This window comes from Lactuca saligna, chromosome 8, assembly GCF_052625555.1.
Source record: "Lactuca saligna cultivar CGN05327 chromosome 8, ASM5262555v1, whole genome shotgun sequence".
NCBI lineage: Eukaryota > Viridiplantae > Streptophyta > Magnoliopsida > Asterales > Asteraceae > Lactuca > Lactuca saligna.
This window is the reverse complement of record NC_136424.1, coordinates 281,526,337-281,598,425: the sequence shown is the minus strand read 5'-3', so window position 1 is coordinate 281,598,425 and position 72,089 is coordinate 281,526,337. Positions and strand designations below refer to the sequence as shown.

General features: G+C 38.5%; 1 protein-coding gene and 1 pseudogene across 1 annotated transcript; one reads left to right on the top strand and one right to left on the bottom strand.

Moving 5' to 3' along the window:
- The first annotated feature begins 42,935 nt into the window (after positions 1-42,935).
- Positions 42,936-45,023, top strand: LOC145010696 (COBRA-like protein 7 pseudogene; annotated as a pseudogene).
- Positions 45,024-45,254: 231 nt separating this feature from the next.
- On the bottom strand, positions 45,255-46,562 carry LOC145010695 (two-component response regulator ARR2-like). The gene is made up of 5 exons (XM_078969204.1): positions 46,442-46,562; positions 46,189-46,344; positions 45,735-46,109; positions 45,566-45,642; positions 45,255-45,482 (listed from the first exon to the last, which is right to left on the bottom strand). Exons 1-5 carry the CDS (start codon positions 46,560-46,562, stop codon positions 45,255-45,257), a joined length of 957 nt encoding a protein of 318 aa, XP_078825330.1.
- Between the last annotated feature and the right edge of the window lie 25,527 nt (positions 46,563-72,089).

Here is a 72,089-nt window from a genome sequence, read left to right as displayed (position 1 = left end):
ATTTTGAGAAGTGTGTGTTCTCTCATAAGTTCTTCCAAGAGCATTTGGTGTTGTGTGAAGCATTTGAGGCATCACACTTGGGGTGCTAGGCTCACAAGGTTTCAAGGAACACAAACAACAACAAGGTAAGTTATTCTATCTATACTTTATGTTAAAATTGTTCCCCATGTATGCTAGATAGGAATATAACCTTGGAATTCAACTTTGCATGATAATTAGACAAACATAGATCCAAGGTTATTAGGGTTGCATGTACACTTAGGAAGTGTTAGAATGCTCAAAACCCATCATAAACAAGGGTTCACCTTTTATTTTGATAATAAAAGTGGTGGTATTGATGCTTTCTATAATAGTATTCTTTATTTTAAAGCATTACCTTGTGATGGTGTGTATGAGACTGTATCTATTGTAGATAACTTAGGAAATAGTTTATTATGTATCGATTCTTCCACTAGCTTAGATAAAACATCTTTATGGCATTGTCATCTTGGACATGTGTCACACCCCCAAACCAGAATGGCGGAAACATTCGGGGGTGGATGACTTCACGTAGTACCATAACAATTGAATATCGTAAAGAAAGTACACAACCATCATATATATAATAAAAACCTATATTTTTGCGTTATACATATTCCCAAAATAATATTACAATATGATGATGTAAATGTTTAATAATAAATGTCCTCAGCGTTCATTCTTCAAAAGTTGGTGGTTACCTGTATTACTGATTCCCTGAGAAGTACAAGTGGTTTCGAAAAAGTGTCAACAATTAAGTTGGTGAGTTCATGAGTGTTTTGTATGGAAAAAGTATGTCCTTTTGGTAGCGAATAAATGAACGAAGTTTTCAGAAAATCCAATATTTTCTATAAATAGTTTGATAAGTTCTCAAAGTTGGAGTGCGTTAGTATTTTTTGTTCTTGAATGATAAAGGTAATCTTTGTGCTCAAAATAATGTAGAAAACTGAATGCATATATGAATCTCGTAAATCAAGCTTGTTTTTATACTTTCATGTGAGTTTTATAACCATGCTATTGACACTGACTGCCTGTAACAACATTCTTCAGGTGTTGTAGTGTTATGACATTTGTCACCCCAAACCTGCCGGTCTAACTGTAGCTAACAGTTTAGGTGCGGGGTTGTCAATCCCGTATAGATCTATACACAAGTATCACGCTCTCCCTCCAAGAGATTATAGTATATAATACAGGGCTTGAAATGCATACATAAGAGTACGTTGAAGTTTGAATATCTCACATTACTTAGTATAAATAGATTTACAACAAGACTGACTTTACTTCTTTTAAAAGTATTTCGTTTATCAAGATGTATATGTAAAATGTAAGATTAACCTACTAACTATACCCATTATAGTTTTTCAGAAAGTATGTTCTATCTGGTGAAAATAATTTGGTGATGTACTAGCCCTTTATACATAAAGATGTTTGTATCGATATTCTATAAGATAGATATTACATTTATGTTTATAAAATGATACTTTGACTTGTAATGTACTTGTATTTCCCCCGTAAAACATGAAAACAATTGAAAGATAGAGGTATCAACTTACTCGTTTGGTTTAAAGAGAGAGAGGCTAGAGTTGAGTAGAACTTCGACCGCGGAAAGCTGCGCATTCGGGCTCTTCGGGATCTCGGTAGCGTAGATCTTTCGCCGGGGGCTCACGTATGGAAACCAAGGGCGTCGGGATGGTCTCTGGAGCCTGAAAGTATGAGAGGGTGATTGGGAATTTGAGAAATTGTGCAAAAACCCATAGCTCAAACCCTCTATTTATAGTGTTGGAGGCTCGCATACGCGGGGCGTACCACCAGAGTACGCTGGGGGTACGCGTTACGCGGGGCGTACTTCGGTTACGTGGGGCGTAAAAATGCGTCACGGATTATGACTCCGGTCTAGCTAGCGTAGAGCACTCGAGCCGATGGTACTTGACACTGGGTCTAGTACGTTGGGCGTAATCCAGTCTCCCACCTTCTAAATTCCGTAACTTTCGCGTACAGGATCCGTTTTTCGCGTTTTTTATATCCATGCGTAGGTGAGATTATGCTCTACAACTTTCATTTAGACTCTGTCGGCTAGTTTTGACTTTATTTTTAATGATATATTTTTAATAGGCCGGGACTGCTAAAGTCCGTTAAAAATTTATAGTTTCTTTATTCAACGTCAGTTTTCGTTTGTCTTTTTATCATTTTACTCCTATTGTGGAGGCCTTCAACTTTCGTTTAGGTGGCGATAGCTAAATAACACTCGATCTTCAATTCGAGTTTTTAGCCCTCTACTACTGTTACGAAACTTATGAAATTCGTAACTTCTTCATACGAGGTCCAATTTGGGCGGTCTTTTTATGTATGTTTACAGTCTAACGAACTCTACATCTTTTGTTTAGATACTTAAGGCTAAAATGCATTTTATTGAAATTTCACTTTTTACGTTAAATAGCGTTTTAACGGTGAGTAGTAAATATACGAGTGGTTATAATTTCTTCAATATAACCCGGTTTTGAACGCTCTTTATGTTTTTGGAAACCTTGGCACGATATCTAACATTTGATGTATCCCAACTTAGATATTTAAACACTTTATTTTTTAGGTTAATTTCGTTATTTCTAAATAGTTTTCATTGTATTTTTGTTTTGAGTGTTACACTGCTTTTGGAAAATATATGGTTGTCACAATGTGTAAGCAAGAAACGCATAGGCCAACTCCAAAAGCATGGAGTCTTGGAATCATTTGACCTAAAGTCGGATGATAGTTGTGAATCTTGTCTACTTGGAAAAATGACCAAGTCACCTTTGACTGGCACTTGTGCTAGGGGTGAAGGTTTGGTGGATCTCTTACACATAGATGTGTGTGGACCCTTCAGAACTGCCACTAGAGATGCTAATCGCTTTTATGTGACTTTTATTGATGATTATAGTAGATATGGATATGTCTACTTAATCAAACATAAGTCTGAAACCTTTGATAAATTCAAAGAGTTTAAAAAAGAAGCGGAGAATCAGTTGGGCAGGAACATTAAGATGCTTCGATCCGATCAAGGTGGTGAGTATCTTAGTACAGAGTTCCTTGACTATCTTAAGGAATGTGGGATAGTCTCACAATTGACACATCCCAGAACACCATAGTTGAATGGTCTAGCTGAGAGACGCAATGGAACCATGTTGGACATGGTTCGTTCCAGGATGAGTTGAGTTTCACTACCAATTTCATTTTGGGGGTATGCCTTAGAGACTGTCACCCATATCCTTAACCTAGTCCCTACAAAGAAGGTTGCCAAAACACCTCACGAGATGTGGGCTGGAAAAGTTCCAAATCGAGACCACATCAAGGTTTTGGGTTGTGAGGCTTTCGTGAGATGCGAGACTCACGACAAGATCGAACCTCGAAGTGAGAGGTGTATTTTCATCTGCTACCTACATAAAATCTTTTTCTTATATCTTCTACAAACCCAGTGACAATGTGCTCTTTGTAGCAAGAAGAGGAGTCTTTCGAGAGAGAACTCATAAGCCAAGGAGACAGTGGGAGCCAAGTTGACCTTGAAGAAATTCAAGAGTTAAGCGTTGAAGGAACCTCAAATCCTAGCCCTCAAATTGAGGTGGAAACTCTTGTTCAGCCGACTGAAGAGTCCGTACCTCTGAGGCATTCCACCAGAGTCAGGAATGCACCTGAGCATTATTATGGTTTCCATATTACTGTAGAAGGTGATACCCTTATTAGTTATAATACACTGATAAATCTGGAAGAGCCCAATAGCTACACGGAAGCCATAGTAGGCCCTAAGTCTTCTAAATGGAAAGAGGCTATGGATAGCGAGATACAATCCATGTATGACAATCAAGTTTGGAACTTGGTTGACAATGTACTAGGTTGTAAGACAGTAGGGTATAAATAAATCTTCAAGAAGAAGGCCGACATGGATGGTAATGTACACACTTATAAGGAACTACTCGTTGCAAAGGGTTATTCTCAAACTCCAGGAGTTGATTATGATGAGACCTTTGCACCAGTGACCAAGATTAAGTCTATTAGGGTTCGGTTATCCATTGTTGCATTTCATGACTATGAAATATGGCAAATGGATATCAAAACCGCTTTCCTTAATGGAAATTTGGCTAAGGATATTTACATGGTTCAGCTAGAGGGTTTTATAAGTACACAATACCCTAATAGGATGTGTAATCTTGAAAAAATCATATATGGATTGAAACAAGCACCTCTTAGATGGAATCTTTGCTTGGATGAGAAAGTGAAAGAGTTTGGCTTTTCGAGATGTGAAGATGAAGCTTGTATATATGTCAAGGCTAGTGAGAGTATAGTTAGATTTTTGGTACTGTATGTGGATGACATACTGCTCATAGGAAGTGACATCCCAACCTTGCAGGAATTCAAATCTTGGCTTGGGAAGTGTTTCGCTATGAAAGACCTAGGAGAAGTTGCCTATATTCTTGGGATAAAATTTTTGAGAACAGGAGTAAAAGACTAATTGGAATTAGTCAGAGTATCTACTTGGACAAAGTGCTGAAGAGGTTCGGTGTGGAAAATTCCAAGAAAGGAGATTTACCTATTCAGCGTAATGCCAAACTGAGTAAAACTCAGAGCCCAAGTACAGATAAAGAGATAGCTGAGATGAGTCGAGTCCCATATGCTTCCGCTGTAGGCTCGATCATATATGCTATGACTTGTACTCGTTCCGATGTTGCTTTTGCTATAAGCATGGTTAGCAGATATCAGAGTAATCCTGGAAAGGCTCACTAGACTGCAATAAAGAATATTACCAAGTACCTGCGAAGGACTAAGGACTGAGTCCTTACTGTAACGCCCGCATATCCGGGCTAGTCGATTTAGAGATAATAAGGGTCGAAAACGAAATTTTGACAAAATATTATTTAGAATAAATAATCTTAACCAATATTTATAATATGTCTCAAAGGTTCCGTACATATAAAGAACGCCGAAATCCGAGTTATAACGAAGAAGTTATGGCCCTTCGAAATTTTACGACAAAATCGGCACGGCACTGGGAAACGTAAATAGTGAATTTTTGATAAATTACTTTTTAGCCTTATCGATCGAAATAAAAGTTGTAGTATATATTAAACCGAGAACATACAAAAAAAGAACGCCCAAATCTAACTTCGTATGAGGAAGTTATGAATTTTATAAAATTTGGCATAACAGTGCACGACCCGAAACTCGAATTTTAGTTCGAGTGGTTTTTGGCCTACGCGAACTAAATGAGAATTGAATATATCATTAATAGGAACTCAACAGTGAAAATACAGACGAAAACAAAGTCCGTATGTAGAAGTTATGAATTTTACGCTGACATTTAACAGTATAATCTCCTCAAACTGTTAAATTTAATATCGGTTGAGAATTAGCTGACGGAGTCAAAATGAAAGGTTTAGATCTTATTTTTACCTACGCGTGGATATAAAGAACGTCAAAAACAGAGGTCGTATGTGAAAGTTAAGGATTTTAGAAGTCAGAAGTGTGTTGTGCGAAAATGGGTGATGTGGCACAATCTTGGCCATTGCTTTCTCCCAAAGTCTTGCCACTAGATGGTGACATGTGGCACCAAGTTCAGCCATTTTCACCCTATAAATAGAACCGCTCCCACCTTCATTTTCTTCACACCTTTCCCATTCTTTCTTCTTTTTACTCTCTCTTTAGAACCTGTCTCTAGCCCCGAACCTCCCCTCCCCCCCCCCCCCCCCCCCGGAAAAGGCTAGGGAACCTCCTTAGCACGAGGCGGAAGCCCCGGAGTGCTCAACGACTCCGAGAAGAAGAGCTTTTTCGCTCAGGAACGCTGCTCCAAGCAAATCCCGGTTTTCTATAAAACCCATTGTAAGTGAGCTACGCCTACACTATTTTTAATATAGTTTTTATTTAATTAAAGTAACGTTATTAGGAACTTATAATAAGTACTTGGGCTATTATTATGGATTATATAAGTATTGTTTAACTCTTATATAATAGTAATAAAAGCTAGACTATTAATTAGTCTCGACAAATAATAGACTAAACTCTAGTGGTAATAATATTAGGTTTCGTTGAAGGAAATTATTTTTAAGAAGCGAAGCGCTGTCTGAGTTCGGAATCACCACCTTTTCAAGTCAGTGCATAGTCCCTTTCATGAGCATGATTTTAATACAAGTATTAGTTATAGTATTAAATATTTGTTAAAGAGTTAAATATTTTTTAAAGAGTTTATGTGTAAGTGCATAATCCCTTTCATGAACATGATTTAAATACAAGTATCGACTAAAGTATTAAATATATGTTTATGTGCGAATTATTTGATGTTTCCTGAGATACTTATTAAAGAGCATACATGATTATATATGCTTATTTATGATTAAGAGTAAACCTAAATTAATTATGAGGAATATTGGGTAGTGTTTTCTTACGAGAACGAGTGAATTATACTCAGAGAATAAATCCTTAGTATATGTCATTGATCCGGGAGCATGGATTAGACATAGTCATTGTCCCAAGTCCGAGAGTATGGATTAGGCATAATCATTCATCATTAATCTGAGAGTATGGATTAGTCATTCGTCCCTAGTCCGAGAGTATGGATTAGTTAAAGTCTTTTATTTCTGATCCGGAAGTATGGATTAGGTAAAACGGCTAATCTTAGGTCCGAGAGTATGGATAGTCTCGTTGTGAGGATCGATGGGGTGGGATAAGAGTTGTTTATATATATGGTGAAATTGTATATTTTGTGAGTTTTAAACTATATATATATATATATATATATATATATATATATATATATATATATATATATATATATATATGGTTTAACATTGTGGGTTTGAAATCCTTATGTACTCACCAGGTTTCCCAACCTGACTCACTCAGTTTATTTATATCATAGGTGTTGATATGAAGTGACAATACACTGAGAGATTAAGGAGATATAAATCACTAGTGATAATGAATGTCAGTTATGTTTATGCTTATGTTTCTGTATTGACGATGACATCCCAAATGTTTTTAAATGAATAAAAATACTTTTCTTCGGAAGTGCTTCGGTAACGTATTTATCATGTTTTTCCTGTGAACAAATTATGCAACATTTTTATAAAAAGGGTACTTTGAGTTTTATAAAGCATAAACATAATCGGTCTTTTCTGGCCATGAAAATAGTGATGTCACATTTGGTATCAGAGCATTAGTTTAAGCAAACTAGTAATATGGATTTATTTCTAGACTTAAACTTAGAATGATAAGCAATGATTGTGAGGAGTGTGTCTAATAGATTTAGGTAATACACCGGAATAGACACAAGCACTAGCTTATTTTAGGAATGATTCCTAAATTTCTTTTACGTGCTAAATGATTTTATATGATTTATGCTATTGTTTGATCGGATCATGGTATGTTGCCGACCAGATCTGGAAACTTTATGTGTTTAGGATTTTAAGCGTTTAACTACGATATTAGAACTAGCATATAAACGTTTCGGAGTGATAAGGATGATTTAAATGTCCATCCTAAATAAAGATCTAGATTCACCTTATTATGTGTATAGATCAAGATGGAAAGGACCCGTAGCGGAAACGTGAAGGAAAATTGGAACCGAAACCAACCCCAGTGATTGAGCAAATACCAGTTGTGGTAGCCGCTGCTGAACCAATAACAATGGCTAGAGTGCAAGCGATGATCCATGCGATGTTGGATCATCAAATGGAGGAAACAAGACGTTTGCTCCAGCAAAATCAAGAGGAAGCGACCATACATATCGAAAAGCCCGAGTTGAACGAAGGGCAGACTGAGGAGGGAAACTACAGTGGGGCTGTTGGTCAAGCCAACCCACCGATAGTTAGGCAAAACCACCAGGATGGAGGAAATGACGGACGTGGATGCAAATACAAGGATTTCATGGCGTCCAACCGAGTCTATCTGGAAGCCCGACGCCAGTGGAAGTCATGAACTGGATCTCTGAGATGGAGACGATGTTTAAGAGTTGCGAGTGTAGCAACAGGCAGAAGACCGCCCTTGTGGTTCCTCTATTGAAATATGGAGTACTAAGCTGGTGGAAGCTACTGGTTGATTCAATGCCCAAAGGTGAAGTAAGCAAGATAACGTGGGAGGATTTTTTGGTGCAGTTGAAGATGAAATACTGCTCTGAGCAGGATCTTCTGGAGATCAAAAACGAATTCTATAACCTTAAGAAGGGAAGAATGAGCGTTACTGAATACGCTGCAAGCTTTACTGAGAAAATGAAGCTTGTTCCTCACCTCGTCCCAAATGAACTCTCCAAGGTTAACAAGTTTGTCCTCGGATTACTAGCGGAATTTGGTCCAATGGTCAAGCAAAATACCACTCTGAAAGTTGCCATCTGGGCTGCTAAAAATCTAGAGACCCAGATACGAGAGAAGGGTCTGGAGAGAGAGTAGGTGGGAGAGAAAAGGAAATTTGAAGGATCTTCAAGGTCCGACGAGAAAAGAAAATTCTCGAATTCTTGTTCAAAGAAGGAACGCAATGGTGTGACAACTGTAGAAGGAAGCACATCGGGAAATTCTCTAAAGAGATGACCTGCTTTAAATGCGGGAAGACTGGTCATTACGCCAGCGAATGCACAACCAAGAGACAGGTCTACTTTAAGTGTGGTGAAGAGGGACACTTCAAGCTAGATTACCCAAAGAGAGAAGGGTCTACAAAGCTAAATGTGCCGCCAAAGCCAAAGGCAAGAGCATTTCAGATGATCCTTGATGAAGCAGATGACAATGCGAGGATTCATGAGTGAAGGCTTGACATCCAAAGATCGAGTTATGAAGTAGTCGTGTAGATAAGTACCTCGTAATGTAGCCTGTTACAGGCATAGTCTAGGGTGAACTTGAACACCTATGTAACAATTTCAAGGAATAATATAAAACATTCGTTTTGATATTTGATGTGTTAAGTTGTTATGTGATTTTCTTCTATGATGACTTGGGAAACGGCGGGACAATACCTGGGATGAGTATGAGTAGGTGTGAAAGGTAGTAGAGGCCTATACTATCGGAAGCACAAGACTCACACTTGGATCAGGGAAAGTCACAAGGTTACCAAGAAGCTAGTAATTGATACCGATTTATTCAAATACGTTGTTACTATCATTTTGGTAATGACTAAGAGGATGATTTTTATTCCGACCCTAATGGTCATATCAAATTGAGTCTGATTACGATAAGTATGTTACGTGGTTCAGAGCACCAAGTTTGATGTAGCATCTAACTTAAGCCGGAAGATTGAAATCAAAGATAATTAAAGCGATCAGTAGAGGTATCGCGATAGTTGCTTGTAGCTAGAAATGCTACCTTTTAAGATGTGATTAGAACATGAAGAAATGTATAGTCTGTTCCGGAAGACTCTAAGAGAACTGAGACTAAGTGTGGGAACATACGATGATAATTCATTAGAATATGACACATCGGTCCATGTTAGTAATAGAATAACTTATCTTAAGTCTGTTAAGAAGAAGAAGTAGTCTCCGGTAAGGATCGAGATTGTTACTTGAAGGTCATAATTTGGAGTCTAACGTGAGATAGGGAGCAAGTGCAAGATCGAGCACCGCCTGCCATTAGGAAGTCTTAGAGTTAAATATTCGTTCGAAGAAACATCAACGTTACGGTTATTACTTAGGATGAAGAGATAACGTATGGAGTCATCATGTGAGCCTATTTCATTGATGATTCCGGGACGTAATCATCCTAAGGGGGAGATAATTGTAACGCCAGTAGATCCGGGCTAGTTAATTTAGAGATAATAAGGGTCGAAAACAACTTTTTGACAAAACATTATTTAGAATAAATAATCTTAACCAATCTTTATATGATGTCTCAAGTATTTCGTACATATAATGAACGCCGAAATCCGAGTTAAAACGAAGACGTTATTGTCCGTCGAAGTTTTATGACAAAACCGGCACGACACCGGCAGACGTAAATAGTGAATTTTATAAAGGACTTTTTAGCCTTATCGATCCAAATAAAAGTTGTAGTATATGTTAAACCAAGAACATACAAAAAAAAAGAACGCCCAAATCTGACTTCGTATGAGAAAGTTATGAATTTTATAAGATTTGGCATAGCAATGCACGACCCGAAACTCGAATTTTAGTCGAGCGGTTTTTGGCCTACGCGACCTAAATGAGAATTGAAGATCTCATTAATAGGAACTCAACGGTAAAAAGACAAACGAAAAAAGATTCCGTATGTAGAAGTTATGAATTTTACGCTGACATTTAACAGTATAATATCCTCGTACTGTTAAATTTAAGATCGGTGGAGAATTAGCCGACGGAGTCAAAATTAAAGTTGTAGATATTATTTTTACCTACGTGTGGATATAAAGAATGTCAAAAACGAAAGTCATATGTGAAAGTTACGGATTTTAGAAGTTGGAAGTGTGTTGTGCGAAAATGGGTGATGTGGCACAATCTTAGTCATTGCTTTCTCCCCAAGTCTTGTCACTAGATGGTGACATGTGGCACCAAGTTCAGCCATTTTCACCCTATAAATATAATCTCTCCTACCTTCATTTTCTTCATAGCTTTCCCATTCTTTCATCTTTTTACTCTTTCTCTCTCTTTCTCAATCTCTCTAGAACCTCTCTCTAGCCTCGAAACCCCCCGAAAATGCTAGGGAACCTCCCTAACACGAGGCCGAAGCCCCGGAGTGCTCGACGGCTCCGATAAGAAGAGATTTTCGGCACGGGAACACTGCTCCAAGCAAAGCCCGGTTTTCTATAAAACTCGTTGTAAGTGAGCTACGCTTACACTATTTTTAATGTAGTTTTTATTTAATTATAGTAACGTTATTAGAAACTTATAATAAGTACTTGGAGTATTATTATGGGTTATATAAGTATTTTTTAACGCTTATATGATAGTAATAATAGCCAGACTATTAATTAGTCTCGACAAATAATAGACTAAACTCTAGTGGTAATAATACTAGGTTTCGTTGAAGGAAATTATTTTTAAGAAGCGAAGCGTTGTCTGAGTTCGGAATCACCACCTTTTCAAGTGAGTGCATAGTCCCTTTCATGAACATAATTTTAATACAAGTATTAATTATAGTATTAAATATCTATTAAAGAGTTAAATATTTGTTAAAGAGTTTATGTGTGAGTGCATAGTGCCTTTCATGAACATGATTTTAATACAAGTATCGATTGAAGTATTAAATATATGTTTATGTGCAAATTATTTAATGTTGCCTGAGATATTTGTTAAAGAGCATACCTAATTATATATGCTGATTTAGGATAAAGAGTTACCCTAAATTAATTATGAGGAATACTGGGTAGTGTTTTCTTATGAGAACAAGTGAATTATACTCAGAGAATAAAACCTTAGTATATGTCATTGATCCAGGAGCATGGATTAGACATAGTCATTGTCCCAAGTCCGAGAGTATGGATTAGGCAGAATCATTCATCATTAATCCGAGAGTATGGGTTAGTCATTCATCCGTAGTCTGAGAGTATGGAGTAGGTAAAGTCGTTCATTTTTTATCTGGGAGTACGGATTAGGTAAAACGGCTAATCTTAGGTCGGAGAGTATGGATAGTCTCGTTGTGAGGATCGACGGGGTGGGATAAGAGTTGTTTCCCAACCTGACCCACTCAGTTTATTTATATCACAAGTGTTGATATGAAGTCACATTACACTGAGAGATTACAGAGATATAAATCACTAGCGATAATGAATGTAAGTTCTATTTATGCTTATGTTTCTGTATTGACGATGACATCCAAAAATGTTTTAAAATGAATAAAAATACTTTTCTTCAGAAGTTTTTTGATAACGTATTTATCATGTTTTTCCTGGGAACAAATTCCGCAATATTTTTATAAAAAGGGTACTCTGATTTTTATAAAGCATAAACATAATCGGTCTTTTATGGCCGTGAAAATGGGGATGTCACACTTACCCTTGGTGGGAGTGATGACTTGAAAGTAGCAGGGTATAGTGATGCTAGCTTTCAGACTGATAGGCATAATTTCCGCTCGCAGTCGGGCCGGGTCTTTACCGTAAATGGAGGGGCAATTACTTGGAAAAGTTCCAAGCAAGATACAGTGGTTGATTCCACTTGTGAATCAAAGTATATAGCAGCAAGTGAAGCAGCAAAGGAGGCTATATGGCTAAGGAACATCATCGGAGACCTTCGAGTTGTACCAGCAAAGGAATCAAGGGATCACGGGAGATCTAAGCACATCGACATAAAATATCATTTCATGAGACATCAAATAGAAGAAGGAATTCTCGTGGAAAAGAGGGTATCATCAGATGAGAACCCGACAGATTCCCTTACGAATGGACTGAGTAGGGTTAAGCATCTTCAGCATGCTAGGAGCATAGGGCTAAGAGATGATATTAGTTTTTAGAAGTTAGATAATTTTGAAATATGAAAAATGTAATTGACAATTGATGATAAATAAAAGTTGTTATTTATGAGTAAAGTGTTGCTATCTCTTGTCAATCATTTACTAGTATTTCTTTTTTGCATGTTTTGACTTCCATAATAATTATGTTATGGTATATATCATATTATTCAAATTCTCCACATTCAATCATATGTTGGAAGTACATATGAATCAAGACTATCATGGGTTGGTTTGCAGAGGTCCAAGATGTTGGACAAAGGGGGCTACAACACTCATGAGTGCTCATAAGTTTTGAGTATTGGATTCAACCCACACTCACTGGTATCACTTCATTGAATTTATCTCGAGTGATCATGAGATGGTAATATCATATAAGTCTTCAAACTTAGACATATGATTTGTTACCTAGGAGTTGGTTATGCATTGATTGTACGAAAACTCATTGGTAACTTGATATTATAAAACGTACCTTTATGCGTAATTCAACAAGTAGTAGAGCAAACATATGAGTCGAATTTTATATGTTCCTTGGATTAGAAGCGATATCTGGGCCCCTTGATGATTTTGATTTGACCCATGTACCGGGCCTAGTCAGAACTAAATTGATGTGTTCAATTATGTTCTATGTCAAACAAATCGGAAATCAGGAAACAACTGCTAGACAATAGAAAGACATTGTTCCATGTGTTTATCCGGCTGATATCAAGAACAGAGGATTATATGATCACTTATCTAAAATGGCACACCATCATCTTCTGAGTTTCGAGAGACCTTGAAAGAGCTACGATTGGTGATCGGTTCCTGAAGTCATACTTGCAACTATAGTTATTAGACTTATCCAATTAGGAGAGTGTTGGATATAGTGTCTAAGTCCATAACTATATTTGGTATGTACTTGACCCAACCCGGCATGGTCCATTTGGGTTGCATGGCATCATGCACTTGGATACACTAAATGAGAGAAATAAGACACTTATGGTTTATTAATATATTATAAGTTCTAATATATTAATAATAAGAATAATAATATTTAATTAGTATTGATCAATAATTAATTTAGAATTAATTATGTGCTCAAAAGAAGACTAATTAAATATATGGGTTGATTGTCTCAATCATCCATAACTTATATAGTGGGCCAAGGCTCCATGGATTATCAAGTTGGGTTAAACCCATAAGATGCTCCATGGATGCTCGATGAGGGTTACATAACCCATGGGTCATGGAAATGAAAGGTCATGACAATTAGGGTTTACATGGTTTAACCCTAATTGTAACATACTATATAAAGAAGCTATTCTTCACCATTTTTTGCCACTAGAGTGAATAAAAGAGGGCTAGCCGAAATACTAAGTGTTCTTATTCTCTTAAGATTTTATTCCAAGTGTACTTGGTGTTGTGTGAAGCAAGTAACTATTAGAATAGTATCACAACAATCGTATCATAGCAATCAAAGTAAACACAACCATTACATTACAATATGAATATATAAATTTGTTGAAAACATAGTTTGTACATATCATTATATAGAAAAAGATAAAGACGAGACACCAAAAATGCTCTGTCTTCTCCGAAAGCTGGCTAGGTACCTGTCTATTGTTGCCCGAAGAATACAAGCGGTTTTGAAAATGTATCAACATAAAGATGGTGAGTTCATAAGCATGTTTTTTATTGAAAACTAGTCACTGAGTTTGTATAAATAGTTTCTTTTCATTATAAGTATATATCGTTAGTATCGAAAATCGTTGTTACCGTGTTCTGAAATATGTACGCATGTTTACCAAGAAAATCCAATATTTTCTAACATGTTTCTTGATTTTTGAATAAAGGGTACGTTCTGTCTGAAAACCCTGGCTACCACCAGTATGTAATGTATGATCGTTTGGAAAACCCTGGTTACTACCATTATGTATAGTAGTTTTATTACTTAAAATAAAACTATAGATTTTGTCCGTGGAATACCCTCCAGAAAGTAGATAAGTAGTTTTATTAGTTAAAATAAAACTATGGAAGAAAGAAATTCCGTAAACAATGATTAGTTTATACTTATTGTGAGTCGTATAACCATACTAATTTCACCTGTGATCTCCTTGACGTTCTTCAGGTGTCGTACAATTACAAAATTTGTCACCCCATGCGTGCCCACCTAACTGTAGCTAACAGTTCAGGTGTGGGATTGTTAGTCCCGAATAGATCTATTCAAAAATTTCATGCTCTCCCTCCAGGAGACTCTACTTATACTACCGGTGAGGATTTATTGGTACCCCAAGGGGCAAAATGAAGACAGTCTCACAATCCTGTATTAACTAGTTTATGTTTTTGTTCGATTGTTTTCGAGTTCGAAATCGTTTGTAACGGTATAGAGTATAAATATTATACATAAAATAATTATTTAGCATGATACTCTATTTTTGTATTTGTAGCAAGGGATAAACTAAATCTGACATAGTTTATATGTTTGACTTTGCATGAAGTTTGAACCTGTATGACTGGCAATGAAATCCCAAACTATACGTATTATAGTTTGAATGGTTGTTACGTTCTGGTATGGTTTTGAAAACTATGCAATGATGAATTGAAAACATTCCTTATGCTCCGCATAATACAAGAGGGATAATTGTATGTAAACGTTTGATAGAAAACCATTGTAATTGCATCAGTTTTTAAGTTACGAAAACCTTTATGTTTAGCTTGTATCCCCCACCCCACCCCTGAAAACATGAAAAAATCGGAAAAGTGTAGGGGTATGAACTCATATTTTAACGTAGGATTCGATTGTACGACCGATATGAGTGTCGAGTGTCAACGGATGTTCTGAACGCAAGTGGACCTTATTAATCATAGGGTAACACATATATGTATTAGATTAGGTTATTTCATGACTAATCATGATGGGAAATCATCGCAAGGTATTGGAAATGTTTGAACAAAGTGTTCTAATTTTCACACATAGTGATCCTTGCAAGTTTAAGCCCAAATATGAACGTTAGAGTGGGTGTATGGCCATTAAAGTGAGTGTGCGTCCAGGGAGTGTGGTCAGACTTGTGTGTGCGGCTGCACACAAGAATGTTCGGCCGTATAGAGAGAGTGTGCGGCCGTACACTCCTTGTTTGATCCCGAAACATCGATTTTGGAGGGTATTTGAGGTGTGTGCGGCCACCTTATGAAGGTGTGCGGCCGCACTCCTTCAAAGGATGAAGAACATGAACAAAATTATGAGTTTTAGGCTTAGATTCAAGTGTCTTACCACTATAACAAGCTGGAAGATGAAGTAGTTCACGTTTTTGAGTCATTAATGATGTTCTTAGATGAAGTTTTTAGAGAGAGAAATTAGTATGCAGCCAAAAGAGGGAAAGAGTCAATGAAGGGGGGTATCCTCCAATTTATTGATGGGTTTTAGCCATAAGAACATCCTATGTGCTCATGCAAACCCTAATGCTTGGATCTAGGTTTCTCTATTGTACATGCAATTCATCCAAGACTTTAACCCTAGTTCTAGCATACAATTAATCATATTAACATGTGAAAGGGTTTTTAGATCTTACCTTGATTGTTATGTAGTAATAACAATCTCAAATTCTCCTTGTAATGACTTTAGAAAGCTTAGAGTCACAAATGTCACTCCTCTAATGGTTCACAAACACCAAGAGCAAGAGGGTGAAGAATAAGGAGAGGGAAGGTTGCCCAAAATGTGTGGAAACCCTAAGGAATAAGTTAACCACGTTTTTTAGTCTTAAGGGTCCTTTAAATAGTGAGGCTATTAGGGTTATCTAACAAGGAAACCCTAATTTGGATGCTTAGGCCCTAAGCAACCCATGGAGTCCCTCCTTAGAGGCCTAGGACAATTTCTAATGGGTTTCCCCATAGAATTCATCCATCCCTCTAATATGGAATCCATTAGCCCAATATTCAACTGTCACACAATTGACAGTTCTAGTTCCTTAAGTTTAATTAATATCTTTTAGCCACAAACTTAATTCTTATTAATTCTTGACTAATATTAATTAAACAATATGATTTCTGCTTTAATATATTATTCTCATAATATATTAATAAATCATAATTAATCCTTTCTCTCCATAATTCATCCTATCAAGTTGCTTTGGGTGAAGGCAACCCAAAAGGACCATGCACCATCAGGTCAAGTACATACCAAAATAGTTATGGACTTAGATGCTAATCCAACAGTCTCACACTTGGATAAGTCTAATAACTATTTTGTGTATAACTTCAGATCCTGATTTGCAATCGTAGCTTTCCAAAGCCGCTGTCAACTCTGATCTTATCAGATACGCATGTCCTTTAGATAAGGGATCATATATTCCTCCATTCTAGATATCGTATAGATATAAGACATGAATTCTAATCATTCTCTGTATACTATTTCCCGACTTCCGATTTACGAAGACTGACAACAGACTAAAATTGGTCACATCAAATTAGTCCCGGCTGGGTCAAGCGCTTAGGTGCCATCACTAAATCATTGAGGGGCCCAAAGATATCGCTTTTATCCTACTTTGGATAAAAGGAATGGATAAACTTTGACTTAATGCTCACTTGCACTCACTTACCGAATTACACACAACAATATGTTTTATAACACCAAGTTACTGGTGCATTTACATATTATCAATGTGCAACCGACTCGCAAGATACAACTCACACATCTCGTTTCAAGAATATAAGATGTTATCGTATCACCAATCACTCATGATACATTTCTTGAAGTGATTCAAGTGAGCGTGGGTTTAATCCAATGCTCAAATCATATTCATAAGCACTCATGAACGTTGCAGCAAACAATTACTTATGTCTAATACACTTTAGATAATCCTCACACCAATTCACAACAGTCTTCATTCATACCTACTTCCAACATATGAACGATTGTGGTCCGTTCGAATAATTTGATTGTTCTTAACCAATTTAATTATTCAGGAAGTCAAAACATGCAAAGTGAAACACAAGAATAATACTAATCCCATATGGCCCCAAACTCTGGGTATAAGTAAACCATTTTATTTAATCACCATATTGATTACTCATTATTTGTTGTTTCGGGTAATCAACTTCTTACTTGAATTATAAAAACAATTGTCCCATGCTCTTAGCATGCACACAATGTTTATCTACGGTCCTTACTTTATGAAATAGATCAAATGAACACATTTCTAACCATACTCATTTCACAACTCCCAATCTTTATCATAAGTATAAGAATATCAAATTCTTATTACTTATGCTAGATTCTAACATTTTTATGCAATGATTCTTTCGTAAAGTTATAGCTCAAAATCATCAAGACTTGGCTAATCTCTATCAGAAACAATTCTATAGATATGATGTCTCTCACTCAAAGTACATTCCTTTCAACATCCTTCTTGCATAATAGTTTCTAATATAGACATAGACTCCCTATATCCAACTCCTAATATGGAACCATTTCCATATTTTCCATATGACAACTCATTCTTAATAGAATCATATCTATTCATAATAATGTCGATATGGTCCATCCAAAACTATACTTCCAACTACTCACAAGTGACCAATCCTCAGCGAACTTTGGATCGTCCTTTGATAGTTGTTTAATTATCTTAGTCAAAACCGATTCTTGTCCTTTTTCCCTCAAAATATGCTAGACATTTGGAAAATTTTAGAATGGTCAAATATTATAGCACTTGCAAATGATCCTTTACATAAAGTCTTACATAAAGATTTGATACTTTATCAATCTTTTGCCATAATATTTTATGTGTCACATTCTCACAATTCGAACTATGAAGAGGGATGCCACAATCATAATCGAAATTTTGAGAACGCACTATGTACTCTTGACTAAATTTATTAACATACCACAACCTAAGCCTTTAGATTTGAAATGAAGCATAATATTCTCTCCCTTAAATATAGCAAAACAACTATTTAACCCTTACGACTTTGCAAAGTATAAATCTTGTTTTCTATAATTAATATTTCTAACTTGCAATACTTGCCTTAATAATCATACAAGCACAACATTTATGCTCCCACTATCATGATGATTATTATCAAATAAGCATAACACTTATGCTCCCACTAGCTTTGACATGATAATCCTTTATCTAAGCTTCTTAAACTTAAGCACCTTTGCCTTAGATAGCTCATATGTGTGTCTAAACAATTCAGACTAATTGCCAAATCTCACAATTCGAATTATGGAAAGGGATACCATAACCATAATAGAATTCGAGAATACAAGTTGCTATGTGTTAGATATATGTATTTGTGCATGATTATGTGTGTTTTCTAAGTTGTATGTTGTGATTTTGTGAAGAACTTCATAGATCTAGAAATTTTTTAGAAACTACAACACTTTATACTACTTACTATAAGGATAAATGTGTTAAACATGTGAAAGTTCATAAGAAACTAAACAAAATCTTGAAAAGGGCCACTTTTGACAAATAAACAAAAAGATGGGATTTTTATGACACTTTCGGTTTTACAAGGACTAAAAGAGTCACTTTTATACACAAATGAGTTTTTATGATATTTTTGCGAGAAAAAGGGCCAAAATTGCATATTTTTAAATATTGGGCAATAAAAATGGGCTTTTTGGTTTTATTGGGCCTACAATGTAAAAATCTCGATTTTTATTGAGTAAATCGTCATTTAAATCAAGTTTAAGTCCAAAAATGTAAACCTACAGTTTCATGGGTTACAAATGAAGTCTTTCGAAAACTTGGGCCAAAAACGTAATTTCTATGAAAAGTGAGATAAAAATGTAAATTTTTATAATCATGGGCCAAAAATGTCACTTTTATAAAACTTGAGTAGAAAAGTGTCATCTTATTTAAAAATGGGCTGAAAATGTAAGTCATTACAACAATTAGCCGAAAATAATATTTTATATATATTTGGGCCATAATTGGAAATTTCGTGATATTGGGCCTAATATATCGGTAACATGTCCATTTGGGCCTTAGTGGCCCATTTATATGTTTGTTGGGCCTAATGTGTTTATTTCATGTTAATTTGGGTCTTTGTGACCCATTAACATGCTTATTGGGCCCAATCCATACATCACATGATTAGTGTGCCATAGCTGCTCTGGTACATATATGTTGGGCCTTATATGTTCACTTACATATTCTTTCTGGGCTTTGCAAATCTTAACTATATATATGTCACACCCCAAAACCAAGAACGGAGGAAACGTTCGGGGTGGAGGACGTCATGTACGGTATCACAACAATGCAAAGTAGTAAACAAGCCACAACATCATCCATTTCATTAAAAGTAAATATTTAATACATCTGTGTTCTTTAAAAGTAATAAGACACCAAAATATGAAATCAAAATAAAAGAAGAGTCTTGTTTGTGCTCTGTCTTCTCAAAACCTGGCCATCGTACCTGTCTACTTGTGACATGAGAATACAAGTTATTTTGAAAGTGAGTATCAGCATAAAGCGGGTGAATTCATAAGTATTTAAGTATCATTGCCTTGTTTTGGAAAACTTTTATGAATGATATGCAAATCTTTGAATGAAACATTTGATATAAGTATGAAACCCTAGAAAATCCCATATTTCCTATTAGTATAGGAGTAGTCTTCTACCAAGACCCGAATGTTTTGACATTAGTCTTCTACCAAGATCTGTATGTTTTGAAAGTAGTCTTCTACCAAGACCTGTATGTTTTGCTGTAACAAAGATGGTTTTCCCCCTTTATGACTACTATTAACAATATATAGTCTACCTCCTCGTTTATGTGAATGAAACAAAAAAATAAAAGTAATAGGGAAAATATAACCATAATAGTATTATCCTTTTGCATTAGGATAAACACGACATCGCGACTGCCGAAATGTATAACCTTGAACATCTGTAGATTGTTCATTTTCCTTTGTAGTTGACAGTAGGTTTAAGGAATGGTTAGTCCCGTAAATGTACGCCTAATATAAGTATTAACCGTAGGCATCCGTAGATGTTCATTACCTCTGTTGCTAACAGGTGGGTTCCGGAATGGTTAGTCACGTCTAGTTATCCTTTTGTACCAGGATAGGCAGAACAATTAACAAATAATGTACTAGTAACTCATCATAGTGAATCTAGGTACAAGTATCCATGTAAGTGTATACAAATAAATGTATATATGTAAATGTATTCATGTAAGCGTATCGATGTAGACATATTCATGTAATATGTAATGTATAGTATAGACTCATGAATGAACTGGCTCTGGTGTAATTCCTTGTAATAGGAATAATGTTTTGTATCTCCTAACTATCCCTATAATAGTTAACTGGAAGGTAATTGATTGTCCTAGCAGGTTTATACACCCTTGCTACACAAGAGTGTGGAAAGCTGAATGAAGGATGAAAGCTATCATATCAATACATATATAAGAACATAAGTGTATAGATATAGTTTTGTTCAAGAAGATAAAAATGGTTTTGTAAGACATTTAAGAGTTTTGAACAATAATTAACAATGACTTGATGTCATTTTAATAAACATTTGAAAAGTAATACATTTGATAACAAAGTATTTTTAAGATAGAAAACCATTTCATACATCACATTTTGAAGCATGTGAATCAGTTGTATGAAAACACAGTTATAAATCACATGTGATTGATTTTATAGCATGTTGTTTTCTACTGTAATCCCCCCCCCCCCCCAATTAAAGCATTTAAAATCATTTAAAACATTGATTAAGGGGTATGAACTCACCTGTAGATGGTGGTTTGGATGAACTGAATGATGTAGGCTAGCTAGGTGACAAGTGAAGATTTGTTCACACCAAATGATCCTAGTTAACATATAATCACACATATATGTATCCAATTTGACTTTAAGCCACTAATTGACAAAGTTAAGACATCCTAAGGCATGTAAAACACCTTATCTAAGTGCTAAAAGTCATAAGGATTGGACCTAAGTGCTAAAGGACCTTGCTATTGTGTTTGGGGTTCAAGGGTAAACTCCTTTGGAGTTTACGGTTTTCTACTTGATGGTTAGACCTTTGGAAGAGATTAGGGCAACATGATACTCCTTTGAGGAGTTTACGGCCCCAAGGCCATCTCCTTTTGGATTTACTACCTTAAACCCATATGGAAAGTGGTATTTTCATGTTTTCAAGTCCTTAGCTCAACATGGAATGGAACTATGTTAGTTACTAAGGCATAGGAATGAAATAAGGGCCACTTATTCTCACTTTGGGGTATTTACGGTTTTGGGATCTTCCCAAACCGTAAACACATATGAATGAGGGATTCATGTGCTTTTCATATGCGAAACACCTCAAGGAAGGATCTAGACAAGTCCTTAAGGCATTGTGAAGGATTAAGGCACCATAAGGCACCTTACTTGGTGTTTACGGTTTTAGGAGCCTCCCAAAACCGTGAACACCTTTTTCTTGGTGTTCTTGGGTCATTTACTTGATGTAAAGATGTATAACAAGTTTATTAAGACTCTATGATAGAGGTACTTACTATATAGAAGCTTGAAATGAGCTAAAAGTCCAAGAACACTAGTGTGTGTTCTTGGTGTTCTCGGTGTTTTGGAAATCTAATCAAAACACAATAATGGATGGATGAAAAGATGTATAATCACTAGTTGTTATGATATATCAACTAATCAAGTCGATAAATACTTACGTTTTTGGGAAATCAGGCGAAAACCGGGATGATACTTGAGAGAGATAGGAGTTTACTCTTGAGGTTGCATTTGAGAAGTGAAGTGTTTTGGGGAGTAAACTCATGCATAAGCATGAGTTTACGGTTTTTAGAGTAATTTGAGGCCCAAACATAAAAGTTTGGCCATGAACTTCTATTCCACGTGGTATTCGTTGTTTTGAAATTTAAAGACTCGAGACGGCACATCCTTTCACCCATTTGTTTAAAGAATATTTATTATAATAGTCAAACGAACTTTAAATTTGTTAAAAACAAATAAAAATGAAATTGACTTATAATATGAAGTGATTGACTTGTAGGGTTTGACCGAATGAAAATTTCGGGTTGTCACATCATTCCGTCGCTAAAGGGAATTTCGTCCCGAAATTAAAGCCTAAGCAAATAAAGTATTTACAAATAACTAAGTAAAAAGATGAGGATATTTCAGTTTCATCTAATCCTCTCGCTCCCAAGTGAATTCAGGTCCTTGAATGGCATTCCAGCGAACATTCACTACCAAGATACGGCTTTGTTTCGTCTGCTTGACCTCTCGGTCCATGATCTTTACTGGTTCTTCCACGAAGTTGAGGCTCTCGTTGATCTCGATCTCAACGAGTGGGATAAAAAGAGTCTCGTCGGATAGACACTTTTTTAAGTTCGATATGTGGAAGGTAGAATGTACTTACTGAGCTTCCGCGGTAGATTGAGTTTGTAAGCTACGGGGCCGATTCGGGCAATAATCTCAAAAGGTGTAACGCCCGGGTTTCAGGGCTAAGCATTTTTGTCAATGTAATAGTCTAGGTCAACTATTGTAACTCTTTTTGAAGTAATAAATATGAAATATTTGAGTATTATGTGAATTATGTGTGTTTATGTGTTTATTATTTAATTATAAATGTATAATTAATAAAGAATAAAAATGAGCGTCAAAATTAAAGTGTGAGATAATCCCGATATCTCTACAAAAAGTTGTAGAATATGTCTCAAGGTTTCCGTAGATATAAAGAATGCCGAAATCCGAGCTATAACGAAGAAGTTATGACCCGCCGAAGTTTTACAGCAAAACCGGCACGGCACCGGGAGACGTAAATAGTGAATTTACGATAGAAGACTTTTTAGCCTTAGCAATCTAAACAAAATTCGTAGAATATGTTAAACTAAGAACATCGATAAAAAGAACGCCCAAATCTGACTTCGTATGAAGAAGTTATGATTTTTCTAAGATTCGGCTTAGCAGTGCACGGCCCGAAACTCGAATTTTAGGTCGAGCGGTTTTTGGCTTACGCGACCTAAATGAGAGTTGAAGATCTCATTCATAGGAACTCAACGGTAAAAATACAGACGAAAACGGAGTCCGTATGAAGGAGTAATGAACTCTTTGCGGTCATTTAACAGTCTAAACGCCTCCTACTATTAAATTTGAGATCGGTCGAGAATTAGCCGACGGAGTCTAAACGAAAGTTGTAGATCCTGATTTTACCTACGCGTGGATATAAAGAACATCGAAAATGGAGCTCGTATGCGAAAGTTATGATTTTTCTAAGTTTGAGGGCTGATACGCGATAGGGGCGACGTGGCACCACCAGAATTGGACACGTGGCACCACCAGAAGGCCACCACATGGACCAAATCGGCGAGTAGATCCCCCCTACTCGGCGAGTCCATCAGAATCCTCCCCTATAAATAGAGGTGTCGGGTTCCCTCATTTCCTCACCCCTCACCCCTCTTCTTTCTCTCTCTAAACTCTCTCTCTCTCTAAGCTCCCTAACCCGAAGGAAGCCCCGAGGCTCCCGGAGACCTGAGAAAAGAGCCTTTCGGCTCGGGAACGCTGCTCCAGTGAAGCCCGGTTTTCAAGAAAAACCCGCTGTAAGTGAGCTGTACCTATCCTATCTTTAGTTTAGCTTATGTTTTAATATAGGAATGTTATTAGGTCCTTAAAATAATTATTTGGGCTATTATTATGAGTTATATTAAGTGTTATTAACGCTTATATAATAATAATAATAGTCAGACAATTAATTTGTCACGGTTATCATTAGACTAAACCCTAGTGGTATCGATACTAGGTTTTATCGAAGGAATATCATTTTGAGAGTATCGAAGCGCTGTCCGAGTGCTGAGTCACCACCTAATCAGGTGAGTGCATAGTTACTTTCAACTTACACATAGATATGAAGTATTTTATATAAATTACGTGCTATGTGTGCATATTATCTGAATACTTGCTATCTATGCCAGATGAACGTTGTTATACATGTTTTCAATGATTTAAACTGTATATGTATTTTATATCTACGAAAATGTTGGGGTAAAACATGGGTAGATGTAATAGGTGATGTGTGATAAAATGATGAGAGGCCTCGATGTTGTTGTTGTTGATCCAGTCATCTAGCGGAGTATAGATGACGACCACGGACTCTTCTAGACAGTCCAGTGGAACACTAGCAGGCTCGCAACCTGTAGGTGTTGTGAACGATGTGTTCACCGGTGTACTCCATCCCCCACATGGTTGCCTATTAGGACATTTATTGTTGAGGAATCCCCTTAGCAGTAGTGTCCGTCCCGATGATGATCCTTAGGCTAGGTCCCTTATGATAGGTGTTTAGGGACGTAAAGTGAGGATAACGGGAACGGGTAATCGGGATATTGTTGATCGATGAAATTAATAAACTTATTTATTGTGGGTTGAAAACCCTATGTGCTCACCAGACTCCCAAGCCTGACCCACTCAGTTTTATGTATTACAGGTAGTGGCGCATGAGCATAGTGTGATGTTTGGACGAGGGATTACGGATATAGGCCTGTAGATATGAAATAATGTAGTAAGGCTTATATTGTACTGTTTATACTTTTGATCTGTACGAACATGACATCCCGAGTCTTTTAATAAAATACATTTCTATGGAAATGCTTTTGATAAATCTTTATCATATTATTGTTTTGGGACAAATTCCGCAACCCTTTTATTAAAAGATAACTCTGATTTTGAAATAAAGTATAAACAAAACCGGTCTTTTCTGGCCGTGATTTTGGGGATGTCACAGTTGGTATCAGAGCATTAGTTTAAGCGAACTAGGAATTTGTAGGATTTCTAGACTTAAACTTAGAATGCTAAGCGATGATTGTGAGGTGTGAGCACTAGCTTATTTTAGGAATTGTGCCTAAAATGCTTATATGTGCTAAATGTTTTATGCATGATATGCAGTTATTTTGTTCGGATCTATGGTCTGTTGCCGACTGGATCTGGAAACCTTATGTGTTTAGGATTCTAAACGTACGACTACGATATTAGAACTACCATGTAAACGTTTCGGAGTGATAAGGACGATTTAAAACGTCTCTCCTAAATAAAGATCTAAATTCACCTTATTCGGTGTATAGATCAAGATGGCAAGGACCCGTAACGTTTCGGAGTGATAGGAACCAACCCCCAGTGGTTCAGCAAATACCTATTGTTGAAGAAGTTGCACCTAAGCCAGTTACCATGGCTGGAGTTCAAGCCATGATTCAGGCTATGCTAGCTGAACAAAGGGAAGAAATGAGATGGATGCTCCACGAGAATAGAGACGAACCTACCATACATGTTGAACCGACGGAGCCAGTTCCCGAGCCATCTGAGGAAGGGAACTATAGCCGTCAAGTGAGTCAAATAGGGACTCAAGGTGAGCAAAGGGATGGCCCAGAAGGGAGAAACAACAAGGATGGGCGGATGTACAAAAATTTCTTGGGTGTAAAACCACCAAGTCTCTCAGGAAGCCCAAAGCCTGTTGAGATTATGGACTGGATCTCCGAGATGGAGATGGTGTTTGAGAGCTGTGACTGCAACGAGAAGCAGAAGACTGTCTTCGCTGTAAGACAATTGAAAACTGGAGTCTTGAGTTGGTGGAAGCTATTGGTAGATACGATGCCACGAGGAGAAGCCCTGAAAATGTCATGGGATGAGTTCTTGGAACAACTGAAGGCACAGTACTGTTCAGAGATAGACCTGATTGATCTGAACAATGAGTTCCAAAATTTGAAGAAGGGGAGAATGAGCATCGATGACTATGCTGCTGCATTTACGGAAAAGATGAAGTTGTTTCCATACCTAGTGCCAACCGGACTTTCTAAAATTGAGAAATTCGCAAACGGACTGCCGGCTGACTTTGGCCCAACAGTCAAGATGGCAACCACTCTGAAATCAGCTGTTCGAGCAGCTAAGAATGTGGAGACCCAACAAAAGGAAAGAGGTATGGAAAGGGCTGAGGTCGGTGAGAAACGGAAGTTCGATGGATCCTCGAAGTCCAACAAGAAGAGTAGATTCTCGAAACCTGGTTCGAGAGGAGGAGGATCAGAAGCAAAGTGGTGTGACAAGTGCAAGAAGAAGCACTTTGGGAAGTGTGATGGAGGGGTCACTTGTTACAAATGCGGAAAGCCTGGGCACTATGCCAATGAATGCACCCTTAACCAGAAGGCCTGTTATGGGTGTAATGAAGAAGGGCACATTTTGAAGGACTGCCCGAAGAAGAGGGAGGCAGGAAGACCCAACATACCACCGAAGCCGAAGGCGAGAGCCTTCCAGATGACGCTCGAGGCTGCAAAGGAGGCAGCAGACGTCGCTTCAGGTACCTTTCTTGTAAATGGTTTGCCTACAAATATACTGTTTGATTCCGGAGCCAACTACTCCTTTGTGTCGCATAAATTTAGTGCGAAATTAGCATTACCTGTAGAAAAACTAGATAATGCCCTGATTGTAGAAGTTGCCAGTGGCAAATTCGTACCTGTTAGTAATCGTATTAGGAACATCATCATTGACCTAAAAGGAAACGAATTCCATGAGGAACTATTACCCATAGAGTTAAACGGTTTCGACATCGTTTTGGGTATGGATTGGCTTAGCGCCAACGATGCCGAGATATTATGCCGAAAGAAGATAGTTAGGATAAACCCACCCGGAAAGGAATCATTTATGGTGTACGGGGACAAACGCGGATTGAGTTCTGGAATCATCTCCTTGATAAAAGCCAGGAAATGTTTGTCCAAGGGATGTGCATCGTACTTGGCATTCGTAATCGATGCTAAGAAAGAAAAGAAAGAGGTGCAGAATATACCGGTTGTGTGCGATCATCTGGAAGTCTTTCCTCGAAGATCTTCCCGGATTACCACCTGATAGGCAAGTAGAGTTTCGTATAGACTTATTACCAGGAACAACACCGATAGCAAAGGCACCTTACCGATTAGCACCGACGGAGATGAAGGAGCTCATGACGCAACTTCAGGAGCTGTTGGACAGCGGTTTCATTCGACCTAGTTCATCACCCTGGGGAGCTCCGGTGTTATTCGTGAAGAAGAAGGACGGAAGCATGAGGATGTGCATAGACTACCGAGAGTTGAATAAGGCAACGGTGAAGAACAAGTATCCATTGCCGAGGATTGATGACCTATTCGATCAGCTGCAAGGTTCAAGCTACTTCTCAAAGATCAATCTTAGGTCAGGATATCATCAGCTGAAGGTGAGAGAGCAGGATATTGAGAAGACTGCATTCAGAACAAGATATGGACACTACGAGTTCTTGGTTATGTCATTCGGACTAACCAATGCTCCCGCAGCATTCATGGATTTGATGAACAGGGTTTGTAAACCATTCCTCGATAAATCTGTGATAGTGTTCATCGACGACATTCTCATCTACTCGAAAAGCCAGGAGGAGCACGGCAAGCATCTACGAGAAGTGTTGGACGTGTTAAAGAAGGAGAAGCTTTTTGCAAAGTTCTCTAAATGCGACTTTTGGATACGGGAAGTCCAATTCTTGGGTCATGTTCTTAACCAGGAAGGAATAATGGTTGACCCCGCCAAGATCGAGGCTGTAATGAAGTGGGAACGTCCGAAGAGTCCCACGGAGATTCGAAGCTTTCTAGGATTAGCCGGATATTACCGATGATTTATCCAAGGCTTTTCTTCGATAGCTGCTCCATTAACAGCTTTGACCCATAAAGGAGCTACGTATACATGGAGTGAGAAACACGATGAGGCGTTCGAGAAGCTAAAGAAGAAGTTATGTGAAGCACCGATACTTTCTCTACCCGATGGAGTCGAAGATTTCGCAGTTTATAGTGATGCATCTGGAGTCGGGTTGGGTTGTGTTCTGACCCAAAGAGAAAAGGTGATAGCATACGCATCTCGACAATTGAAAGAGCACGAAAAGAACTACCCCACTCATGATCTGGAGTTGGCAGCGGTAGTATTTGCCTTAAAGATATGGAGGCATTACCTCTACGGCACGAAGTGCAAGCTCTTCACTGATCATAAGAGTCTCCAGTATCTCTTTAATCAGAAGGAGTTGAACATGAGGCAACGACGCTGGCTAGAACTTCTCAAGGACTACGACTGTGAGATACTTTACCACCCACGTAAAGCAAATATTGTTGCTGATGCTCTCAGTCGGAAAGTCAATCTTGAAAGAAAAAGGCCAAGAGCGTTAAGAATTGAATTCGTCTCGACGATTGTGGAAAGTATCAGGAAAGCTCAAGAAGAAACCTTAGAAAAGAATGACCGAAAGGAAGAACGTTTGGGAAAAGCGTTAGTGTTCGGTACGAACAGTCGAGGACTGAAGGTACTCCAAGATCGAATTTGGGTACCTAAGACGGGAGGAATAAGAGATCTTCTAATGGAAGAAGCACACAAGACCATGTACTTGGTTCATCCCGGTAGCACTAAAATGTGTAGGGACCTAAAACCCTACTACTGGTGGCCGACGATGAAGCTCGATGTTGCGAAGTATGTGGCTGAGTGCGTAACATGTGCGAGGGTTAAGGCACAACATCAGAAACCGTATGGGAGTTTAGAACCTTTACCTGTACCCATGGGTAAATGGGAAGACATCACCATGGATTTTGTGACTAAACTGCCCAGAACGAAGAACGGACACGACATGATTTGGGTAGTCGTGGATCGTTTCACCAAGAGTGCACACTTCATAGCAGCCAACGAGAAGTGGTCTATGGATAAGCTCGCAAATGCTTACGTGAAGGAAATTGTAAGACTTCACGGTGTCCCTCTTACGATTGTGTCAGATCATGATAGTCGTTTCACGTCGAGGTTTTGGAGGAGTCTACAAGAGGAGTTGGGTACAAAGTTGTGTTTGAGTACTGCTTACCATCCGCAAACTGATGGTCAGAGCGAAAGAACGATTCAGACGTTGGAAGATATGCTGAGAGCATGTACCCTCGAATTCCAAGGGAATTGGGACGAACACTTACCTCTAGTAGAATTTTCCTACAACAATAGTTTTCACTCGAGCATCAAGATGGCACCTTATCAAGCCTTGTATGGACAGAAGTGTCGTACGCCGTCTTGTTGGCTTGAAGCCGGAGAGAAGCAGTTTATGGGCCCCGATATGGTCCATGGGACTGCTGAGAAATTGAAGGTGATTAGGGAAAGAATGTTAGCAGCTCAGGATCGTCAGAAGAGCTATGTTGACAAGAAAAGACGACCGATAACCTTCGAAGTTGGGGATTCCGTTTTGCTTAAAGTCTCACCGTGGAAGGGACTTATATGATTTGGGAAACGAGGAAAGTTGAGTCCAAGGTTTATTGGACCGTTCAAAGTTCTTCAGAAGATTGGGATCCAAGCTTACAAGCTGGAATTGCCCGAAGAACTCAATGGTATTCATAACACCTTCCATGTGTGTTATTTGAGGAAATTCATGGGAGATGTTCCCGACATAATTCCAATTTCAGAGTTAAGGATGGATGAGAATAAACGGCTGATTGAAGAGCTTGAGGAAATTTTTGACCGTAAGACTAAGAAGTTACGACGCAAGATGGTAGACTTGGTGCTAGTCCGATGGAAACATTTGAATGGGCCGAATCTCACTTGGGAAACATAGGATGACATGATGAGTCGCTATCCACATCTGTTTGCTGATGCATGATTCCGGGACGGAATCATCCTAAGGGGGAGAGAATTGTAACTCCCGGGTTTCAGGGCTAAGCATTTTTGTCAATGTAATAGTCTAGGTCAACTATTGTAACTCTTTTTGAAGTAATAAATATGAAATATTTGAGTATTATGTTAATTATGTGTGTTTATGTGTTTGTTATTTAATTATAAATGTATAATTAATAAAGAATAAAAATGAGTGTCAAAATTAAAGTGTGAGATAATCCCGATATCTCTACAAAAATTTGTAGAATATGTCTCAAGGTTTCCGTAGATATAAAGAATGCCGAAATCCGAGCTATAACGAAGAAGTTATGACCCGCCGAAGTTTTACGGCAAAACCGGCACGGCACCGGGAGACGTAAATAGTGAATTTACGATAGAAGACTTTTTATCCTTAGCAATCTAAACAAAAGTTGTAGAATATGTTAAACTAAGAACATCAATAAAAAGAACGCCCAAATCTGACTTCGTATGAAGAAGTTATGATTTTTCTAAGATTCGGCTTAGCAGTGCACGGCCCGAAACTCGAATTTTAGTTCGAGCGGTTTTTGGCTTATGCGACCTAAATGAGAGTTGAATATCTCATTCATAGGAACTCAACGGTAAAAAGACAGACGAAAACGGAGTCCGTATGAAGGAGTTATGAACTCTTCGCGGTCATTTAACAGTCTAAACGCCTCCTACTGTTAAATTTGAGATCGGTCGAGAATTAGCCGATGGAGTCTAAACGAAAGTTGTAGATCTTGATTTTACCTACGCGTGGATATAAATAACATCGAAAACGGAGCTCGTATGCAAAAGTTATGATTTTTCTAAGTTTGAGGGCTGATACGCGATAGGGGCGACGTGGCACCACCAGAATTGGACACGTGGCACCACCAGAAGGCCACCACATGGACCAACTCGGAGAGTAGGTCCCCCCTACTCGGCGAGTCCATCAGAATCCTCCCCTATAAATAGAGGTGCCGGGTTCCCTCATTTCCTCACCCCTCACCCCTCTTCTTTCTCTCTCTAAACTCTCTCTCTCTCTAAGCTCCCTAACCCCCCTAAAAGCCTAGGTAAACCCCCTAGCACCCGAAGGAAGCCCCGAGGCTCCCGGAGACCTGAGAAAAGAGCCTTTCGGCTCGGGAACGCTGCTCCAGTGAAGCCCGGTTTTCGAGAAAAACCCGCTGTAAGTGAGCTGTACCTATCCTATCTTTAGTTTAGCTTATGTTTTAATATAGGAATGTTATTAGGTCCTTAAAATAATTATTTGGGCTATTATTATGAGTTATATTAAGTGTTATTAACGCTTATATAATAATAATAATAGTCAGACAATTAATTTGTCACGGTTATCATTAGACTAAACCCTAGTGGTATCGATACTAGGTTTTATCGAAGGAATATCATTTTGAGAGTATCGAAGCGCTGTCCGAGTGCTGAGTCACCACTTAATCAGGTGAGTGCATAGTTACTTTCAACTTACACATAGATATGAAGTATTTTATATAAATTACGTGCTATGTGTGCATATTATCTGAATACTTGCTATCTATGCCAGATGAACGTTGTTATACATGTTTTCAATGATTTAAACTGTATATGTATTTTATATCTACGAAAATGTTGGGGTAAAACATGGGTAGATGTAATAGGTGATGTGTGATAAAATGATGAGAGGCCTCGATGTTGTTGTTGTTGATCCAGTCATCTAGCGGAGTATAGATGACGACCACGGACTCTTCTAGACAGTCCAGTGGAACACTAGCAGGCTCGCAACCTGTAGGTGTTGTGAACGATGTGTTCACCGGTGTACTCCATCCCCCACATGGTTGCCTATTAGGACATTTATTGTTGAGGAATCCCCTTAGCAGTAGTGTCCGTCCCGATGATGATCCTTAGGCTAGGTCCCTTATGATAGGTGTTTAGGGACGTAAAGTGAGGATAACGGGAACGGGTAATCGGGATATTGTTGATCGATGAAATTAATAAACTTATTTATTGTGGGTTGAAAACCCTATGTGCTCACCAGACTCCCAAGCCTGACCCACTCAGTTTTATGTATTACAGGTAGTGGCGCATGAGCATAGGTGTGATGTTTGGACGAGGGATTACAGATATAGGCCTGTAGATATGAAATAATGTAGTAAGGCTTATATTGTACTGTTTATACTTTTGATCTGTACGAACATGACATCCCGAGTCTTTTAATGAAATACATTTCTATGGAAATGCTTTTGATAAATCTTTATCATATTATTGTTTTGGGACAAATTCCGCAACCCTTTTATTAAAAGATAACTCTTATTTTGAAATAATGTATAAACAAAACCGGTCTTTTCTGGCCGTGATTTTGGGGATGTCACAAAAGGCCCTATGTATCTTGGATTGAGCTTCCCACGCTTTCCGAAGCATATCAAGCCCTTCCAGGGTGAGACCTTCAGTAGAACTCGGTCACCCACCTGGAATCCCAATGGTTTCCTTAGCTTGTCAACGTAGATTTTCTGTCGGTCTCTAGAGGCTTTCAATCGTTCACGAATTTGAATGATCTTCTCTGTTGTTTCCCGAATGATCTCCGGACCCGTGAGAGTGATTTCGGGAACTTATCCCTTATCTAACTAGGTTCACCCACCTCAGCCCAGCACAGAGGGGATCTGCACTTTCGGCCATAGAGGGCTTCGAAATTAGCTGCCTTTATGTTCGTGTGATAACTGTTTTTGTAGGAAAACTCGACAAGGATTAAATGAGTATCCCAAGCTTTCCCAAAGTCAATCACACAGGATTGCAACATATCTTCTAATGTTTGGATAGTTCTCTCACTTTGTTCGTCGGTCTGTGGATGGTAGGTCGTACTCATGTCCAGCCTAGTTCCTAGGGAACTTTATAATGACTGTCAGAACCTAGAAGTGAATCTACTATCTCTGTCTGAGATAATGGATATGGGAACACCATGCAGTCGTACAATCTCCCTAATGTAGGTTCTCGTAAGTTTCTCCATTTTTTCGGTTTCTTTGATGGGTAGGAAGTGTGTAGACTTGGTCAATCTGTCGATGATGACCCATATGGTATCAAGTCCACCCGTTGTCTTGAGCAACTTGGTTATGAAGTCCATAGTGATCCGCTCCCACTTCCATTCTGGTATCTCCGGTTGATGTAGAAGACCAGAGGATTTCTAGTATTCGACCTTTACCTTCGCGCAAGTAAGGCATTTACTTATGAAGGTAGCAATTTCTATTTTCATGTTAGGCCACATGTATAACCTTTTAAGATCCAGATACATCTTATCTGAACCTCGGTGGATGGAATAACGAGTGTTGTGTGCCTCGGTCATGACCAAGTCTCTGAAGCCACCGTATTTCGGTGTCTAGATCCGATCCATGAGGTATAAGGCTCCGCCACCCTTGACTTCCAAGTTCTTATCCATCCCTCTCATGGATTCACCTGCCACATTTTTAGGTTTCAAAGCGTCGAGCTGAGCCTCCTTAATTTGCGTGGACAAGTGTGAATGGATAGTTAGAGCCAAATATTTGACTCTACGACCAGAATATTCTTTCCGACTTAGGGCATCGGCTACTACATTAGCTTTACCCGGATGATAACGAATTTCGCATTCGTAATCACTTAGTAGCTCGACCCACCGTCGTTGTCTCATGTTGACCTCCTTCTGGTCGAAAATGTGTTGTAGACTTTTGTGGTTTGTAAAGATCGTGCTTTTTCTACGATACATGTAGTGTCTCCAGATCTTCAGAGCAAACACAACTGCTCCAAGTTCAAGATTGTGGGTGGTATAGTTAACCTCATGTGTCTTCAGCTGTCTCGAGGCATAAGCTATGACTTTACCTCGCTGCATCAGAACACATCTGAGTCCTTGATTTGATGCATCGCAATAGACAACGAAGTCTTCTATCCCTTCGGGGAGGGATAGTATTGGTGCGGTGCACAAGGCTCGCTTGAGCGTTTGGAATGCTTTCTCCTGTTTCTCTTCCCAGTCAAAGACCACACCTTTCTCGTTCATTGTTGTAATAGGTTTTGCTATGCGGGAGAAGTTCTAAATGAACCTGCGATAGTAGCCAGCGAGACCTAGAAATTGATGAATTTCTGTAGGTGTCTTCGGTGCTGAACAGTTCTCAATGGCCTTGATTTTGGAAGGGTCCACGTGTATTCCTTCTTCGCTAACAACGTGGCCCAAGAATTCGACTCGTCGGATCCAAAATTCGCACTTAGAGAACTTCGCATAGAGCTTCTCCGATCGCAATGTTTCTAAGACTCTACGGAGATGTTGACCATGTTCCTCCTTACTTCGAGAGTAGATAAGTATGTCATCAATGAAGACGATGACGAACTGATCGAAGTAACGACGACACACCCTATTCATCAAATCCATGAATATTGCGGGCGCGTTAGTTAATCCGAACGGCATCACTACAAACTCGTAGTGTCCATAACGAGTTCGGAAGGCTGTCTTGGGAACATCTTCCTCTAGCACTCGCAGTTGGTGATATCCGGATCATAGATCTATCTTCGAGAAGTAGTTGGCTCCTTGAAGTTGATCAAATAAATCGTCAATGCGGGGCAAAGGATAACAATTTTTAATGGTAAGCTTGTTGAGTTCCCTGTAGTCGATGCACATGCGAAACAATCCATCTTTCTTCTTGATGAACAAGACCGGTGCTCCCCATGGTGAGAACCTTGGCCTAATAAATCCCTTCTTGAAAAGTTCATTAAGTTGACTGGAAAGTTCCTGCATCTCTGCTGGTGCCAGACGGTAAGGTGATTTGGCTACTGGAGTAGCCCCTGGCACTAAGTCGATTCTTAACTCGACTTGGCGTTGTGGTGGTAATCCTAGGAGTTCTTCTGGAAAGATGTCGGGAAAGTCGCGTATTTCTTGAATCTTCTGAATGTCTTTCATTTCTTGACTCGTATCGACGACGTGTGCGAGGAATGCATGGTATTCCTTTCGTAAGCATTTCTGGGCTTGGATGCACGAAATGATGCGAAGACTCGTACTTGGTTTGTCGCCGTAGATAATTAAGGTTTCGTTGTTAGGAATAAGATGAACTGCTTTCTCAAAGCACATGATATCGACGTGAAGAAGACTCAACCAATCTATGCCAATGATAACGTCGAAACATTTAACTGGGACCGGCATGAGGTCTATCTTGAAACTATGGCCATCTAAATTTAAAGTACAACGTACGTATATGCATTTAGTACTTTTCGTTTTCCCGTTTTCCATCTCTACAATGAATAATTTATCTAAGGCACTGGGTTTTTGTCTAAGTAGGTGTGCAAATTTATGGATTACAAAACTCTTCTCCGCTCCACTGTCGAAAAGTATGCAAGCATATGAGTTATCAAGGAGAAACGTACTGGTAACTATCGTAGGATCAACTAATGGTTCCTCGTGGCCCATGGCCATAACTCTTCCTACTCCGCCAGTCATCCCCGCCTTTGGGCAGTTCCTCTTGTAGTGGCCCACCTCGCCACAACCGTAGCAAGCTTGGCCCACACTGGCGTTAGGAACTTGGGCGGTCGGCGCTGCTGGAACCTTGCAGAAACGGGTTGTATGCCCCTTTTATGTTGCAGTTAGAGAACTGCATGTCCTTGCAAGGTCCATGGTGGTGGAAGTTGCATTTGTTGCACTTCGGAAGAGTTCCAGCATAAGTTCTTGCTGGTAAGGGGTTCGCAGCAACAACGGGAGTTACCGTGGCAGCATTGATTGCCACAAGTTGTTGTCTCTTGGAGGATTCTTGCGAAGCCCCTCTTTTCCTCTTGTTCCACCCCTTCTTGTTGTTGTTGTCCTTTTGTGTTTGGGGTGTAGGGATTGTTGGGTTCCGGTGTTTCCCGTGGTCTATGAGAGACTGTGCCAGCTCCTTGGTGCTGTCAAAAGTGATAGGCTTGGAAGCTAACACACTTGACTGGATATGGGGCAACAGTGCCCAGATGTATCTCTCTATTCTTTTGATCTCTAGAGCAACCATGTCGGGGAATAGGATTTCCAGATCACAGAACCTATTTGTGTAGGTTAATATGTCGGATCCAAGCATTTGTACACCCCAGAGTTCCTGCTCGATTTTTTATATTTCTCCTCGAGGACAGTACTCTCTCATCAGCATGGCTTTCAAGTTTTCCCATCTGATGGAATTTTCCACCACTATAGTCAGAGACTTAACATGGCCATTCCACCATGTTAGTGCTCTGTCAGAGAAGGTACAAGTAGAAAACTTGACCTTGTTGCCCTCCGGGCAGGCGTAGATTTCAAAGACCGCTTCCATCTTTTCAATCCATTGCCTTAAAACCATAACCCCACTAATTCCATTAAAGTTTCGGGGTTTGGAATTCGTGAAGTCCTTGTAGGTGCATTCCCGAGGATGACCATGGCTCTCACCGTGGTTGGAGGGATGTGCACCTGTTCCCGGTCCACTAGGGGTAGGAGTATTGATGGCTGACACAGCAGCTACTACGGCTGCTGTGAATGCTGCATGGAACATAGTGGCATCGAAAGGAGGAGGTGGTTGAGGAGGTTGAGGTGGTGGAGGAGGTGGTGGTATCGGTGTTTCGTTATTTGGGTTATGCTTGGGATTCCTGTGTGGCGGCATCTTTTAACTATACGTTTAAAAAGATGACAACAAGAATAATCAAATAATGAGAGTGACTCATGGACTAACCCTCCATAGTCCAACAGCAATGAATAGTATGATTAAATGAAGATGATAGCATTTGGATAATAATTTCCATATGATTAGATATCTGTCAATAATACTGGAATTACAGATGTAACAAGTTCGGGAAAAGTGGCCTAAAAGTAGGCCTTACATCAACCAAGATAGGAAAATTTTGACAGAACTATGACTAGATCAAGACCTAATAGGTCTAAGATTTACAAAGATAGGAAATTAGACCAATTTTTTTACATAAACTAGGTTATATCCAAAAGATGAGTCGATGCAATTCTATCGGCGATGAGAACTGCTAGCATGAGTTCTTGATCCCGACAGTAGGCGTTCTATGTCCCTTATACGCCTGTCAGCTCTTGCTTGCTGAGCACGAAGTTCCCTGACCTTAGATTGGGTTTCAGCAAGTTCTCTCTGTAGAGCTGCATTGTGGACCGGAGTCCTTTCTTGAGCAGACTCTAGTTGGCGAATGCGGACAGTATTAACGCCAGAGTTGGCGTCAATCTCCAAGACTCGATTGATAGTTGATTAACCCAGTATCGTGTTCCGAGAAATCCTACGAACCATGATGGGTAGGACCCTATTAGCAGAACCTCCCTCAGTGAGGTTGTAGAAGCTTCTGTCTCTATTGTAGGGGATAGGTTGACCCTGTTCCTGACTCCATGTATTCAAGTTTGTGGCCTAAAGGGGTGTGGGTCCTTGAAATGCGGGATGGGGATTCAGGTTTGGGTTTTGAGCAGCTGGAGGTAGGTTGTTGACTTCAAGCTCCGAGTCAGAACTATCAGAAAAGCCCTCAGCATGGTGATCATCCAAAGGGATTGGGTGATCATCTTCTGGTTCTTCTTCTCCATCCAGCGTTGCCTTGGATTGGGAAGTACGGGTCGCCATAGTGAAATCCCGCCATGATATCTACGCGAGAAAAGGGATATAAGAAATAACTAACTAAGATAATTACAGTAAGACCAAATACCCCTATGGTATTTCTTTGTGGTTGTCTTGGTAAGTTTTTAGACTTGTTGCCACATCACAACCATTCTTGGGCATATGCTAATCACTCCTTGGACCAGCATAGTTGATCAGGCTATGCCACTCTCAAGACTGACCATATATCCCCAGGCTTACTTGTGATATTCAACAATCGTAATACTTTTGTTCTTGTCGTTGTGACACCGATTTTAGTATCAATGCAGGCACATATACTTACTTAAATATTTTATTATTTAAAAGTATAAACTCTTAGTCAGAGTCTTTTAATCCCAGTGTATTTATAGTTAGTATATCTTTTATGCGTTGATATACTATATTCACTATAAACAATGCTCTGATACCAATCTGTCACACCCCAAAACCAAGAACGGCGGAAACGTTCGGGGTGGAGGACGTAATGTACAGTATCACAACAATGCAAAGTAGTAAACAAACAACAACATCATCCATTTCATTAAAAGTAAATATTTGATACATGTGTGTTCTTTAAAAGTAATAAGACACCAAAATATGAAATCAAAATAAAAGAAGAGTCTTGTTTGTGCTCCGTCTTCTCAAAACCTGGCCATCGTACCTGTCTACTTGTGACATGAGAATACAAGTTATTTTGAAAGTGAGTATCAGCATAAAGCGGGTGAATTCATAAGTATTTAAGTATCATTGCCTTGTTTTGGAAAACTTTTATGAATGATATGCAAATCTTTGAATGAAACATTTGATATAAGTATGAAACCCTAGAAAATCCCATATTTCCTATTAGTATAGGAGTAGTCTTCTACCAAGACCCGAATGTTTTGAAAGTAATTTTCTACCAAGATCTATATGTTTTGAAAGTAGTCTTCTACCAAGACCTGTATGTTTTGAAAGTAGACTTCTACCAAGACCTGTATGTTTTGCTGTAACAAAGATGGTTTTCCCCCTTTATGACTACTATTAACAATATATAGTCTACCTCCTCGTTTATGTGAATGTAACACAAAATAAAAGTAATAGGGAAAATATAACCATAAAAGTATTATCCTTTTGGATTAGGATAAACACGACATCGCGACTCCCGAAATGTATAACCTTGAACATCCGTAGATTGCTCATTTTCCTCTGTAGCTGGTAGCAGGTTTAAGGAATGGTTAGTCCCGTAAAGATACTCCTAATATAAGTATTAACCGTAGGCATCCGTAGATGTTCATTACCTCTGTTGCTAACAGGTGGGTTCCAGAATGGTTAGTCACGTCTAATTATCCTTTTGTACTAGGATAGGCAGAACAATTTACAAATAATGTACTAGTAACTCATCATAGTGAATCTAGGTGTAAGTAAGTGTATACAAATAAATGTATATATGTAAATGTATTCATGTAAGCGTATCGATGTAGACGTATTCATGTAACATGTAATGTATAGTATAGACTCATGAATGAACTAACTCTGGTGTAATTCCTTGTAATAGGAATAATGTTTTGTATCTCCTAACTATCCCTATAATAGTTAACTGGAAGGTAATTGATTGTCCAAGCAGGTTTATACACCCTAGCTACATAAGAGTGTGGAAAGCTGAATGAAGGATGAAAGATATCATATTAATACATATATAAGAACATAAGTGTATAGATATAGTTTTGTTCAAGAAGATAAAAATGGTTTTGTAAGACATTTAAGAGTTTTGAACAATAATTAACAATGACTTGATGTCATTTTAATAAACATTTGAAAAGTAATACATTTGATAACAAAGTATTTTTAAGATAGAAAACCATTTCATACATCACATTTTGAAGCATGTGAATCAGTTGGATGAAAACACAGTTATAAATCACATGTGATTGATTTTATAGCATGTTTTTTTCTACTTGTATCCCCCCTATTAAAGCATTTAAAATCATTTAAAACATTGATTAAGGGGTATGAACTCACCTGTAGATGGTGGTTTGGATGAACTGGATGATGTAGGATAGCTAGGTGACAAGTGAAGACTTGTTCACACCCAATGATCCTAGTTAACATATAATCACACATATATGTATCCAATTAGACTTTAAACCACTAATTGACAAAGTTAAGACATCCTAAGGAATGTAAAACAACTTATATAAGTGCTAAAAGTCATAAGGATTGCACCTACGTGCTAAAGGACCTTGCTATTGTGTTTGGGGTTCAAGGGTAAACTCCTTTGGATTTTACGGTTTTCATGACCTTCACCTAATGAGTTTACGGTCGTAAACTCCTCACTTTTTGACCATAAGTTGTTTTGAGGTTTTGCAAGTCCTTTGTAGCATTTCTACTTGATGGTTAGGCCTTTGGAACATATTAGGGCAACATCATACTCCTTTGAGGAGTTTACGGCCCCAAGGCCATCTCCTTTTGGATTTACTACCTTAAACCCATATGGAAAGTGGTATTTTCATGTTTTCAAGTCCTTAGCTCAACATGGAATGGAACTATGTTAGTTACTAAGGCATAGGAATGAAATAAGGGCCACTTATTCTCACTTTTGGGTGTTTACGGTTTTGGGATCTTCCCAAACCGTAAACACATATAAATGAGGGATTCATGTGCTTTTCATATGCTAAACACCTCAAGGAAGGATCTAGACAAGTCCTTAAGGCATTGTGAAGGATTAAGGCACCATAAGGCACCTTACTTGGTGTTTACGGTTTTAGGAGCCTCCCAAAACCGTGAACACCTTGTTCTTGGTGTTCTTGGGTCATTTCGTTGATGTAAAGATGTATAACAAGCTTATTATGACTCTAGGATAGAGGTACTTACTATATGGAAGCTTGAAATGAGCTAAAAGTCCAAGAACACTAGTGTGTGTTCTTGGTGTTCTTGGTGTTTTGGAAATCTAATCAACACACAATAATGGATGGATGAAAAGATGTCTAATCACTAGTTGTTATGATATATCAACTAATCAAGTAGAGAAATACTTACGTTTTCGGGAAATCGGGCGAAAACCGGGATGATACTTGAGAGAGTTTGGAGTTTACTCTTGAGGTTGCATTTGAGAAGTGAAGTGTTTTGGGGAGTAAACTCATGCATAAGCATGAGTTTACGGTTTTTGGAGTAATTTGAGGCCCAAACATAAAAGTTTGGCCGTGAACTTCTAAGCCACGTGGTATTCGCGGTTTTGAAATTTCAAGACTCGAGACGGCACATCCTTTCATCTGTTTATTTAAAGAATATTTATTATAATAGTCAAATGAACTTTAAATTTGTTAAAAACAAATAGAAATGAAATTGACTTATAATATGAAGTGATCGACTTTTAGGGTTTGACCGAATGAAAATTTCGGGTTGTCACAATATACGAAAACAATATACATTGCGTAATTCAATACTCGCATGAAAACAATTAATGATCTAGTGAGACATGTCGGTTGACACATTTAGAGTGTACAATCGTAGCATGTAGTTATAACTAGAGTCTCCTCTAGGAAGTGTGAGAGTTTGTGTATAGATCTATATGGGGTAACTCCTAACACATGAGTTGTTCGCTACAGCTAGACTAGGCCAGTCTAGGGTGACAAACCTTACCGTATATCAAACTGGTTCCTAAGAACGTCATGATAAGCAAACTCGTCAAAAATCATTTATGGTTAAAACGGCTCATATAGAAATCCTCTCTAACAAAATTTTATGGAATACCCATAAAATAACGTGGATACGAAAACATACACATACCGTCTTTGGGTCTTAGGGATGAGACCACAACACGTTTATATACAGAAGGTATAGGACTTTCTAGGGTAACACATAGTTAAACAATATCTTTCACTTGTTACAAAAATATACAAGGATTTTATCTGGATGACATTTTTATACATTCCAAATGCTGAAAACACACATGCATAAATACTTGATTTCAATACATCGCATTCAAATCATTTTTCAGAAAATATCGGATTTTCTTATATTTTACTAACCATGCAAAAATTTTATTCAAACATGCTTATGAACTCACCAACATTATATATATTGACGTTTTCAAAATAACTTGTATTCTTAGGGAATCGTTAAGCTGAAAGGTCAGTAGGGAATGTGGAATTTATTGTATTTTTGTTATCATCATACATTGAGTTTTATTTTGGCATGTAACTTATGATATTATACTTGATGTAAACAATGCCGGTTGTATTTTGATATGTATGATGATGGTGTTGTCTTGTTTCAATTATATACATTGTGATGATATTACAAGATGAAATCGCGCGCAAGCCCCCAGACGTTTCTGCCGCCTGATTCGGGGGTGTGACAACATGTTTTTTTTTTGTAATAATTTCTTTGATCAGCAGATATGTATATGTGATCGGGTTTAACCTGAAAAATCATATTTTAATTCTTATTAGGAAAAAATACTTTATAAATTTACCAAATTAAAATATCTGAATTTGATGTTATGGTTATGACAATTCATTTAAAATTGTAATGTTTATCGAATTTCTTTGCAAAATTTAAAGTTGCTGGTACATATAATAACTTATTGTTGCTTTTGGTTTTATAGGGCCAATATGAAAAGAGTCATTTGAGCCTCCACAGAGGCTGGTACACCGAACAAAGTCAATTTATAAAGCTACTATACAACATGTTTTAATAAAAAAAAGTCGCATCATATTATGATAAAACAAAGATCACGTGGATCATTTATGTTAAAAATTACTGTACTAAAAATCAAATTGCTCTAATACAAATATTAAATATTTTTATTGAATAAGTTTTGTTCAAAAAATCTAAAAATTAATCTAACTAACATTTTTTTTTAATTTTTCACCTAAGACAATATCACCTATTAATGTAATATGTATTTAATTTATGTTGTATGCGTTTAACTTAATGCGGGTCATAATATATATATATATATATATATATATATATATATATATATATATATATATATATATATATATATATATATATATATATATATATATATATATATTTATTGTTGGTAGATTAGTTGATATACAATAATTATTATTATTATTATTGAGAAGTATTAAATTATATTTAATATTTGTAATATATTGTCCATGAGAGGGTCTAATATGCATGTAACAAAAAAAACATCAAATGGTCAAACAACCTCACTTATATGATTATTTGCTTTTTGGCTGTTACTTATGTTTGTGTCATCCTTTTTATTCATAAATAGGCCGGCCATTGGCTTCTCGGCTTATTCTCCTCCCATAGCCGGCATTGAAACAATTAAACATCTTTCATGTACAAAGCTCTGAACCAGTCAAACTTTCCCTACACACATATATACCCATCTCTCTTACTGCATCTCTTTTCTATTGTATCTTGTTTAATTCCAAAATGAGCATCGGTTTCATCATCTTCCTTTTTTTGGCCTTCGTTTCGATCCCCACAACCACTTCCCAATCTCCCACCTGCAATGGAATTTCCATATCCTACGTCTACAACTCCGGCTTCCAAATCCCACCGACAACCACCAACACATCCAACCAGCCCTACACCTTCCAGTCTACTCTCACTCTCACCAACGCCGGCGTTGATCGACTCAAATCATGGCGGGTGTTTGTAGGGTTCCAACACCGTGAGTTCTTAGTCTCATCTTCCAACGCTGTTCTTGCTGATGGCACCTCTCTCCCTGCTAACGTCACCACCGGTGCTGTCTTCTCTGGGTTTCCCGCCACTGACCTCAAGACCGCCGTTGAGACCGCCGGTGACTGGAATCAAATGCAGGCTCGCATACAATTGGTCGGCACCCAATTTGGTGTTGCGCCACCAAATGTTTCCTTGCCGTCGAATTTGTATCTCGTGAATGATGGGTTCTTGTGTTCTGCACCTTCTAGTCCAGGTTATAAGTATAACCCTCTCTTTTCTATGAAATTTAAATTTAACGTACATGTGCGACTTTAATTACCAAAGATAAGTTATAAATAGTAAGAGGCAAATTCAATAGGTCAGTGACATAAGATGTCTAAATAAGTAACTTTTTTTTTTTTTTTTTGCAGCAAACAACGAGACACACGTATGCTGTGAAAAGGACCCAAATGCAACACCTACAACACCTGGCACCAATGTAGAAGAGACATTCGACGCACGACAAGAGGGTGATCTTGTCATAATGTACGATGTAATCAATTCAAAAGAAACTGAATACATGGCACAAGTGACCCTCTCGAATCACAATCCCCTCAGTCGCCTTGATTATTGGCAGTTGAGTTGGGATTGGATGCGAGATGAATTCATCTACTCGATGAAAGGGGCGTATCCTTCAGTTATAGATACAAACCCTTGTATATTTGGCCGACAAGGCGAGTTCTATAAAGAACTCGACTTCTCAGAAGCACTAAATTGTGAACGAAGACCAACAATTGTTGACCTTCCTCTTGACAAAACAAACGACACACAACTAGGCTTGGTTCCATTCTGTTGTCGAAATGGAACCCTCTTACCACCTTTGATGGATTCAAGCAAGTCGGTTTCGGCTTTTACCATGCAAGTTTTCAAGATGCCACCAGACATAAACCGGACTCAACTCACTCCACCTCAAAATTGGAGAATCAGCGGCACAATGAACCCTAACTACCAATGTGGGCAACCTACACGGGTTAGCCCGACCTTGTTCCCGAACCCAGTTGGGCTTACTTCTGAATCCACTGCAGTTGCTAGCTGGCAAGTTGTTTGCAATATAACACGAGCCAAATCGGATACCCCGAAATGTTGTGTCTCCTTTTCGTCATTTTTCAACAAGTCTCTAGTTCCTTGCAAAACCTGTGCGTGCGGGTGTAACACTGCAGATTCATGCAGTACAACTGCACCCGCACTTCTTGTTCCTTCAAACGCACTTTTGGTGCCGTTTGAGAACCGAACTAAACTGACAGTTGATTTTGCAAAGGACAATGATTGGACTTTGCCGAATCAATTGCCATGTGCGGATAACTGTGGTGTCAGCATCAACTGGCACCTACTATCAGATTTCAAAGAAGGATGGACCGCAAGAATGACCATTTTCAACTGGGGCGAAACGAGTTTTGCCGATTGGTTTGCGGCTGTGGAGTTGAACAAATCAATGGCAGGATTTGAGGAAGTGTACTCGTTCAATGGTAGCCGGGTTACGGGTTCTAGTGACATGATTTTCCTACAAGGTCTACCGGGTCTAAACTATATTGTGGCTGAGAAAGATGGGCGTAAACCAGAGAAGGACCCACGTGTTCCGGGTTCACAACAATCGGTCATTTCCTTCACAAAGAAGAACATACCCGGGCTCAATGTGGCACGTGGTGATGGGTTCCCACACAAAGTCTATTTCAATGGTGAAGAATGCTCGGTTCCTGATATTCTTCCCATCTCTAGCCATGGTTCGCGGATGATGATCACCCTTGATTCGCTTCTAATTATGCTCGTTTTGTTGGTCTTTCTATAAAGTTTGCTCTAACGTACACATTATTATTTTTCCGATGGCTTTTATTCCATATTCTTTTTGTAAGTCCAACGATAAATGCTTCTGTTATGTAATCTACAACTTAAATATTATAAATCACATCATGCGCATTAGATTACAGAAGATTGTTGTACGATGCTATGACTTCATAAACAATGGCCAACATAGAAAAACAGTTATCTAACCTCTTAATTACAATCATGCATGGCACGTCTACTTACAAATTAACAATGATTAGGCTCATGAAACCTATCGTTCGGTATAAGAATCGAGTTGCTTCCAAGATCCATATAGTACTGATCCAGCACAAGTGGGGATTGTAGTTGAGTGGTCGATGGAGTTCTTTGAAACAACTCGTTTTGTCTGATCACTGAAACGCCTGAGACAGAATTTGGCACCGGGGTACTTTCTTGCACATACCCACTTTGCTTTTTGAGATTTAACCGATATTTCTGAAACATTAATTAAGATACGAAAATGTTAATGCTTGCTAAAATATTGGTAAAACTCGAACAAACATTTTGCAGCTATGAACCTGTAGATGGCTCGCAACGTTTTCCCTCGTGAGCCCAGGAACGTTCATTAGCTCCAGTACCTTCTTCGGGACAGCATCTGCAATGAAACGTTACAAGAAATGTTGATGAAGATATAATATAACACATGTTTGGAGTACTAAATAAACTAGAGATCAAGTGAGTTCATACTATTGTTTCCGAGTTGTTCCACAGCATCGAGGAATTGTTGATGAAGCTCATCGGTCCAAACCAACCGCTGTTTCTTACGTTCGACCTTATCCTGCTCTTCATCTCTATCTTTTCTCCGGCGATCTACCAGAACCGGACCACCATCGGAGCTTCCACAGAACTCTTTTTCTTCACCACAATTACTGGAATCTGTCTCGCCATTTTCGACAGTATTATCAATCTGTTTCATCTGTCTAAACCGGAGTACTTCTTTACGAGCAACGTGTTGCCATAGCAACTGAATGTCCTCCATCCTCACTGGTTTTGGTAAGTAAGCACACGCTCCTTTCTTTACATACTCGATAATCGTTTCCTTTCTGTCGTCTGCGGATACAACTGCGAGGGATAGAAGAAATTGAACGAAATTAAGTATGATTATTTTCTGTAAATGAAAATAATTAGAAAAATGACTTACTAACGACAGGCAAACTGGTTTCGCGATCAATAATTTCAAGAAACTGTACTCCGTTTATATCCGATGAGAAGTCTACACAGCTTATCACAATATCGAACTTGCTTAGGCCGTTTCTAATCAACGATAAGGCTTCTCTAGGACGTCGACATTGTGTAACTGCGAGTATGATCAAGAACACACATGCGTTAATAATGTAGAATGCAAACGGAATAATAATAATAATAATAAAATTAATAGAGTAGTAATGAATTACCTTGATAATGGTAAAACTGAAGCATTTTGGAAAGAATTAAGAGGGATGTAGGATTATGATCCACAAGAAGAGCTCTAAGGCCATGTGGATTAAAAGAAGCTTCAATGGAAGAAAGTTTCATGGAATTGATGGATGAGTGCTTCAATGGTGGAGAAGAAGATACGAGTGTTTGTGAGAGGAGAAAACCGGGGAAGTTTGTTTGACAAAGGATGAAAGAGTAAGTTGTTATCTAGTCACCTTAACAAACTCTATTTTATCTTTTGATCTTAATTTCAAATTTTTCCTGATAATAATATTGACCTTTTTAATCGGCGTCATTGAATACTTCGATTAAAAATCCAATAAATAAATAATAATATAATGATAATATAATTATGTAACAAATATATGTAGTTTGGATATACAACTAAAATTATAGAATTACTTAAGAAGTTTTTGACCATGTTATAGTTGTGAAAAATATACTGGTGAATTCACGTATTAATAAAAAGAAAAACGTATTTAATGTTACAAGAAGTTTTCGAAACTTATAATAATGAAAAATAAAATCATACAAAATTTTAAAGAAAATCATTTTTTTAAGATTCCAAGCAACAACATTCAGCTTCAGTTTATGGAATATACGATTGTCGGCCTATTCTTATGTTGAGGCGTTTACATGGTGTATTCAAAACTATAACAATCCATTAAGCTCGGATTAACAACCATATGCATACATAGATATTAGGCCATGCAAAAATCTTTTTTTTTTTTTTTTTGAACAATGAACAATCGCATCTACTCATTTGGCTTTAACCGATAACCTAGTAGCTAAGCAGTTATCGCGGTCAAAAATATAATAGTTGTCACCGGCCGCTATTTGAAATCACGATTTTCGCAGCAGTATATAGCGTTTTTCTATATTATTTAGAATTTATATATATTAGAGTTTTAATCAGTAAATCATACATCAAAGTTCAACCTAATCCAGTTAATTAATTAATCAGTAAATCATATTTCACATATCATATTTAGTTAATCATACTTCATAGACCGGTTACCATTGTCACAGTTAATCATACTTTAACACAATCATTAAGAAAACATATGCAACACTTATAATTTTAGCATACTTTAACACAATTACAGTTACCAAATAAAATGATTAAGTAATTTGATAGATAATCGTAGTGTAGTACTTCAAGTTTTCAACACAATTAGCAACACAACAGATACATGGTTTTAGTGGAAGTCATGATAGTTACAAAATTATAATTTTATTCAATGGAATGAAACAAGTTTTGGTTGGGATAAAAAAAAAATTATTCAATAGAATAGCACAAAAAAAATTAATGTAAAATAGCTCAAAAACCGAATTTATTCAAATAGCGGTTATAACTAGCCTTGTCGAAAATACCCGATACCCGAATTCTACTAAAATAGTATAAATTACGTGGTAAATCACGACGCTAATAGCGCAACCGCTATTCTAACCATTATTTTGAATAGTGTTTCTTTACCTCCGCTAACCGATATAACACCACTATTAACGATATAGCCTAGTAGTATAAAAATATAATTTAATATCATAAACCACATTTTCCTTTTTTCCATATGTTTTTGTAACATTAAATATGATCATGTCCATCTTGATCTCCATATTCTACTAAAATAGTATAAATTATATCATGTGTCATACTTTAATTCTTTAGGTCAACATGTGTGCTGCTATTGTCCATCTATACATTTGTTTTCTCGCCCACACCAAACTCTATCTATCCATCGGTTTAATTATTCTCCAAATCACGCCTCTATCTGCTTTAATTTCGCCTTCTTGATTCTCAAAAACCAGAAAGTGATTCAAATTTAAAATACCAAACTCCATCAAATGGAAACTTTCCATTCTTAATACCTTTCTCCCGAAATCAAAAGTAAAAGTGAAAACACTTTTCTATTTATTGCATTTAGACTGTGATTTGGAAAAATAGAAAAATAGAACTCAAAATAAGATGTTATATTATAACGATAGCAATACATGATTAATGACTATGTTATTTTAATGTATCAACATTGTAGTATACTGATTTTAACTTAGTAAAATTAATAAAGTAAAATAAAACTTTATCTAAATGCTACATAAACATCACATTAATACATATCCTAAATTTTCACAACAATGGGTAAGGAAACATATTCCTACAAGTTTTAAGGGATTAGGTTAAAAAACAGACTTTTGTGAGGAATTAGTAAGTTGGATGTAAAATGATTTTTAAGCCAGATGGTTTGCATTAGTTTCTTTTTTTTCTTTTTTTTCTTTAGTCAATTACTAACTTCTTTTGTAACATCTTGTTTGTTAAATAAATAAATAGATAAAATTAATAAATGAATAGTAGTCCTAAATCCATATTATTTAGTGGAGTGTTGGTTTCGGGGAACCAAATGTTATAATTTGGATTATTCGGGGGTTAACAGTGTAATTTCCGGAACAGATTGTAAAGAATTTTGAAGGTTAAGGGATGTTTAGTAAATTATGGATTGAATTTGAAAAGGATTTTAGAATTTAGGGTATGATTGGTAATTGTTGGACTTATTATGAAGGAATTATAGGAGTAAGGGTATAATGGGTAAATTTTGGAGCTAATTCGAAAATATTTCAGGAGGGAGGGACCATTTGTGCCATTATGGAATGATGTTTCATGGAATTAGGGTATATAACTCGTCACCCTCCCAGTAACCCTAACATGAAAAGTAAGCCGCCACCCTTATCCCTCCCGTCCTAGGTGCCGCCTCCTCGCATGGGAAGTCGGAGAACAATTGAAGCCAACCGCTGACAGCAACAAAGCGTCACACGTGATGTTGAATCAGTGGGTCGTCAGACGTATAGCGTCATTGCTATCGTTGCGGATCAACCTTTGTCCTTCGTTTCGTCGGTGCTTCTCTGACCGCCCTTCGCCATCGTCCTGTCCAGCAACCGCCTCCAACAACCGCCAACGTCCATGGCACCCTCCAGCGCTATTGTTGTTTCCCTTGCCAGTGACGACAAGGACCACCAGTGGGTTCCGTTCCTCTGTTGTTATTGTCGTCGTTGAGGTCGCCATGTCCTTTCTTCTTTTCGTCGGTCGGTAACTCTGCAGTCATTGGTGCCGCTATTGTCATGGTGAAGTTCTGCCGCCGTCAACACCACTGTTGCCCGTAATTTCGTGCCCCTGTTGTCGTTATACGCCACCAGGTGGGTGGCTGTGTTCCTATTTCGGGTAAAGTGTGTGGGTGTGTTTCTGATGTTAGTGCGTGTTGTATATGGGGTACTTAGTAGAATGTAACATTCCAAAATTCAAGATCAAAAAAATTTAATTTTAATTAAGTTATTATAAAACCAATAGTATAAAAACATCCATAGTGTCATCCCATCTCAAAACCAGAATGTCAATAATCAAAACATGTCATGATGAAACAATATTAGAGTATAATCCCAAAGATATCATATGTGGAAAACATAGTGTGATGCGTTGCAATCATGTCGGCTCCTTTCCTTTTGCAAAAGAAGTACCTGAAACCAAAACTAGAAACTGTAAGCACGAAGCTTAGTGAGTTCCCCAAATACCACATACCATACATATCAACATACTGCCTAGCATATATGGGTGTTGGCCTACCCCTTTGGTCTCTTTCAACCGGATATTGTCTAGTATATAGGCACATAAATCATATATTGTCATACATAACCATGAGCCATACATATATCATAATCAATAAATATGTTATGTGCCGAACACAGTCTTGCTATTATGCCACAGGCCGCCACATGGTCTTTCTTATCAAGTCGGGGACCACCCCCTCAGTCTTATAGACAAGTGCCAAGAGCCAAATCCTAGTCTTCCATGCAAGCATCACAAAGACAACTAGCATACATACTATTTTACTTAGCTAATTAGCACACAGTGTGCAAGGAACCAACTCCTGGTCTTTCATACATAATGCCTAGGGCTAACCCCAGGTCTTCCCATCATACATAATAGCATACAGTGTACCAGGAGCCGCCTCCTGGTCTTTTGTACATAATGCCTAGTTCTAACCCTCAAGTCTTCCTATAGCATATAAACCAAATGGGTTGACATTGGTGCCTTCGACCCATACAAATAGTGAGGAGACTCACCTCAGACTACTGAAGTCCTACAGATAAAGCTTTGGTTGTTGGCTGACACATCCCCAAACAGTCAACTTCAAAACAACACCCGATTAACAATTGGGTTCTAATACGTAACCATATGTCCATACATGGGGTAAAAATACCATTTTACCCCTAACCTAGCTTGGACCAAAATCAAGGCCCAACTCAAACTCTGGAGGCCCAAAAGCCAAATAATAAATCAAGGCCTAATATATGGAAAAGTGGGCCCAAACCTTTACATAGTCCTTCCCTAAGGCCCAACCATTTATTACCGTCCAAACATTTGGCATTCCAATGGTCCAATATCTCATAATCATCAAGGTCCAATTATTGCCCACCTATGGCCCAATTTTCCAAATTGGGCCCAAACCCTCACATGAGCCTTACCGTTAAGCACCTCTAAATATTCTAGTTCGTATAGTTGTTCTTGGATGGCCCATCAATATCCCAATCACCAAAACCCAACAGAAAGGCCCAACTTAAGGCCCAAACAAAATTAGCGTTTTCACATAAAATGATGATTAGGGTTAACTAGAAACACTTAACCCATTAAGGACTTAATCCAGTAAGTCCATCATTCTACTAGGTAACTCATATGGTATGGTCGGGCGTAATTCATTATTCAGTTCCAATGGCCCGCCCAAAATGCGGGTCCCGATAATTCCAAACTAACATATTCACAGTTAGGGTTTTCTAAACCCTAATTAGGGCTTCCAACCTAATTACGTGCCAAAAAAGTTCCAAATTAAGGTTTTAGGTTAATTAGGGTTTCATTAGGTCAATTAGGGTTCCATTAGTCCGGACACCACCCATTGCCAACTCGGGTAGTAGTGGTTGGCGGTAGCTTACGGCGGCAGCCACCACCTCACGGTGGTGGTGGTTGTTATGATATTAGGCCAAAACACAACAAAATATCCCGAATAACAATCCAATTCACACCTAAGTGCACACAACCACCCAAGGTGGCAGCTGATGGCGACAGAATGGCGGCGTGAGGTGGCAGTCACCACCTCACGGTGGTGGTGATGGGTTTTTCCATCCAAATGAAATACATACAACATAATACAACAACACACACCTAAATACACAATAAAACATGCACACAGCCACCTTCCACGGTGGCTGGTGGCAACAAAAGATGGCAGCAGGCGGCGTGCACCATGGTTGGTGTCACACCCCCGAACCAGACGGCAGAAACGTCCGAGGGCTCTTGTGACTTAAATTGAATACCATCACAATGAATATACATGAATCATAACATAAATCATCACCATGCATTAAAATAATACAACTGATATTGTTTACGTCCAGTACTTTGTTTTTAAACATTACAAATTCATAACATAATTGTCTGATAGATATCATAAGCAAAACATCCTAACATTACTTGGTACTTATTATTCGGTTTACCTATTACGTGAGAATACAAGTTAATTTTGAAAAACATCAACATATAAAATGTTGGTGAGTTCATAAGCAATGCTGTGATAAAATGATTTTGTGTAGTTTGTAAAACCCAGAAAATCTGATATTTTCTGAAAAGATCATTGTTTATAAAAAGTGTGGAGATCCGTAAATATATGCTTGTTGATTTTTAAAACATGTATAAATGTTGAACCTTAGTATTAACCGCGCAAGTGAAAATGTTGAACTTCCCAGGAAAACCCGATGTTTTCCCCAATACATAAAATACAATGAATTCTCAATTTGATATACCATCACGGTGAATGATTTTTGATTTCTCGCGTGGCGTTGGATTAATTAGGGTTTGTGAGTCGTTATAATCATGCATTAGAAAATGACTAGTTTATAACTACAGGTTTCGAACAATCCTTATAGGCGTCGCCCGTTACTACTCACTTCATCCAACAACCATGATTACTTTTGATTAACGTCCTAAATTTGTTTACCTTGATTTCTCGTAAGCCTAACAAACGAAGAAAAGGGGAGTACGAAGTCCCGTTATTTCCGTGAGTTATTTAGGCTGTCGGGAATGCGAAAGGCACGTTTGTCCCAACTCGCATTTGATTTCTTGACCTCACTAGCAATACTAATGGGCCACTAGGGCCCAACAGCACATCATAGCCACTAAAAGTCGTTTTACATGAAATCGGGTCATAGGAGGCCCAATAGCACATAAGCATATTCCCTTTGGGCCCAAAGATCATGTTAATGGGCTAGCAAGGCCCAACAAGCATGATTTGAAACTTCCAAGCCTAAAGTTTGTAAGTTTGCTCATCATAGTTATCGCGTAATTATTTAGATGGTTTTGTTCAACGCTCGTTGTTTTGTATTGATTTAAGACTGAATCACTTCGTTTGTAACGAGATTTGTTGTTGAGAGTGTATTTGTTTTCTGTTTTGTCAGTAGTTGTGGATTTTGTGTTTTGTATTAATGGATTATTTTGTTTAAAAGTGGGATTTGATCTTTTCACTACCCTTCTTTTATAAAAATAACACTTTTGGTCCTTTTATATAGAAGAATTTCATTTTTAGTCCTTAAAACCTTTTCTTGACACTTTTGTAGTATTTATTTGATGAAAACACAATTTTAACCCAAAATTTATTTTGTTGATAGCTTCAGCCCTTCCAGAATAGTATTTCTCAGTTAGGGCCCCATTTTTCACAAATTTTACAGCTTTAGCCCAAAATCTAAAAAATTTACATTTTTGGTCCTTTTTTATAGTGAAAAGCATTTTTGACTCATAAAATGATTTTGTCTAACCTCCCTAAGCTTAATAAACACGTAAAGGTTCGAACTTGATGTTACTCACCCATTTTTGGTCCTTTTTTATAGTGAAAAGCATTTTTGACTCATAAAATGATTTTTGGTCCTGTGAGTCTGGATGTTACATCGAGGTCATGGAAGGGGTCGTGCGGCAAACACGATCACTAGAGAAGAGTTGGCTGATGAGATTGCTCGACCAATTCGAGACACATTACCAGACGTAGTTGCTCAGGCACGGGAAGCAATAATGGGTGAGTATGAAGGTAAATTGGGTGGAGGTGAAGAGGACTATGAGTACAACACACTAAATATGAGTCGTGAACCAAGTATTGCACAACCCACAAGGCATCATGGCAACCACGATTGGTGGGGTTGCAGTTACAAGACGTTCATGAACTGCAAGCAACCCATTTTTAACGGAGAAATTGATCTCGTTTTGTCACCAACATGGATCATGGAGATTGAGGGAACGTTCGATACTAGCAAGTGTGCGGATGAGGACAAGGTGATTTATGTTGCAACAATGCTAAAAGGGGAGGCAATACATTGGTGGGGCATGGTGAAGGAGGTTAAGGGGCGTGAGGCAGCCAAGAATATGTCATGGGATGAGTTTCTAAGAATCTTTAAAGAAAAGTTTTGCCCTCGTACAGCGTTTTAACAGTTGGAGGAAGAATTCTTGAGGTTGGAACAGGGGAATATGACTGTGCGAGAGTACACCACTAAGTTCACAGAGAAAGCTAGGTTTGCCGAATTTTACGTTTATATAGAAGAAAGAAGGGTGGAACGCTATATATGGGGATTGAGAACAGCTATCCGTGAATTTGTGCAAATTCAAAACCGAGTACTTTCCAGTCTGTTGTTGATGCTGCAGAAGGTCGCGAACGTGAGAAGAATCGTCAAGGTGAAGACAGGGCTTTGGGGAAAAGAAAATGGGATGGTACAAATAATGATTCGAAGAAAGGCAAGACTTCAGGGCAAGAACGTAAGGTTGATCAAAGCTCTGGATTACAGCAATGTCCGAAATGCAACCGTTATCATAAGGGGGAGTGTAACATGAATCAGAAAGTTTTCTACAAGTGTGGGAAGCCAGGGCACATAGGCACAGAATGTAAGATAGGAAGGGTATGTTATGGGTGTGGATCCCCTAAGTAAAGGTAACAACAATCAAGGCAGAATAATAGACAATCGGTCAGCGGATAAAAAGGCTGACACTGGTAGACCAAAAGCTAGAGCTTTTCGCATGACGGCTCAGGAGGCTCAGGAAACCCCAGATGTGGTGACAGGTACTTTCCTAGTAAACTCAATTTAAGCTAGGGTGTTATTTTTATTCTGGTGCAAATTGTGACAATCCAAAATTTCCATTGTACGAACATTATCTATTCAATAGAAGCTAGTCCAATTTCTGTAAATTTCAGACTTGTCCGAACAAGTTTGTGTACATTAGGGTTTACGTTTCTGGATGTATCAGGAGAGTGGATGCTCCTGTAATTGTGAAACTTGAACATTTTAAGTTTCATAATGTTATAGTCCGACTTCTGGAATAAAAATATTTTGTGTCAAAATATTCCAGGACTATAAATAGATTTCTGAATTTAATTAATTCATTATTCACAATTCCAACTAGAGAAAAGCTAATTCTCTCTGACGGATCTTCGGGTTTTCATCCTAGATTGTGAGTCTACTTTCCTAAACGTGTTTTAATACTTGTTATATGCTTTATAACATCAATTACATGTCCAAAATACAAGATCCGTGAGTTTACCGCCCAAGAACGTTCTTGGGGAGTAAACTCCAAAATGGAACTTTAAGGCTTCCTAGTCACGATTCCGTGTTAGACAACGTGTAAAGGACCTTGTGTATGATCTTTATAGACTAGAAAGCATCCAAAATCAACAAGTTAGAGGAGTTTACGGCCAAGGAACTTTCTTGGGCCGTAAACCCCTTTTTAAGGGTCAAACATGCCCTAACATGCCTCCTTGAGCCTAAGGACTTTAACCACTAATACTTGTGCTTGGTTTGGACTTCAAAACACTTCAAAATGATAGAATTATAGGATTTTACGGCCAAGGAAGGATCTTGGGCCGTAAACCCCTTTTCTAAGGGTAAAAATCATTCCAAGCACACCTTAGGCCTTAAGACAATTTACCTTGAGTACTTGGGACTAGAATGGAGAGTAGAACACATAAAAATCACTCCTTGAAAGGAGTTTACGGCCAAGGAACATATCTTGGGCCGTAAACTCCAAGTGAAGGCACAAAAGTGTGCCTCTTGTCCCCATTAGCCTTAGATAAATTCATGGAAGCCATCCTTGATGTGTAAGAGTCTCAAAACAATTAAAAGCCATCACCCCATAGGAGTTTACGGCCGTAAACTCTAGGGTGAATGGACTTTAGGCCGAAAACTCCACTATGGGGTATTCTAGAGCCTTAAACTAATTCATGTGTTATTCCAACAAAGCTAGGAGTGTTCTAGGATCAAGATAGCACCATAAAACACCCAAGACCACCCTTTGAGGAGTTCACGGCCATAAACCCATGAGTTTACGGCCGTAAACTCCAAGGTGTGGGGTTTGTTGGGTGGTGAACTCCTATGCAAGGCCATTTGATGTTTCAAACCCTTTTGCCTTGTCCCGTAGCAACTTAGATGCAACCATTTGAACCTTAAACACTCATAAAAGTGTTTACAAGTTTCCTAAGTGTCTTAACTTATTTATTTAAGTTATTATTTGTCTAATTAGTTATATATATGCTTATTATATGATAACTAGGCTCGTGCGAGTAAACAAGTCTCCGTTTGCCACCTAGCACGGTATCCGACACTGCAATTCAAACGACTCATAACAAGTGAGTTCATACCCCTTGAATCAACCTTTGAAATGATTTTAAATGTTTTAAATACTTTATGGGGGGGAATACAAGTCAAATACTTATAGTTATTGCTTCAATCACATGTGATTGCATTTAATCACATGTGATTAATAACTAGGAAAACAACGATTTTTACCAATGTTCAAACTCTTTATCAAACTGTTTCACTTCAAATGTTTTACAAACTCTTTTTACTTATCAAATGCTTTTATTAAACTTTGTTTTACTTCTTATAAATTGCATGCCCATATATGTATATATATATATATATATATATATATATATATATATATATATATAAGTAATGTTTAAAGGGCTTAGGAAGGCCATCCGCCCTATTTCCTTTTCGCGTACTGAGATGTGGTCTGGTGGGATTTCAGGTGACCATCCGAAGGTCGTTTCAACATTAGTTATATATCATATATACATGTATAGACATAAAAGTACTTCCATATTCATATTTATCAGTACATCAATAGTTAGTTACCATCGGGGTAACACAATACATAAAACAATACATATACAATGATGCTAGAAACAATACATATACATATACTAGAAACAATACTTATACAATGATGCTAGAAACAATACATATACATATACTAGAAACAATACATGTACAATGATGCTAGAAACAATACATATACATATACTAGAACGAGAAACAGTACATATACATGAATACTTTATTATTGTGATTTAAATCGGAGCATGACTTAACTATCATGGCTCGAGTTGTAGCCAGAATTCACTTGAAGGGAGAGCGTGAGTTTGCGTATAGATCTATACTGGATTGACAATCCTACACCTTGCTGCTAGCTACAGCCGGACCTGCAGGTCTGCAGGTGCCAAACGTCATTCCGTTATTACGACCATTCATTTGTCGTTGTTACTAGTCGATAGTATGGTGCAATTTATCACGTAATGCCTTAATATGAATCCGGTTTAAGGTAGTTAGTACAGCAGTAGTTCTTATAATACAAGGCTACAGTACTACAATAATTTACCCATTACATATTTTTAGTGATAACCTCACTTAAACGTTTATGTACAAACTATATTTTGTTAAATGATAGTTACATTTGGGAAATTACACACTTTTACATCAAATGAGCATACAAAACAGTTAAGCCTTGGTAGAAGGCTACTTTAATAGAAAATATAGGTTTTTCTGAGAGATTCAAACTTTTACAAATAATTGCAAATCTTTACGTACATTTTACAAACTTATACTTTATACATGTTCAAACATTTGGATGACAAATACCGACACAAAAATACTTATGAACTCACCAGCTTAATGCTGATAAACTCTTTCAAAATAACTTGTATTCTCAGGTCGTCAGTAGACAGGTACCGAGGCCAGCTTTTGAGAAGATGGAGCGCATTCAAGACTCATCTTATTATTTTGATATACGTTATTTTTGGTGTCTATAATGTACAGAACACACTTGTATTAAAATTATATATTTAATGCAATGGATGATGTTGTTTGCTTATTTACATTTACTGTGTTGTGATACTTACATGACGTCCTCCGCCCCAGAACGTTTCCGCCGTTCTTGGTTTTGGGGTGTGACAGATTGGTATCAGAGCATTGTTTATAGTGAATCAAGTGTATCAACCCATAAAAGATATACTAAACTATAAACCCATTTGGGATTAAAACACTCTGACCAAGAGTCTATACTTAAAATACTAAAATATTTAATTAAGTATACTAGTCTACATTCATACTAAAACCAGTGTCACAACGACAAGAACAAAAGTATTATGTTTGTTAAATATCACAGGTAAGCTCGGGGATATATGGTCAGTCCTGGGAATGGCATAGCCTGATCAACTATGCTGGTCCGAGGAGTGATTAGCATATGCTCTAGAATGGTTGTGATGTGTTAACAAGTCTAAAAACTTACCAACAATACCACAAGAAGATTCAATAGAACCTAAACTTAAAATACTATAGGTGTATTTTGTACTACCAACTACTTGTATACTATATCTTTATACCTCTCTTCTCGCGTAGATTTAGATGGCTGGATTCCATCACGGCGACCCGTACTTTCCAAATGAAGGCAACGCAGGATGGCTCGAAGCAGAGTCTGACGATGAACACCTAATCCCGTTGGATGATCATCAAGCTGAAGGCTTCTCAGATGGATCAGACTCTGAGCCCGAAGTCAACAACCTACCTCCAGTAGGTCAGGCCCCGAACAACAACCCTCGACCAGCTTTTCTAGGTCCCACTCCCTTATGGGTACATAACTTGAATTGCTGGAGTGACGAACAGGGTCAACCCTTACCATACTTTGGGGACCGAACCTTTTACAACGTCAACGATGGTGGCTCTGCTGACCGAGCTCTACCTGTCCTTATCCGTAGAATAGCTCGTAATGTCGAGCAAGGTCGAGCAGCCATCGACCGGGTCATGGAGATTGATGCCAACTCTGGTGTCAACACAGTCCGCATTCACCGTCTCGAAGAAGATATGGAACGGACCCGGAGAACCAATGAAACTCTGTAGCAACGTCTGGTTGCCTCTCAAGCTGAAGTCATGGAACTTCGAGCTCGTCAAAGGGCTCATGAACGACACCTTCAAGAGGTGGTACGGAAAATGAGAGACCTCAGGGTTCGCCCGAGGAATACTCATCGCCGTTAGATGATGTCTAGTACATCATTATCTTTTGGGTTAAGGATTAGCCTTTTAACATCTGTGCTCTAAGTAGCACTTATCTGTAAAATATTCCTAACTTTCGGTACTCTAATTAGGAATCTAAGAACTGTCAAACTTTCTGTATGGTATGATGTAAGACCTACTGTTAGGTCAATTTTCATTGAACTCGTTACATCAGTAATACCAGTATTATTGACAACTACCTACTCTGTGGGATGAATCTTTACATTTGGGTTTTCCTACACATCTTTCTGGTTATGAACACAAACTCTCATTCAATTGTTGGGCTATGGTTAGTTAATCCATGTGTCATTCACACATTACTTACAAATTGATTCTTACCACTTTTCTCATCTTTATAAACATATAGTTGAAAGATGCCTCCTCGCAAATCTCCCAGGGCAAGGAATAATCATGCACCTCCACCGCCTCCACCACCTCCGGTCATTGATACAGCAGCCCTAAATGCTGTCGTAGCTGCAGCAGTGGCAACTGTCATGGCACAGTATCACTCTACTGATGCCAGCAGAGGTGGAACCCCTGTGGAATCTATTCCGATCGAAATCCCTGTGCGCTCAAGGGAGTGCTCCTACAAGGATTTTACAAATTGCAAGCCGAAGCCTTTCTATGGCACCGGCGGAGTCATTGCTCTCTCGCAATGGTTCGAGAAGACTGAATCAGTCTTCGAAATCTGTTCGTGCCCTGCTGCATTCAAAGTGAAATATGCCGCATGCACCTTCGAGGATAAAGCCCTAACGTGGTGGAACGGCCACGTCAAAGCCCTAACTCTCGTTGTGGCTAACGACATGGGCTGGGAAACGATGAAGGACCTCATGACTGAGGAGTACTACCCGAGGGGCGAAGTCCAGAAGCTAGAACATGAACTCTGGAACCTGACCATGAAGGGCACCAATGTGATCGCTTACACTGCCCGCTTTAGCGAACTGGTGGCCCTATGCCCCAATATGGTTCCCACTGAGGGGAAAAAAATCGAAAGGTATGTATGGGGGCTAGTGCCTCCTTACCAGGGGAATGTCTTAGCATCCAACCCCGCTACCTTCGACAGTGCCAAGCGTTTGGCACAAAGACTCATTGACCATGGAGTCAAGACCCCCGTAACCACAACCACTCAAGCCATCCCAGAACCCTCCAAACCCGCGGGCAACAAGCGGAAGTTCTGGGATGAGAAGAAGAAACAGCGAGCTTCGAAGAAACAGCAAATCGTGGCAGTGCATGCTGCGGTAACCCCTACTGCTGTTACTGCTCCGGGGAAGCAGTATGCTGGAAGTTTTCCGAAGTGCAACAAATGCAACTTCCACCACAACGGCCCCTGCTGTGAAATGCAGTGTTCTAACTGCAACAGGAAAGGACACACCGTCCGTTTCTGTAAATTCCCGGCACAACCGATCACGCAAGTCCCTGGCTCTGGCGCGAGCCTAACTTGCTATGGATGTGGCGAAACAGGCCACTATAAGAGGGACTGCCCCAAAGCGAGAAATACGGGAGGAGCAGGGAGGGTACTAGCTATAGGCCATGGGGAAGCAGTCGCTGACCCGACAGTGGTGACTGGTACGTTCCTCCTCGATAACACCTATGCATGCATTCTGTTCGATAGTGGAGCGGAGCGAAGCTTCGTAAACCACAAATTTGCTCGCATGCTTAAACCACAACCACACGCACTTAAAGAACAATTCACAGTAGAAATGGCTAACGGAAAAACAGAAAACACCAATAGCATATACTTAGGATGTATCCTAACCCTAGATAACCATTCATTCCCAATCGACCTCATGCCGGTCTCAATAAAAAGTTTCGACGTCATCATCGGCATGGATTGGTTGAGTCTTCATCGCGCCGACATCATGTGCTTCGAGAAAGCAGTCCGACTAAACCTTCTGTCTAATGAAACTCTTATAGTCTACGGCGACAAACCTGGTGCGAGTCTTCGCATTATATCAAGTATTCAAGCACAGAAATATCTGCGCAAATAATACCACGTATTCCTTGCTCACGTCGTCGACACGAACCTCGAAACGAAAGAACTCAAGAACATTCCAGTAGTGAGCGACTTTCCTGACATTTTCCCAGAAGAACTACCTGGATTACCTCCGCAACGACAGGTCGAGTTCCGAATCGACTTAGTCCCAGGAGCTACCCCAGTAGCCAAGTCGCCCTACCGATTAGCACCAGCAGAGATGCAGGAATTATCTAGTCAACTTAACGAACTGCTCAGCAAGGGATTCATAAGACCAAGCTTCTCACCTTGGGGAGCACCGGTCTTGTTCGTTAAGAAGAAAGACGGATCATTTCATATGTGTATCGACTACAGAGAACTCAACAAACTGACGATCAAAAATCGTTACCCTCTGCCTCGCATAGACGATCTATTTGACCAACTGCAAGGGGCGAACTATTTCTCCAAAATTGATCTAAGATCCGGATATCACCAGTTACGAGTGCTAGAGGAAGATGTTCCAAAGACAGCCTTCCGAACTCGTTACGGACACTACGAGTTCGTGGTGATGCCATTCGGATTGACTAATGCGCCAGCAGTTTTCATGGACCTGATGAACAGAGTATGCCGACCTTACTTGGATTAGTTCGTCATCGTTTTCATTGACGACATCCTAATCTACTCCCGAAGTAAGGAAGAGCATGGCGATCACCTACGACTAGTTTTAGGAACTTTAGGAACGGAGAAACTTTATCCAAAGTTCTCGAAATGTGAATTTTGGATCCGAAGAGTCGAATTCTTAGGACACGTGGTAAGCGAAGAGGGAATCCACGTGGACCCATCCAAAATTAAAGCCATCGAGAACTGGTCAGCACCCAAGACGCCGACAGAAATTCGTCAATTTCTAGGTCTTGCTGGCTACTACCGCAGATTCATTTAGAACTTCTCCCGAATAGCGAAACCTCTTACAACCCTGACCCAGAAAGGCGTGGCCTTTGACTGGGAAGAGAAAGAAGAGAGAGCGTTCCAAACGCTCAAACGAGCCTTGTGCACCGCAACAATACTATCTCTCCCCGAAGGGATAGAAGACTTCGTAGTCTATTGCGATGCATCGAACCAAGGGCTCGGGTGTGTTCTGATGCAACGAGGTAAGGTCATCGCCTACGCCTCCCGACAGTTGAAGACACACGAAGTTAACTATACGACACACAATCTTGAACTGGGAGCAGTAGTGTTTGCCCTGAAGATCTGGAGACATTACTTGTATGGAACGAAGAGCACTATCTTTACCGACCACAAGAGTTTACAACACATATTCGATCAGAAGGAGCTCAACATGAGACAACGACGGTGGGTCGAGCTACTCAGTGATTACGAATGCGATATTCGTTATCATCCGGGTAAAGCCAACGTAGTAGCAGACGCCCTGAGTCGGAAAGAATATTCTAGTCGCAAGGTCAAGTCATTATCAATAAACATCCATTCACACTTGTCTAACCAAATTCAGGCGGCCCAACTTGAAGCCATGAAACCTGAAAATGTGACGAGTGAATCCCTTAGAGGAATGGACAAGAATTTAGAAGCCAAGGGTGACGGAGCCTTATACTTCATGGATCGGATCTGGACACCGAAACACGGTGGTTTCCGAGACTTAGTCATGACCGAGGCGCAAAACACTCGGTATTCCGTCCACCCAGGTTCAGATAAGATGTATCTGGATCTTAAAAAGCTATACTGGTGGCCTAATATGAAAGCAGAGATTGCTACCTTCGTAAGTAAATGCCTTACTTGCGCAAAGGTAAAGGTCGAGTACCAGAAGCCCTCTAGTTTACTGCAACAACCAGAGATTCTAGAATGGAAGTGGGAGCGGATCACTATGGATTTTATAACCAAGTTGCCCAAGACAACGGGTGGACTTGATACCATATGGGTCATCATTGATAGATTGACCAAGTCTGCACACTTCCTGCCTATCAAAGAAACCGACAAGATGGAGAAACTTACGAGAACATACATTAGGGAAATCGTACGACTACATGGTGTACCTATATCCATTATCTCCGATAGAGATAGTAGGTTCACCTCAAGATTTTGGCAATCACTGCAACATTCCCTAGGAACAAGGCTGGACATGAGCACAGCCTACCATCCACAGACTGACGGACAGAGTGAGAGGACAATCCAGACTTTAGAAGATATGTTGCATGCTTGTGTAATTGACTTTGGAAAAGCGTGGGATACTCATTTACCCCTCGTCGAATTTTCCTACAACAACAATTATCACACAAGCATAAAAGCAGCACCATTTGAAGCTCTCTACGGCCGAAAGTGCAGATCCCCTATGTGTTGGGTTGAGGTGGGGGATACCCAATTAGCTAGAGGGCAAGCTTCCGACAGTACTCTCACTGGTCCGGAAATCATTCGGGAAACGACAGAGAAGATCGTTCAGATTCGTGAACGATTGAAAGCCTCTAGAGACCGACAAAAGAGCTACGCTGATAAATGCAGAAAACCTTTGGAATTTCAGGTGGGAGACCGAGTCCTTCTCAAAGTCTCACCCTGGAAGGGATTGATACGCTTCGGTAAGCGTGGGAAGCTTAATCCTAGGTACATAGGGCCTTTTGAGATTCTCGCAAGAGTCGGCCCCGTAGCTTACAAACTTGATCTACCCGACACACTTCGTAACGTACATTCTACATTCCACGTATCTAACTTGAAAAAGTGTCTGTCCGACGAGACTCTCGTAATCCCACTCGACGAGATTGAGATCAACGAGAGCCTCAACTTCGTGGAAGAACCTGTAGAGATCATAGACCGTGAGGTCAAGCAGACGAAGCAAAGCCGTATCCCTATCGTGAAGGTTCGCTGGAACGCCAAGTGAGGACTAGAATTCACTTGGGAACGCGAGGATCAGATGAAACTGAAATATCCTCATCTTTTCGCTTAGTTATTTGTAACTTCTTATTTGCTTAAATTCTAATTTCGGGACGAAATTCCTTCTAACGGGGGGATGATGTGACAACCCGAAATTTCCATTGTACGAACATTATCTATTCAATAGAAGCTAGTCCAATTTCTGTAAATTTTAGACTTGTCCGAACAAGTTTGTGTACATTAGGGTTTACGTTTCTAGACGTATCAGGAGAGTGGATGCTCCTGTAATTGTGAAACTTGAACATTTTAAGTTTCATAATGTTATAGTCCGACTTCTGGAATAAAAATATTTTCTATCAAAATATTCCAGGACTATAAATAGATTTCTGAATTTAATTAATTCATTATTCACAATTCCAACTAGAGAAAAGCCAATTCTCTCTGACGGATCTTCGGGTTTTCATCCCAGATTGTGAGTCTACTTTCCTAAACGTGTTTTAATACTTGTTATATGCTTTATAACATCAATTACATGTCCAAAATACAAGATCCATGAGTTTACCGCCCATGAACGTTCTTGGGGAGTAAACTCCAAAATGGAACTTTAAGGCTTCCTAGTCCCGATTCCGTGTTAGACAACGTGTAAAGGACCTTGTGTATGATATTTATAGACTAGAAAGCATCCAAAATCAACAAGTTAGAGGAGTTTACGGCCAAGGAACTTTCTTGGGCCGTAAACCCCTTTTTAAGGGTCAAACATGCCCTAACTTGCCTCCTTGAGCCTAAGGTCTTTAACCACTAATACTTGTGCTTAGTTTGGACTTCAAAACACTTCAAAATGATAGAATTATAGGAGTTTATGGCCAAGGAAGGATCTTGGGCCGTAAACTCCAAGTGAAGGCACAAAAGTGTGCCTCTTGTCCCCATTAGCCTTAGATAAATTCATGGAAGCCATCCTTGATGTGTAAGAGCCTCAAAACAAGTAAAAGCCATCACCCCATAGGAGTTTACGGCCGTAAACTCTAGGGTGAATGGACTTTAGGCCGAAAACTCCACTATGGGGTATTCTAGAGCCTTAAACTAATTCATGTGTTATTCCAAAAAAGCTAGGAGTGTTCTAGGATCAAGATAGCACCATAAAACACCCAAGACCACCCTTTGAGGAGTTCACGGCCATAAACCCATGAGTTTACGGCCGTAAACTCCAAGGTGTGGGGTTTTTTGGGTGGTGAACTCCTATGCAAGGCCATTTGATGTTTCAAACCCTTTTGCCTTGTCCCGTAGCAACTTAGATGCAACCATTTGAACCTTAAACACTCATAAAAGTGTTTACATGTTTCCTAAGTGTCTTAACTTATTTATTTAAGTTATTATTTGTCTAATTAGTTATATATATATGCTTATTATATGATAACTAGGCTCGTGCGAGTAAACAAGTCTCCGTTTGCCACCTAGCACGGTATCCGACACTGCAATTCAAACGACTCACCACAAGTGAGTTCATACCCCTTGAATCAACCTTTGAAATGACTTTAAATGTTTTAAATACTTTATGGGGGGAATACAAGTCAAATACTTATAGTTATTGCTTCAATCACATGTGATTGCATTTAATCACATGTGATTAATAACTAGGAAAACAATGATTTTTACCAATGTTCAAACTGTTTATCAAACTGTTTCACTTCAAATGTTTTACAAACTCTTTTTACTTATCAAATGCTTTTATTAAACTTTGTTTTACTTCTTATAAATTGCATGCCCATATATGTATATATATATATATAAGTAATGTTTAAAGGGCTTAGGAAGGCCATCCGCCCTATTTCCTTTTCGCGCACTGAGATGTGGTCTGGTGGGATTTCGGGTGACCATCCGAAGGTCGTTTCAACATTAGTTATATATCATATATACATGTATAGACATCAAAGTACTTCCATATTCATATTTATCAGTACATCAATAGTTAGTTACCATCGGGGTAACACAATACATAAAACAATACATATACAATGATGCTAGAAACAATACATATACATATACTAGAAACAATACTTATACAATGATGCTAGAAACAATACATATACATATACTAGAAACAATACATGTACAATGATGCTAGAAACAATACATATACATGAATACTTTATTATTGTGATTTAAATCGGAGCATGACTTAACTGTCATGGCTCGAGTTGTAGCCAGAATTCTCTTAAAGGGAGAGCGTGAGTTTGCGTATAGATCTATACTGGATTGACAATCCTACACCTTGCTGCTAGCTACAGCCGGACCTGCAGGTCTGCGGGTGCCAAACGTCATTCCGTTATTACGACCATTCATTTGTCGTTGTTACTAGTCGATAGTATGGTGCAATTTATCACGTAATGCCTTAATATAAATCCGGTGTAAGGTAGTTAGTACAGCAGTAGTTCTTATAATACAAGGCTACAGTACTACAATAATTTACCCATTACATATTTTTAGTGATAACCTCACTTAAACGTTTATGTACAAATTATATTTTGTTAAATGATAGTTACATTTGGGAAATTACACACTTTTACATCAAATGAGCATACAAAACAGTTAAGCCTTGGTAGAAGGCTACTTTAATAGAAAATATAGGTTTTTCTGAGAGAGTCAAACTTTTACAAATAATTGCAAATCTTTACGTACATTTTACAAACTTATACTTTATACATGTTCAAACATTTGGATGAAAAATACCGACACAAAAATACTTATGAACTCACCAGCTTAATGCTGATAAACTCTTTCAAAATAACTTGTATTCTCAGGTCGTCAGTAGACAGGTACCGAGGCCAGCTTTTGAGAAGATGGAGCGCATTCAAGACTCATCTTATTATTTTGATATACGTTATTTTTGGTGTCTATAATGTACAGAACACACTTGTATTAAAATTATATATTTAATGCAATGGATGATGTTGTTTGCTTATTTACATTTACTGTGTTGTGATACTTACATGACGTCCTCCGCCCCAGAACGTTTCCGTTGTTCTTGGTTTTGGGGTGTGACACAAATAGATCTTTTGTGTCTACTACTTTTTGCAAAAACCTGGGTAGAAATGCAAAGACTCTAGAGCATGCCTTAGAAATTGAAACTGCTGACGATCATTGGGTAGTAGTAAGAGAGGAATATGATGATTGCTCTATCGAAATAGAAGGTGGTGTGGTACCGTTAAAATTATTACCTATAGCCCTAGGTGATTTTGAGATTGTTATATGGATGGATTGGTTGTCGAAAAACCAAGCGATTATAGATTGTGAAAATAGGATTGTTCAAGTTTGGGTGCCAGAAAAAGGAATGGTAAAGATTTATGGTGATCGGCGAGTTAAGGACTCTATTTTGATATCAGTGACTAAGGCAACTCATTATCTAAAGAAAAGGTGTCAAAGTTATTGGGCATATGTTCTCGATGCCAAGCAAGGCAAGCCTGAAATAACACATATACCAGTTGTACGTGAGTTCCAAGATGTGTTACCTGATGACCTAACTAGCTTGCCACCGGATAGGCAAGTGGAGTTTCGACTCGATCTGACCCGAGGAGTAGCACCGATAGCTCGTGCGTCCTATCGGTTAGCATCAACCGAAATGAAGGAGTTGATGGCTCAGTTGCAAGATTTTCTCGACAAGGGTTTTATTCGGCCTAGTACCTTACCGTAGGGTGCACCAGTATTGTTCGTCAAGAAGAAGGATGGGACAACGCGAATGTGCATTGACTACAGGGAGTTAAACAAGGTGACTATAAAGAACCGGTATCCATTACTGAGAATTAATGATCTATTCGATCAGCTTCATGGGGCAAGTTACTTCTCAAAGATCGATATGCGGTCGGGGTATCACCATCTGAAAGTCAGGGAAGAAGATGTGTCAGATAGCCTTTCGAACTAGGTATGGTCATTACGAGTTCCTAGTGATGCCATTTGTTTTGACTAATGCATCAGCTGCGTTCATGGATCTGATGCACCAGGTGTGCAAGCCATACCTAGACAAGTTTGTAATTGTATTTATCGATGACATCTTGATATACTCTAAAAGTAAGGCAGACCATGAGCAACATCTGTGGCTAACACTTAGTTTATTGAGGAAAGAAAAATTATTTGCCAAATTTTCAAAGTGCGAGTTTTGGCTTCAGGAAGTCCAGTTTTTGGGACATGTTGTAAATGAACATGGTATCAAGGTGGACCCAGCAAAGATTGAGGCGATTGAAAAATGGGAACTGCCAAGAACCCCATCAGAAGTTCGAAGTTTTCTTGGGTTGGCAGGATACTATCGAAGGTTTATACAAGACTTCTCGTGCATAGTTGCACCGCTAACTACCCTGACAAGGAAAAATGTGAAGTTTGAATGGAAGCCAGAGCAAGATAATGCCTTTAATGTCTTAAAGGAAAAGCTTAGCAGTGCACCAGTATTATCTTTACTAGAAGGCAATGATGGCTTTGTTGTTTATAGTGATGCATCCAAGTTAGGCTTGGGGTGTGTTTCGATGCAAAACGGTAAGGTGATTGCTTATGCCTCACGACAGTTAAAGGATCACGAGCATAAATACCCAATGCATGATATGGAGTTGGCTGCAGTAGTCAGGGGCGGAGCTTCAATATTTGATTTGGGGGGGGGGAGAATAATATGTATAAAAATCGGTGAATAGGGGGCCATGGCCAAAATTTTATAATTTTGGGCCTAATATGTACAAAATTAAAGTAGAGGGACTATATGTAACAAAAAAAATCAGGGGGGGGGGTTACAGCCCCCCTTGCCCCTTATAAAGCTTCGCCCCTGGCAGTAGTGTTCGCTTTAAAGATTTGGAGACACTATTTGTATGGGACAAGGTGTCAGATCTTCACTGATCACAAAAGTCTGAAATACTTGTTTGATCAGAAGGATTTGAACATGAGACAACAACAGTGGATGGAGCTATTAAAAGATTATGATTGTGAGAAATTGTACCATCTAGGGAGGGAAAATGTTGTAGCTAATGCACTAAGTCGTAAGGAGAGAAGAGAACCACCTAAGATTCGAATGATGAAGATTAGGGTAACCACCAACTTACTAGATGATTTGAGAAAGAGTTAGGAGGAGGCATCGAAGGAAGAGAATTGGAAAAGTGAAGGAGTGGTGGGAGTAATACAATCATTGGAAAAAGGATAGTCGTGGCTTGAAGTGTTTACAAGGAAGGGTTTGGGTACCACGATTGGGTGAAGTACGTAACTTACTTCTCAAGGAAGCGTACATGTCAAAGTACTCAATCTATCCAGGAACAAACAAGATGTATCAAGACCTACGGAAATCTTACTGGTGGCCAGGGATGAAAAAGGATATAGCCTATTTTGTTGAAAGGTATTTGACGTGCTTGAAGGTGAAGGCTGGACACTAAAGGCCATACGGTCAGTTACAGTCAATGGAGATTCCAGTGTGGAAATGGGGTCACATCACAATTGACGTTGTGACTAAGTTACCAAGGACACCAAAAGGTAATGATGCAATTTGGGTAGTTGTGAATAGATTAACAAAATCGGCGCACTTCCTTCCGATTAAGGAGACATTGTAACAACCCGTTATTTCAAGTCAGTAAAAATCGAGTCCTGTAACCTCTTTGAGAAAGGAAATAGAATATCATCGAAAAATGAAGTATTCAAAAACTCTATTTGGAGTACACTATGTGGTAGTTATCGTCTTAAGGTTTCCAAACATATAAATAACGCAAAAATCCGAGTTATAACGAAGAAGTTATGCTCATTCTAAGTTTTCCGACAAAAACCAGCAATACGAAGTTGCGTAAAAATGCAAAGTTTCAATAAAACACTTTCCGACCTTAGGTGTCTAAATGAAAGTCGTAGATATCGTTAAACTACAAACATGCATAAAAAGAACGCTCAAATCAGACATCGTATGAATAAGTTATGAATTTTTAAAGAAATTCCTTAATCACGTCATTTTAATAAATGAATAATAAAAATAATTCCAGAATTTGCCAATGGAATCTAAATGAAAGTTGTAGATCGTAGTCTCACCTTCGCGGGGATATAAAGAACGTCAAAAACGGATGACTGTCCTCCACGTGATGACTGTCCTCTCCTTGCCATGCTATCTGCATAAACATTCCAAAAACACAGCAACAAACAACACCCCATAATTAAAACAGAAAAAAATTTCATCTTTGTGGGACCTACTCGCCGAGTACACGACCATACTCGCCGAGTAGTATGAACACTCGGACAGATCGAAACCGGATCTGTATAATCTGTGTAATAGTCCAATTTGTTCATAGGGGTTTGTTGTAATTGTGTATCTAACCATAGATCTTGAAGAAATTACTCCAAATAACCTCTAATTCATGAGTAAATCAAAGCCCTAAAAATTGGGGAAAACTCCCCAAATCCGAAAATATACCAAATATGGGGAGATATGTGATAAAGATTGGACCTTTCATAAAATTAAAGAGTAAAGATGTTACCTTGTTGCTTGAATTAAGAGAAAGAGGAAGAAAATTGACTACGGCGGCTGAGAGAAGATGCTCGGCGAGTGTGGGGATGAAATGTTGAATAAAAGTAATTTTTACAGATTTTGATTTACTGGGTTTGAACCGTCTACTCGCCGAGTATAATGGATCTACTCGCCGAGTAGACACGCGTGTCATGCATTTTTGGCTGTATACGAACATTTACTCGCCGAGTATAGCCAATATACTCGCCGAGTAGATGTCTCAGGTTGAAAACATTTTAAATTTTGCCAATTTTTACTATATTAATTCTTTTGTTTAGCCTTTCCACCCCACACTTTCAGTAGAGCTTGTCCTCAAGCACTTAGAGAAGTAGAATGAAAGAAGAAAAATGAAAAAAAAAAAAAACAATACGAAAAATAAAGAAAGGGAAAGAAAATGCAAACGTGAAACTCGGGTTGCCTCCCGAGAAGCGCTTCTTTTTGTGAGAGTCTTTAGCTGGACTCCCAACTTAATAAACTTCTAATAAATTCGATGCCCATCCATCCATTGCATTAAATATTTTCTTTAGACCAATTTGTAAAATTCGACTCTTTGCTTCAAAAATTAACCAAATGAGATTGAATTCATAAAACCCAAGAATATTGACAAGGGTTGGAATCAGTTGGATACTAATCAAAAATGGATTGTGCCTCAGAACTTTCTCCAAAGTTGGAGTCATCACCCCACGCTTCGAAACACAAACCGAAAGAACAGGGGGCCACGTCGTGGTAATGGTCAAACCACAACTTGGTTCCTGCAACTCAGGTTTTTCTTGTTCTTCATCTGACCCCTCTGCTAGCAATCTTTCTAGTTCCTCCAAATCTCTTTCTGGATTAAATTCTTCATCTTTTAACTCTAGCTCTTGTGACTCAGATTGTTCTTGTGTGTTGGGAAAGATGTTATCTAACCATCTATCATATTTCTTCAAATCTTCATCTCATCCACACTCCTCATCTTCTTGCTCAATTTCTTGTACTACTTCCTCAAGAAAAGCATCAAAAGCATCGAGATTTGGAAAATACATATTAAATAAAAATAAAAATAAAAAATTAAACTAAATAACAAAAAAATTAATCAACAAATAAAATTAAACTATATATAAAAAAAATCAATAAAATCAAAATGATAACAATTAGCAAATAAAATTAACTATTTGAACCGTTCCCCGGCAACGGCGCCAAAAACTTGATGTGTGTAAAACCAACTAGTTTTATCCCTACTTTTTATTAATAATTTAAGCACACAATGGCAGTGAACCTGTCTTTAAGTGGTATAGATTGATAAGTAAGGTATCGAACTCAGGGAACGGGCAATTAAACTAATAGCTAATTTTAACTAAAACAAATAATAGAAGTAAAGGGTTTTTCTCTAGTTTTGCAAGACTAGAAACTTAAACAAACTAAATTAACTAATTAACTAAAGCAACAACTATTCACCAAATTTGATAAAGATGTTTCTATTTAGGTTCAACCAATTCACTCCTATGGTTATTTAAGTTAAGGTAGATTAATTGCTATTGGTTACCAATGATAGTAGTTAGGTTCATGTTCGTTACTCCTAACCCTTAGACAATTAACTAATTTAAGCGTTGATCAAGTGTTTAAACTAATTAATTCCCCAGATTAATTATTTGGATTAAATAAGATTTGTAATGGTCAATTAAGTTATTAATTCAATTAACCTCTTGTTGATGGTTTCTCAAACAAGCTCACACATTAATCTTCCTATTTTCTTATTAATCTTAGTTTCATACTCATTACTTCCAAGCATATGTTTTAGCATTCACATAGACATATGAGGTTAACAATTAAGTGATGTTCATGCAACCTAATTGCCTTCCAATTAATAGAAAATAGTAGTGATTAATACATAAGGTTCTTTAACAAACTTAATTTA

Coding starts and splice junctions, on each gene's coding strand:
- LOC145010695 (XM_078969204.1), bottom strand. CDS start 46,562: ATGAAACTTTCTTCCATTGAAGCTTCTTTTAATCCACATGGCCTTAGA. Junction 46,345..46,441: donor TCAGTTTTACCATTATCAAG/GTAATTCATTAC, acceptor TCATACTCGCAG/TTACACAATGTCGACGTCCT. Junction 45,483..45,565: donor ACGTTGCGAGCCATCTACAG/GTTCATAGCTGC, acceptor TTAATGTTTCAG/AAATATCGGTTAAATCTCAA.